General features: G+C 45.1%; 1 protein-coding gene and 1 long non-coding RNA gene across 2 annotated transcripts in view; both read left to right on the forward strand.

The window, feature by feature from the left end:
- LOC128834622 (uncharacterized) overlaps positions 1-9,822 on the forward strand; it is an 18,841-nt gene extending 9,019 nt beyond the window's left edge. Inside the window, exons 5-8 of the mRNA XM_054023597.1 lie at positions 262-393; positions 2,234-2,338; positions 5,789-5,947; positions 9,341-9,822. Coding sequence (XP_053879572.1) covers positions 262-393; positions 2,234-2,338; positions 5,789-5,947; positions 9,341-9,822 — 878 coding nt within the window. The remainder of the gene's footprint in view (positions 1-261; positions 394-2,233; positions 2,339-5,788; positions 5,948-9,340) is intronic.
- Positions 9,823-28,634: 18,812 nt separating this feature from the next.
- LOC128830571 (uncharacterized) lies at positions 28,635-49,695 on the forward strand. The gene is made up of 3 exons (XR_008443606.1): positions 28,635-28,773; positions 29,808-30,086; positions 49,446-49,695. It is a non-coding gene; the product is annotated as an uncharacterized LOC128830571 (long non-coding RNA).
- Positions 49,696-72,089: the final 22,394 nt, after the last annotated feature.

The raw sequence follows: 72,089 nt of genomic DNA on the forward strand, positions 1-72,089 counted from the left end.
TGCAGACCCTGAGAAAAAAATAGGGAATCCCACAGTTTTGTTTCATAAGGTCACTTTTCTGACTTGACTGCACTTGAAGGGAAGTCAGAAAAACAGAAAAGATAAATAAAGCCTTGTTGTACCGTTGGTTAGTATATGATCTTTTTATACTGTCTGTATATGAGAGGAAATTACAAAAAGAACCATGTGTAATGCTAACAGAATGGGGCAGAAGGAATTTTAAGTCAATTATTTTTTTTCACCATTGTATTTTCATTTTAGAACAAGAGACGGTGGCCTCACCAGTTATCTCGCATTTACTGTTATTCATCATAGTGGGAGTGCTTGTTGCTGTATTCATTATTGTGTTGGGTTCACTTATATGGCATTTTGGAAAGTGCAAACACAGACCAGGTAAGGATTCCCTCTTCAACTCTGTAACAGAATGGGGTAAAAACATTGTCACTAAAAATCAGTATGTAGGGACAGTCCATCTTACATTGTAGTTCCTAATTTATTTTTTGGCTTGCTCTTTTTACCTGACTAAGGGCCAGATTTTTAAAGGTGTTCAGTTGCTTAACTTCCATTGATTTTCTGTGGGAGTTAGGTGCCTAAATAACTAAAAATCTGGCCCTAACACCTTAACTGTACCAGGAAGTTGCTGCCATCTAATAGACTGTGGAATTTGGATTGCTTCAAAATGCAATCTCAGTCGTGAGACTAGGATTTGGAAGAATGGAATATAATGACCTGAGATAGAATTTATCCACGATACCATGATGAGAACACTCTGACTTTTGTTAAACGGGCCCGGGATTTATAAAGGTCTGAAGTGTCCAGGACTTCAGTTTTGTCTCTCATTTAAGAGTTGTATCTCAAGCAGAAAAGTATCTCTGGCTCTGGCCTGAAGTGGTTCAGTCGTGACTCTAGGTGCCACCTGGGTCCTGTCTACATTACAGAACATTACCATGTTTGAACCCTGTTATGAAAAGCTGAGTTTGCTGATCTGATGCTGACCAGTGATTGTAGACTAAGACAAATTACATTCAGTGATGAGTGGAAGGAGGACCAGTCCTTAATCCCCGCTAGTTGACACAGGACTGAACACGATTTGTCCCAGTCTACACTGGCCTCTAAGTCATCGTCAGCATTGTGTCAGCTAACTCTGTCCCTCAGACCCTTATTCAGCCATTGTAACACTTTGTAATGGGGTCGTAGCCCTACTGAATCTCCAATCCTCTCTGCTGCATCTGAGTTTAGGCTGGAGAACTCCTGTCCAAGTACCGACAGACCATCTTTTAGTTCGTGAGTTTTGATAAGCGCACAGCCCTAAATGGCATAGTCATGGGCATGACTCTAGAGGATGGGAGTGAGGAGCAAATGCCTCCAAGTCTAGTTGAGGGGAGATAACTTTGTCTTTGTTTCCACACCCTCCTGCCGTAAATGGGAAGAGGAGTTCAGTACATCCCAGAAAAACCTCAGTTAGGCACGTCTCCCCATCCTCCAGAAGCCATTAGTCAGCTATTGACTGGATGTGCTTTGCAGCACAGAGACAGAGGTGGTCCTGCACACAGGCAGCATGAGGAGCAACAAGTAGGCCATGCCACATCTTTCCTGCCAGCTGTGTGAGGCAGGGAAGAGAGAGGAGACCAATCAGCCCTTTGCTCCCACACCCCACAGGCAAATGGAGAGAGAGAGGGAGCAGCTCACCTCAGCATAGCATACAGGAAGGGCAGAGAGGAGGAATACAAGTAGGAATAGAAGGGGAGAGCAGTATTATTACCATCTGTAATGTCAACACACACACATTTTCCAAATAATGCACCTCTGGGAGGGGCAATGAAGAACAGATGTGGTCCTCCTGCTCTATGAGGGAGGTGAGAAATTCAATGGGATGAATGGACAGGTAATTTGGGAGTCTTTGAAATGTCTCGGAGGAGGAAGTGAGAGTGAGGGGAAATGAAAGAGCAGAATAAAAGCAGAATGATCATCCTGAAGGGACAAGTAAACAGGCAGCAACAGAGATTCAAAAGGGAGGCAAAATGGGGGAAGCAAAATGTTCTGAATGGCAGAGCGGTAAGAAATAATAGGCATAAACCATGCAGTTCAAGAGGCATTAAACTTAGCCACGTAACGCATTCGTTGTTAAAGGAGGGGTGATGGGAAGCAGGCCCCAGTAGTGTATGCTAGTTTTGTCTTTCATTGAGAGTCTTTTCCAAACATCTAGTGCTTTTCTTATTTTATTTGGGTTAAGGTCGCATGACAAACCTAAGCTTCCGGCATGTGACTTTGGGCCGAAGCGGCTATAATGAGGACCACGTGGAATGTGGAGAGGGAGACACGAGCAGCCCTGACCAAGGCGAGTATTCCGGCGGCTGGAGAATGGTTCTGGGACCAGAAGGGTAAAGACTCTGCTGACAACGTGATGTATTTGATACCACTGGCTGTGTTTGAAGCAGAGCGCAGAGAGGGGAGGAATTCTTAACCATGAAAGCAACTAGTATCACAGCAGTTACTTAACACAAGCCCTTAGGGATGGTAGCAGGGTAGTCACACAAACACCGATGGGCCTTACGTGATACCAGCACTGAGCCCTAGTACCATGGAGGTTGGCTGGCTCCATGTGCCTCCTCCTGTACACAGTTCCCCTCAGTGGTCCCAGTGTTAGGGCTGTTATAACAGGCCCTTTCTGCCCTTCACATCAAGCTTCCCATGGGGTAGGATTGCTAATAACAACAGAGTGCTATAGATTAGTACTGTGACACTTGATGCAGGCTTTTGGCCCTCCCAGCCCTGTTTTTTCAATATCTTTCCCAGGGTAGGTTGACTCCTATGCCTGATAAGTTTGCAGTGGGTGAGTTTCTTCTGGGCTATCAAGAGAATTGCTGGCAGTGGTACTGCAGCCATACGCACGTTACATACAGTACATACCATTGGCAGTGGCCAGGAGGAGCAGTGCTGGCTGCCCCACTGCCAATGCAGGCTTGGAGCGAGTGACATTGTGACCTGGTGCACAGGGGTCACAGTGCCAAACCGGAGCCGCACCGCAACCGCCATGCACCTGGTCAGAACGCCACTCGCTCAATTTTGGCCCCACAGCTCCCCGTCACGATGGAAGGTGGGTGGGGCCAAACCTGAGTAAGTGGTGGGGCATCCAGCACCGCTCCTTCTCACTGCTGCTGTGGGTCTGGCTTCTGTACTAGGGATCCCTCACGGGCCTGCCCAGCTCACCCCACTTCCGGCAGCCTATGTCCCCCCCAGGCTGGAAAGGTGGGGCTGAGAATGGCACAGATTCAGCGGGCAAGGTGCTGGGGACAGTGGCTTCAGTGGGGATGGCTCCACAGATACTGATGGTGTATACCATGGGAAAAGTTTCTCTTCTCTTTAGCTCTATTCGGTCACCCTTCTCTCCTTCCTTTATCCTCCCCTCCATTAAAAAGACCTATCTTGAAAAGGCTCATTGCACTGAGAGGGACCATTCCTCCTTCTGCTTCAGAGCCAAGTCTGCTCCTGACCTATTATGCTGTGTTTCTCACAAATAGCACCTCCATCAGCATTGCAAGAGCACAGACAGCTCCCCCCAAAACCATCAGCTGGAATCAGAGGGACCACAGAGATTTTTCAAAAACAGTTAAAAATGTTATTTCTAATATGTGTCCCTTAGGAGCTATAGGGCCTTCGCTATGGGTGCAACTCAGTTTCAGCAGGTGCAAACTGAACAGTGCAAAACCAAGAGAAACAACACATTCACCCAGGTTACTCAAGTGAAGTAACTGCATTCCACCAGCCCCTCTGCTCACATACTCTGTAACAGCAGGGACTGCAGAGCACAGTGAATAGAGCTCTGTGGAGCTCAGCTGTTCCACTTTGTAGGAAGTGGCTGAACTGTTGGTTTCGGTTCACATGGGTTCACATGCCCATGAATTTTGAGATCTACTGAACCCAAATCTGAAAGCAAAACTCAATCAGAGCTCCAGAAACCTCCTGAATTGTGCTTGGCTTCAGGTTGTAACAATGGGACTCTACTGAGTTTTGCTTGGTTTCCACTCCAAACAATAAAGCTCTCCTTGGTGCCTGGAACTCAGTCCAAATTCACTGAAATGCCTAGGATTCTCTGCAAGCCAGGCCTGTGTTTTGAGTCTGTAACAAAACCTTGCTACCAGCTCTAATGGTGGCATCAGGGGAAGTAACCTCCTGAATGGAGTTCTTCAGTAGGAGCTATCAGGGATATGCATGGGTCTGAGGTTCCGATACTAGGCTCTGATGTACTGTATGGATTTATTTATATTCAGAAATCATATATTTTAAACATAGATTGAGCTCCTGAAAAATGGATAAGGGACCCCATGTGAGACTTTGGTGAAGTCTAGTCTGACCCTAGTCTATAAGAAATATCAATTTCCATTGACTTTATCAAGGGTGAGCCATGTTTTTAGGCCACAGGTGTGTGCAGTAATGTAGAACGTGAACCATGGCTTGGAAAAAAATGGAAGGAAATCAAATGGGCCTCTCACACCTACTCATGTGAAACCCAAGAGAATTAGATGCAGCTGCTATTGAATTGGGCTGCCACTAGTATTACTCAGTCTCTGGCCTCGTATGAGTCACTGCCTATCAAGCCAGTGCCTCAGCATTGCTGGATTCATCCACCAGCCCCAGGAAATGATATTCTAAAAATACAAGCTTTCCAATGGGAAATAATTTCTACAACAATTTCTAATCACTGTAGTGTGAAAATGCTGCAACTGTGTACGATAAAGAGTCTTTCCTGGCCAAATGCCCTGTCTCTCCTCCTCATGATGCTGTGGCTCAAACCTCAGTTTTATTTTTTTACCTCTGAAAACGTCTTTACCCAGCTTGCAGTTGCCACTGAGGCAGGCAGGCATCTCAGATCACCAAGGCATTGTCCAGGGAGGAAAGCAAACTCCGAGCATCAAGGCAATATCCAGACAGGAAGGCATTCTGTGAGCCACTAGCCCGGCACCCAGGCCGTAGGGCCCTCTCTGAGCTGCTAGCCCAATGCCCAGGTCTTAGGATGCTGTGAGTCACCAGCCCAGGGATGTCAAACTCACTCTGAAGAGGTCAGATTCCATTTTTAATTATGCCTAGTGGGGTGGGACATAAATATAGGACTACACACTCTTCTCAGTCCTGAGCTGATTTCCCACTGATGTCGATGGGAAATTTGCCCCAAGAACAAGCGGGACAATATGGCCTTTATGGGGTAACTAACGTTTTAGTTAATATTTTTATTTATTATTTATCCAGTGCCTTAGTGTTTCATTTGGCATCAATGAGCAAAAAGGGAGCATATGTTTGTCCTTTCTTTCTCTACCTTCCACATCCTCCTTTATCTGTTTCTCTCCCTCCCCTGTCTTTGTGTGTCTCCTATGTTCTTCTCTTTGCATTTCCTTCCCTGCAGCCACTCCCAGGCAGTTCCCACCTTTGCATGGGCTTTGCTCCCATCACCTTTCACTATGGTGTAGCAGCGTCCACACACACGGTGAGTTACAACATGGCAAGCTGTTGCACTGTAGATTCACACCCTGGCTTGCCACGCAGTAACTCGCCGTGTAGACAAGCCCTTGGTTCATGTTTGGGAGGGTTTTTTTTGCAGTCATGAAAGCTAGAAACTTACCTTTTTTTCTAAATTAAAGATTCTGCCCAAGCTTAATATATCATGTGGGCACCCTAAATACATGAGAAGGATGGAATCAGGCCCACTCACCATATGTTTGACAACCCTACCCTAGGGCAATGCCTACATTCTGGATCTGTTTATTTAGATAGATTTTGCTTTCTTGGTTAGAAGAGAATGGAAATCCAGCTTCACAGGAACCAGAGGCTGCAAACTCCACTAAGCAAGAGAATGAAGCTTTCATTAAGAATGCTAAAGGGACTAAAGCGGCAACAGCTGCAAGCTTTTACACTGAGCAACCTCTGTCTTTAAATATCTCCACTTTTCAAGGTAAGCAGAGACAAAACAAAACACAAACCCCAAACCACATTTCAAACAGGAAAGCAGATTATTTAACCTAACTGAAGAGTTTCCTGTGACAGTAAAGTCCAGGGCTCTCTTACATGCGATTGCAGCGTAACTGTAATGAGCTCTATTTCGAGTCTTGCGGGAGGCTGAAGCTGCAGATCATGCGGTGCTGCAGGACTCAGTGCATAGTCTGTGCTCCGGGTGACTATATTTGGATAACACACACATATGCTGTGTACAGTTGCTCCAAAATTAATGATACCACAAGCCCAGGGTCTTCTCAGCCAATCAGAGCAACAGCCAGGTTTGGGCTCTCTGAAATTCTTTGCTGACATCACTAACTGGTGCTGAAGCAGGAAGCAGTAAAACGGTTACCAGCACCCTACTCCCACTAAATAACTGTATAGGAAAGAAGCAGCTTGTGAAGGAAAGCTCTGTGTTTGTTTAATAATAGTTATAATTATTATTAATACGCATTTCCAGAATGCCCTTCACAGTGGTATCTGAGTGCATTTAAATAGCTTAAATAGAAGCACTGATATTCCTAAACAGGAGAAAAGCCCACCAAACTCCTCTGCTGCCTGCAGCTTTGAGAAAGAGGGTGGACAGGGATTTGGCCACGCTGCCCAGACTTTCATAGCACAGTGAGTTGGAACCCTGGGAAGGATGCATCTTGTAACTCTTTCTGAATGTGGCTGGCTAGGTTTGTACTTAAGTGTATCGCTCAGCTTGCAATCCTCTAGCCTGGCCTTCCACTGGAAGAGCTTAAGGCATTTTGCAAACTTTAATAAATTAAGCTCTGTGAGGCACAGCAGATGAATATTATCTCTGATTTACAGATAGGGAAATTGAGTGACTTGCTTGAGGTCACTTTGTTCTGTAGTGGAGCCAAGAATAGAACCCTAAATTGCTGGCCAGCACCTCTAGCCCACACTCCCTCTTGTTATAGTTATGAAGACAGAGACTAGAACAGTGAAGTTATAAATAGACACAGTGTCATACGTCTTTACTTCCTGTTATTTCTTTTCACCAGGTTTGCTCTTCTTCATCTGTTTTCTCCTTCTCTGCACTACCTTTTTAACCAAAAGTGGCCATTGGGGCCCACAAATCCCATGGCCACAGGCCCCTCTCTGATTTCGGGACCTTATCAATGTCAATGCTAAGATCAGGTTTAATCAATCAATCAATGCTAAGACCAGGTTTAATATAAAGCAGAAAGCAAGTCTCTAGCCCTTCTTCTTGTGGGGAGACCCTGGAAAATGTAACTAATGCAATCTGCTTGCTTGAGTTTGGAAGCTTGTCCCTTGCTTCAGAGCTTCAGCCAGTTACCTCCAGGAATCAGGAGGAATATTTTTCCCAATGCACAATTGGTCAGATGTATTTTGGGTGATATCTGTGCATCAGTGATTGACTACAGTTGGAGACAGGACATTGGATGGGGCGGATCAGGGCTCTGAGATGGTACAGAGAATCCTCTGTCTTAGATGTCAGGCTGGTGTGCCTTGTTCATCTGCTCAGGGTCAAACTAATTGCCAGATTTGGGGTTGGTAAGGAATTTTCACTCAGGTCAGATTGGCAGAGATCTTGGGTTTTTTTTTCTTTCTTTCCTCTGCAGCATGGGGGCATGGATCCCCTGCTGGACCATCTGGGCCTCTCTCACTTAATCAATTCCCTGCCATTGCAAAGGCTTCGGGTATTGGTGGCACCTTGATCCTTCCAGTTCTCTGCCTGTGGCACACAACATTTTAGTCTCCTGAAGACTGAAACGCTTTAGTTTACCTAAAGCAGTTGGGTGAAGTTTAAGGACCTGTGATATACAGGAGGTCAGACTAGATAACCTAATTGTCCCTTCCGGCTTTAATGTCTGTGAAAACTATACTTTTTCCTGAAACTGTCACCTACAGCTATCCAAGGCTGGACTATGTGGTGAATGAATCCCACAGCAATTTGAAGCTGTGGGGGATGCTGCTGACAGCTCCGGGGGATGCTGTCAGCTCCCTCTGGGCTGTCAGTCAGCTGCTTGTGGCTGAGCCATTTTGTTGGTGGACAGTCCTGGCCACAGAAGATGCTGCCTTATAGCGTGAAAGGCAGTGTGGGATAGTGGAGTAAACATGGGCCAGGGAGGAAGGGACTCCTGTATTCTAACCCTGACTCTGCTCCCTCTGTCACCTTGGGCAAGTCTCTCGAACTTTCTGCCTCAATTTTCCCATCTGTAAAACTGGACTAGCAATACTAACTTCCCTCACAGTGAGATGGTAGCTAACATTTGTAGTGTTCTATGTAAGTGGCAAGTATTAAGAGTGAAGAGAGCTATGGGAGAACCTTGGGGCATTAGGGAAAGAGACAATGGAACAGGGGAAGGAGTAGGGGGTGGATAACAGGATGAATATGAAAGAAAAAGGAGAGAAAAGAAGATGCTGCTTTCTAAAGAAAGGAAAGAGAGGTGAGTAACGAAGAAGAGAGAAAAACATTACCCAGAAAGAAGAGAATTGCACAGAGAAGAAAAGTCTGAGGTAGAGATGAAAGGAACAGGATGAAGGAATAGAAGAAATGGGCAAGAAATCTGATGTATGACTTCTAGTTTAGTGACATTTATGCTTCTCTGGTATAAAGCACTTCCATGGAAACATGTAACTTCTCTGTACATTTGGGGCAGTGATATTTTAAACCCTTGTTGTTATACTAATATTGCTGGCTCCTCTGGCTTCTATATTTAAATAAAAGGAGCAGGAGACAGAGAAAATAACCTAAATGCACAAAGAAAGCACAGACCCCTGCAATTCACTGGGCCAGCTTCTGCAGTGATGTAAAAATGTGGTTTAAATGGGCCAGGAAAACAGGACAAATAAGTGTAAGGGGTAAAGCATTGTGTGACCCACTCCTCCAGTGTAAATTACATTAACATATACTTCGGTGAAGGTGCCAATGAGTATCTGGGTCTCAGTTTTCAAAACAGCTCAGCTCCCATTTAGGCATCTAAATAGGGGCTAAATTTTGAAAGAGTTCAGCACCCAGTGTGCTGTGACCTTCTGAAAATCTGGCCCTAACAGGGGGAGTAGGATGGTGTATAGAAAGAACAGCAATTAACAGGGGTGTCTAAAATATCAAGAGAGAATGACTTTTTATTATACTCTCCTGTTAGAGATTTTTCTTGATACTCTCCCCCATCTTTTCTTCAATGTGTAAATTCCAGTGTACTCATTTTGCACACCCAGAGTGCCAAATTGGAATAAATGACATTCCTTTGCCACTTACACCCACGTCCACGCTTTAGATTACCCCAAACTTCGGCCCACCCTATACAATCCATGCTTAAATGGTAGGATAATAATATATAATATGGGGTATATTATTAATTTACTTTTTTCCTTCAAGGGAAGGAAGGACCTAAATCACAGCCCAGGCCTGTGCACCCTGGAAACAATGTTGCCTCAGTTACTAAAGACTGTGTTCCTCTGAAAGATGGGAACTATATTCCTCAGGATGACAGGGACTGTGTTCCCCCAGACTTTGACAACTATGTTCCTCCAGACTTTGACAACTGCATCCCTCCAGTCTTTGACAACTGTGTTCCTCCAGTCTTTGACAACTGTGTTCCTCCAGACTTTGACAACGGTATCCCCCCACACTTCGATGACTGTGATCCCTCAGAATATGATGACTGTGTTCCTCCAGTCTTTGACAACTGTGTTCCTCCAGACTTTAACAACGGTATCCCCCCAGACTTCGATGACTGTGATCCCTCAGAATATGATGACTGTGATCCCCCAGCCTTCAATGACTCTGGTCCTATAGATGGCAGGGACTATACTCCTGGGTTCAATGGGGACCATATTCCTGCGGATTTTGGGGATTAAGTCCCTCTGGACATTGAAGATTAAGTTGAAGATGGAGCTGAATGAAGGGAGCAAGCCAGGGTTCTACTGCCAGCAGAGACTGAAACAAAATTTCCGGAGGACATATCTGAAGATCTTCACATTAGATTTTGCCAGGTCATATGTAGCTTGTGCCTGTTGATGGTATAACTATAAAATCTGACTGTTGGAGCCACATGCTGTCTCTCATCTGGTGATGGGCCAACCTCCAAATTCTGGATTATCCAAACTCTGTAATGCTTATCCATTCCTTATCCAAGTTATCCAAACCTCTTGAGTCTGAAGAATTGTGCTGATAAGCTTAAGAGAACCCATCATCTTTAGCACTTTAGTTTGCAGTCATGGATGTAAACACACAGAAAGGAGGTTTGCTTGTATTTCAGCACTTCCAGTTCTGAGCCCAGTTGCATACCAAACACAGAAAATAACCAACACATTTTTTGGAACCTCAAAAAAAGGTTTGGTTTTGCTTTTGTTTCTAAAAACAAGGGATGGTTTAGAAATGAGAAGGATTTCCTAGTTTTCTGGACCTATGTGCTCAGCCCTAATCTCAACTCCAGTCTTCTTCTCTGCTTAATCTACAGGTGAATGTGGGAAGAGGGGAATATCAAAATTGAGATGCCCCATCTCAGTGGATCTGATTGCTCCTAGCATGGCATTTTGGGTCAAATAGGCTGTAGTTTAATTTAGTGAAGCTAGACAGAGGTTTATCTCATGTGTTGGTTTTTTTATGAACAACATATCTGGTAATTTATTCTACTAAAGTCACATTAAAAAAGGAAGCTACATTGAACTTGAGCATGGCTGGAGGCTGAACATAGGGTTATTTTGACAAAAAGCCATTGAATCGCTAGCAAGTTGTCTGAACTTCAAGCATATTGCGATAATTTACATCCTTAAGAATTAGATACTGTATTTCTTGAGCTTCTTAGAGTGTAATAACACCTCTGTTAAAGGTGTGTAATTTTTATTATAATAAAGCTTTTCACTTCTATTTTGTAGTGTGGTGTATGTGCCAGCTATTAAAGTGTTAATTTGTTTTTTACATGGCAACAGAAACAATGTCATGCCCTTTTGGGTAGGCCCAGCCAGTGAACATTTGTTCTGATGGCATAATATGTCTAACTTGTGTTTTATTGGTTCATTGTGCTGTCACTAGACTTCCTTCTAGAGAACTTAGGGGTTGGATTCTGTGGAAGCTCAGAGAAGATTCTCTCTAACACATGCAGTTCTAATAAACTCTTACTAAACTCAATTGTTATTTTTCTAACTCACCTCCAAACTCTGAAATTCTGTTGCTTCAACCAGGATATACTATGTTTTATTGCTAAGGAGGCCAAACTACTTTGGCATGGGTTAAACGCACAATTTAATGAGGCACTCATTCTCAGCACCCCAGTAATTTTATCTGTATTTGCAGTTGATTCATGTATGACTAACTTAATATCTGAGCTCCCTTTCCTCAGATTCATGTCCTGTAAAAAATACCCTTGACATAATTCATCACCCACATGTTCACAATTCTCCAAAACAGATTAAGAACCAGGATCTGGTATGGGGCGAATGGGAAATTATCTTTATTAAAGAACTAACACCTCAGAACAAAGCAGTAATCTTCAAATGTGTTGAATCAATAATTCCTAAATATTGTACAGCTGTGCACATTTATTTTTAGTTTATGGTTTAGCTTATGGTTTAATCAAATTCTGATAAACAGTCTGTGTAACACATGATAATTGTTGAAGCGTTGACTCATTAACACTTTCCACACAACATATATCCTGGAATTGCCCCCATTTGGAGAATCTGAAAGGCCATTGAGAAAGCTCTCTGAAATTTGAGGAAAGGAGATGACTCTGGAATCATAACTGGTTTTGTTGTATTTAATGATCCAACACTGCCTGGAATTAGATTGGCACTCAGTCTGAATATAATCTCAGTAGGAAATGCAAAGACATGTTTCCCTGAACAGTGGAAGGAAGAAAGCCATGATGTTTGAAGACTGGCTATGAGGTGGCACAGCATCACCTATTTGAGGGAAAAGTGTATAGAAGCAGGTTGATTATTTTTGCTCCCTGGCATCCATTCTCCCAGGCTCAGGGCAGAGGCATGACCAACAATCTTCTCAGTATAATTACAATATTATAGATAATTTGAAGGAGAAACTGCCAACATTTAATATGTGTCACACTTATGTTTATCCAAAATGGCTGCCATGATTGCTTCTGGAGTGCTGCTATTGTCTGTAGGTCACATGACCCTGTGTGCTAAAACACGCCAACCTTAGGCGAGGGTAACTATATGCAGACTTGCCTAGTATCAGGCATCACATGTGAGAATATGCAGTGGTCCCTCACACATTTCCTTAGCCAGAGTGAATCTCACCTATTCACCTGAGCTGCAGAAGTGGCTTGCAATTTGCCAGAGGCTGCTGTGTCACCAGCTGAGCAGCCACGTGACCTCTGCCTCCGCATCTATCATGCTGGATCTCAGAGGAAGAGTCTCGCTGGGAGCTGCAGGCAAGCAGAAGGGTGGTGGGGAGAGAAGGTGAAGGAACCTGGTATTGGTCCCAGTCTTTCCCAGATAGCCCCATCCACTGACAGATCTCAGTTGCCACCCAGCTCCCCCATCCAACTAGCCCCATCTCCCACCAGATACCCGAACCCAGCTCCCACAAAGTCACCCTGGCCACACTCATTTTCATACCTCCCAACAGTTCTGGGTTTCATAGGACTTGTCCCCGCTTTGCCGCCCCGAATCCCGGTTGAAGTACGACATTTCCCACATTCAGTGTCACCCACAGCTGACCACATGAAATGCACAGTGCGTGCCATTGGCAGCGGTGGCTGCAGGGGAGCTCAGGGATGGGGACTGACAGTGAACTTGGGGGCACCAGGCTGAAAGACGGGGGCTGAGTGTGGGGTGGGTAAGGTGCTGGGGCTGTCATGACTGGGATGTGGGTGGACTGTCCTAGAGGGTAGGACAGGAGTCAGGAGCCAGGATCAAGGCAGGAGTTATAGCACAAGTCACAAACTAAGAGTCAAGAATCAGAAGTCTAGTCAGAGATTGTAGACAGAGTCAAGGATCAGGGATCAAGCCAATGGTCAGAGCCTGAGAGCAGAGCCGGAATCCGAAGCAGGGTGTGCTCTAGCAGCTGGTGGGGTACAGCTGGGTTGCACAGACAGCTTCCTGGAACATCCTCTATACTGCGCCTGCCCCTATCAGAGGTCCTGGGTTGTGTGTGTTGCCAATTGGGTCTTCTGTGGTTGTCACTTCCTGTGATGCTCCATCTCTCAGGGTATATAGTGCATGGATCACAGCTCTGCCACAGCCACAGTGTGGTGGTGGTGAGGAAGCGTTGGTCACCTGTAACCCTGCAGACTTGGGTTCTAGTTCTCCACGTCCTTACAGCGGGGATGGCTCAACAGGATTGGCAGTGACCAGCTGCCTCTCGCTTTAGAGACCTGAAATGTTGGGAGGTATGCAAGTTAAGAGGATGCTGGAGCTGGGAGTCATTGAAGAGTCCCATAGTCAGTGGTCAAGTCCATTTGTTCTGGTACCTAAGCTCAATGGTACCACAAGATTCTACAATGACTTCTGAAAATTAAATGAGGTGTCCCAGTTCAATGCCTGCCTCAGATAAATAAGCTAAATTCCAATTGGGAAAAACATAATTCTTGTCTACCCTCGACCTGACCAAAGGTTATTGGCAAATCCCTCTGGCAAAAAAAGCCAAAGACAAGTCTGCCTTTCCTACCCCAGGAGTCTACCAGCACACCGTCCTCTCTTCTGGATAATATGGGGCTCCAGCAACTTTCCAGCGACTCATGGAAAGCTATTACCTCCACATACCAAGTATGCTGCAGCTTACCTGGATGATGTGGTCATACACAGCCAAGACTGGGGGGTGCACCTAGAAAAGACGGATGTAGTACTGGGTACCCTGATGAAAGCAGGTCTCACTGCTAATCTATCCAAATGTACAATAGGGCTAGCGGAAGCCAAATACCTTGGGTACATTGTGGGGAGAGGTGCAGCGAAACCCCAACTGAACAATTTGGAGGCAATACAAAGTTGGCCTCGACCAATCCAGACGAAACAGGGCAGCGCATTTCTGAAGATAGTGGGGTATTATAGGTGATTAATTCCCCATTTCACATACCCTTTGACGGACCTGATAAAGACCCCGGGGCCCAAACATAGTGAAGTGGATGAGTGTGGCTGCAGAAGCTTTTGCAGATCTGAGGCCAGCTTTTTGCAGTAATCGGTGCTAGTAACTGCAGACTTTGAGAAAGAATTCATATTCCAAATGGATGCCTCCAAGTTAGGGTTGGAAGCTGTAGTTTCTCAAATGGTAGGAGAGGAAGAACTCCCAGTCTTGTGCCCAGGAGCGTTACCAGGGTTTTTGCCGCCCTAGGCGGCAGCGCTCCTCCTCTGAGCATTGGGCAGTGGGGGGTCCTTCCACTCCGCGTCTTCGGGGCACTTCGGCGGTGGGTCCCGGAGCGAGTGAAGGGCCTGCTGCCGAATTTCCGCCGAAGACCCGGAGCAGAAGGACCCCCCGCCACCGAATTTCCGCCGAGGGCGGCAAAATCCTGCCCTGCGACTGCCTAGGGTCGCCTAGTGGAAGCGCCAGCCCTGCTTGTGCCTTAGTAGGAAATTCCTTCCCAGAGAATAAAAGTACACTGTGGTGGAGAAGGAATGCCGTACAGTAAAATGGGCCACGGTAACCCTCCGGCACTACTTGCTCAGATGGTGGTTTACCCTCATTACAGACCATAGACCTCCTGAAGTGGATACAACAGAACAAAGGAAAAAATGCAAGGGTAACAAGATGGTTCCTGTCATTACAATGCTTCCACTTCAGAGTGCAACATAGGGTAGGAATCAGTTATGTCAATGCTGATGGTCTGTCAAGGGTACACCGTTTCTCTGCCCAAGTAGCCCAAACCCATAGTGTTGGGGGAAAGGAGGACGGGGTATGTGACAAAGTCAGACTGGACAGCTGTAAGAGTGGAGGAAGGCAGATATAGAAGCCCTAGAATGGCAAAGGCCCTTTTCCCCATGGGCTGAAAAGAGTTTACCTCAGGTTAACTAGGGACATCTGAGTCCTGGTTAAGGGCTGCCTGTGACCTTTAAAAACCCCTCCTCTGATGAGAGAGAAGGAGGCGAGACAAGCTGCAGCAGGGCTAGTGGCAACAGACAGAAAAGGCTTCTCCAGGGTGGAAGGCTGCTCTCCTCCTGATAGGGGAAGCAACTAAGCTAACTGTCTGTTTGGGGAAGGACTGGCATCCTGGGCTCTGCATAAAAAGGAAACATGCCAGAGAGTGGACAGGAAAAGGTAGTCCTTTTTGTATGACCTGTTATGAATTTGTTTCTTTGGTTTGGCTGAAGGGTACTCCTTGGGCCTTGTAAATACTGAAAAATAAAACCTGAATGAGGAATAAAAACTCTCCCAAGTGGGACTGATTTACTCCAGGCCCCTGCACTACCAGACGGGGGAAATGCTGAGCCCAGTAAGGCAAAGGAGGTGCCTTGCCCCATCCTCTGTAACTCCCAGATCCTTTCGTACAGTACTTCTTCCTAGGTGGTCATTTCCCATTTTGTATTTGTGCAATTGATTGTTTCTTCCTAAGGAATGTATGTTTGTATAGGAAAAGAATGCCTGATATGCTGCACAATTTGGAGGGGGAGTAATGTGAACACCACACGATTGCTAGTTACCTTTTTCTCCAAAACCACACAACCAGCCCTTTTCCAGCTTTGACTATTGACTATTGCTCTAGCACATTTGCATATTAGGGATATGAAAAGCCTGATTTTGCAGTGAGGTGGCTCATACAGCGCTCACTTCCCACTGATGCAGCAGTGATGTGGAAATAAAAAAGTTTATTAGCATTCTCTTGCCTGATAGATTTGGATGCTGTTTGATATAGTGGAAAAGGCATAACATATCTATTTCATTAGATCCATTGTCTCTTTGTGAGTTTGAGTCAGTAAGGCTAGTAAGAAAATGATTAAACAGCCTTGTCACTGACTCCTGAGATGGGCCTTTGGAGGGTCTCTGCTACTTTCTCCAAGACCCCCTTAGCTTGCCTGCTGGGGCTGGGGGAGAGGTGTCTATCCTGCAGCCCCAGAGCTCCCACCGTGGGGACAAGCACCTCTCCCCCCCAGCCCAGTGCTGCTGCGGGGAGAGAGTGCTAGGGGGAGTCCTCTCTCCCCACAGTAGCCCCGGAGCAACCTCCTGCACCCCAAACCCCTCATTCCCGGCCCCACCCCAGAGCCCACACACCCAGCTGGAGCCTTCATACCCCTGCACCCCAACCCTCTGCCCCAGCCCTGAGCCCCTTCCCACAAGAACCCATCAGCCCCACCCCCACCACATGAATTTTGTTATGTGCACCAATATGAAGGTGATGTGTCACACACCATCTCCATATTAATGCACATAAAATTAATTCCACACATGGGTGGGAAAAATTAGAGGGAACACTGTCCAGCACCCCTGTTACCAGTGCACAATGATGTGATAAATATAACTGGAGCCCTGGGTGGTTCTGGTATTCTTCACCTGTAGGGTCCAGACCTGAGACACCTCTTTAATATCACCTGGAAAAAGGGAAACATCTTGTTAGGTAACCGGCCAGTTCAAACTATTGAACACTGCAAGAATGGATATACCAACAAGTTTCAAATCTTTTCTATTAGAATCTTATGTCTGTATAATATGGAGAAAAAGGATGAGGAACACTACGAAGTGAATATGTATAACAGTTCTGGAAATCTCTAAGAAGGAAATTTTGAACCACACTTACAATGTAGGTGTTAATGGATAATCTTAATTTCTTGCTCTGTAAGGTTTGGTGGGACAGAGCCACATATGTTTGTTATAGAATGTTGTGGTGAGTTTTCCATTTATTATCATGGTCTCCTTGCTTAATTTTTGATAGTTTTGAGTTTCCTTTGTTATTTGTAGGGTTCTGAGATGCACCATTATTACTGTTATACAGAATAACCACAAATAGTCTTTTTAACACTCTTTTGAAAGTTCCCCCATTCTATGAAAAGTATGAAAATACATTAATTTTGTTTTGTTCTTTAGTTGAGTTTTGAATAGGTAACGTTAAGAATGTAACATATTTTCAAACAGAGTCAAGTAAAGCTTCTGCAAATTTATGCTGAAAATTCAATGACCTGACTGTTACTTTCCCAAACCCACCTTGTATGTTTCAGTTAAGATGAGAATGTCCCACTTCTGTTTAAAGGAGGAGAAGTCAGGTGAAAAATATAAGATTGTTCTCAATTATACAATGTATAGATGGACAGACAGATGGTTAGGTAAATTTAGCATTAAAGCGACTGACCATTATAAGCCAAATTTTTTCACACACAATCCTGTTTCTCACAGCTAATTAATATGCTTGAAATGTCATATGGGTGATTTTATTACCAGGTAGGAACAAATAAAGTCGGCCATACTTACAGGATTGGAACTCTACCCTGGGAAGCAGTGACTCAAAAAGATTTGGGGGTCATGGTAGATAATCAGCTCAACATGAGCTCCCACTGTGATGCTGTGGCTAAAAGGGCCAATGCAATCACTGGAGGCATAAATAGGGGACGTGTGACTAGCAGTAGAGTGGTTATTTTGCCTCCACATTTGGCACTGGTGTGACCAGGGCTGGCTCCAGGCACCAGCGAAGGAAGCAGGTGCCTGGGGTGGCCAATAGAAAGGGGCGGCACTCCATCCGTTATTGGGGCGGCACGTCTGGGTCTGTGGCGGCAATTCGGCAGTGGGTCCTTCAGTCCCTCTCTCCCTCTTCGGCGGCACTTCGGCGGCAGCTCAATCGGGGTATTTCTGATTTATTTTTTCTTCGCCGCTTGGGGCGGCAAAAAAGCTGGAGCCGGCCCTCAGTGCGACCACTGCTGGTATACAGGTTTGAAGTTCAAGAGTTACAACGAGGGCCTTGTGGAATGTGTAGAGGGAGATGTGAGCAGCCCTGACCAAGGCGAGTATCCCGGCTGCCTGAGAATGGTTCTGGGATCAGGAGAATAAAGACACCGCTGACACCGTGATGTATTTTGGTCAGGTTTGATACGGTTGGACCTGGTTTGGGTTTTTAAACTAAACACTATATTTGAAGCAGAGCCCAGATAGAAGGGGAATTCTTAAACATGAAAGCAACTAGTATCACAGTAGTTACATAACACCAGCATTAGGTATGGTAGCAGGGTAACCACACAAACACTGATGGATTGGATATGATACCAACATTAAGCCCTGATACCATGGAGATTGACTGGCTCCTTGTGCCTCCCCCTGTATACATAGGTCCTCTCAGGGATCCCTGTGTCAGTGCGTGTAATCACAGGCCCGTCGTACTCTTCACATCATTAGAAGCAGAGGCAGGAGCAAATGACCAAAGCAAACACAAAACCTGTACAGCATTTCCCAAAGGAAAGAAGGTTATTTAACCTCACTGAAGTGTTTCTCATGACACTAAAGTCTGGTGTGCTCTCCGGTGTGAGTGCAGCCTCATTCAGCCTTGTGGAGGCTGCTGCTGCAAGACCATGCAGCGTTGCAGCGCTTGGTGCACAGTCCATGCTCCAGGTGACCTTATTTGAACAACGCTCAAGCTCGCTGTCTACAGTGACTCCAAAATCAACGATACCACAAACCAAGGCTCTTCTTAGCCAATCAGAGCACAGAGCAGCAGCCGGGTTCCTTCTCGCTGAAATGCTCTGCTGCCTCTGACTGCTGTCGCTAGCAGGTGCTGAAGCTGGAGGAAGTAAAACTATGACCAGTGACCTGTTTCTGCTATGTAACTGTGCAGGGGAGAAGTAGCTTGTAAAGGAAAGGCTCCTGAGTTTATTAATAATACACATGAATATTCATTCATCTATTTATTATACATATTTCCAAGGTTCCTTGCACAATGGTATCTGGGGGGTATTTAAATGGCTTAAAATTAGTCATTGACAGTCAAAAAAACGGAGAAGGACACGGATGTGGCCAGTCAGCTACATAGATCAGTCAATTGACTGCCTTTGCAAACAGATGTGTTTCATACATGTGGCAAGGTTAATGCTCAAGTGTACCCCTAACTTTGCATTTCCCTAGTACCTCCTGCCATCACGTGTTTTAAAGCATTTTGTAGCATTAGTGTATTAAGCCTCGTGAGATAGAGTAGGTGTTAGCTCCATCTTGTGCATGAGAACATGGAGCGGGGAAGGCCAACATTTTCAAAGTGACTAGGAATATTGGCGGCCAACTTGTGATGCCATAAAAAGGCCTGATTTTTCAGCAAGTGCTCTGACACTGACTGTGACAGTCTGTGGCTTTGACCAAGGCATATAAAGTTTCCACCTCAGTTTCCTCATCTGTAAAATGGGGATAATTCTAATGTGTCTGACATAGCAGTGAGGTAGTTAATGTTTTTAGAGTCCTCTATATGTCTTAGTAATGGAAAGACATAGGAAGGACCTTGAAGAGACAGTGATTCCACGGCTAGCAAGTATTATCAAAGAGCTGAGACTGCACGTTTCTTAAGGGTTAATCTTCTCACCACTCTGTTCACTTCACTGTATGGAGGGACTTTTCCTCTACACCTCTGCTGGTCTATTTCCCTCTTTTAGTTTCTCTTCCTGCCTGAGACTGTCTGGTTTGTCTCCTCAACCTCATCCTTTTACTGTCTCCTTTTTCCAGGTGTTTTTCATACAGTTCTCAAGTCCAGGGGCTTCTCCTTCAGAGTCTCAGTGTCCCCTTTATGACCCCAAGTGGCTTTCAAGTGCCATGGAACGTTGTAGGACCAACATTTTTCAAAAGGATAGATGTCCTAAATTAAGGTTTAGTGTTTGAAAGATATGTTTACTATCAAACATAACGGGCCACTCTGGCGGGGGGCGGGGAGGGATACGCCTCACTGCGCCTTCCCCAGGATTTCCTTCACTCCTCTCCTCCTCTTGTACATCAGCGCTCCTTTTATTTTAAAAAATAAATATCAAATTTCCAACCCTTTCCCAGCTACATTCTGGGGTATATTTCTTGACTCCATGTTTAGGCACGAGCTGTGCTTGTGCACTGAGTTGAGAGAAACTTTTCCAAGTACTGTATATATATTCCCTCTAGATACCATGGTAATTAGGTCCTCTGTAAATTCATTGATAGATGGATAGTGCTAGTAAGAGAGCGAGTCAGTGTGTAAAAATTTTTTTTATTTTTTTTTTTGCTATAACTTATTCCCAGAGAAAAGCTATAATCTGCACCCTGATAGATGCAATAAGAAGACGCTCCCATGTTAACTCCTCCTCTTTTGTGGCCTATGCATGTGGTTCTGGAATGTGTTTCCTACAGCCTGCCCATTGGAATGTGTGGAACTCCAGGATGTTAGCTGGTGCACTGAGTGTTGCTGGATCTGCGAGTTTCCTGGATGTATAGGGCACGATTTAGACTTGCTGTAAGTGAATGTATAACTACACTGGGCCAAATTCTTAGTGACATGAATGAAGATGTAAGTTATATCTCAGGTGCAAGTTGTCTAAAGAAAAGTGGGCAAGTGCACGTAAGTGGTGTAGATTCCATCAGTGTGGTATTCAGTGAGTGTGCAAAGGAATAGAATTTACACTCCAGGTAGTGTGATGGATGTTTATCCAAAATGGCTGCCACAGTTGCCTCTGGAGCTAGGACTGTCATTTGCTATGAGGCAAAGGAAGCAGTTGCCAACCCCTCAGACTTTTTGTAAATCTTTGCTTCACTCTTTGCCCTCCTGGCCCCAAGACTTTTCCAGATACAATATAATCACATATAATGTTCTTTATGCTGACACAACTCTGCCCCCGTCTTTGCCCTCCCCAAATTTTTCTGAAATGCTGCTGCTGACTGGAGTGCAGTTATTGTCTGCGAGTCACTAGAGCCTGTGCACAAATACAGACAGGACTCAGGAGAGGGTAAGTAAAACTATGACTACTTTAAAAGGTCATTGTTAAACATATTGACCAAAGTGTTTGGTTTATCAGGGAAATACTTCTCCCTAGGTCATGACAATTGGCAAAATGACCATTTGTGGGGAATCTTTCTTATTGATAGTCAACATCGAAAGGGCCCGAGTTTTTAACTTTAAATATCAGTCCCCCATCAATATAGTTTATTCACGATGACAGAAGCTCTGGAAGAAAAGTTTGCATATCGTGCTTCCAGTTATGGCTAGGTTAGTCTACTTCAGCAAGTAAACTCAAGGTGCAGTACGCAATTACCCAGATTTAGGTGATCAAATGGATGGGTTCTATAATCAGTTGAACTTGAACCTCAAAAGGTGGGGAGGATGGTGTACATCATCTGCTTGGAAGAAGAGTTGGTCCAGATTCCAATATCTGTATCTGAGATTGTGGGTGGGTGGGTTTCCTGACCATTTTATACTTTCTCCAAAAGGGCTTGTGTCTGGGTCTGTACTTTTCCTGAAATGTTCTGGCTCCTTCTCTGTCTGTACTTTATCCAGAGAAGCAAGGCCAGATTTCTGCCTTTCTATAGGCAGAAAGATCCTGATCATACCTCTCAACTTTGTGAACCCTAAATGTATATGGTATTTGATGGGTATGGCCATTCATCTGTAAGTATGGGTGTCAAAATGGTGAGTCTTATGAATATTGGTCCTTTCTACTACACAATTTGGAGGGTGGGTAGTATGAGCACTGTCAAGGTTGCTTCCCCACTTTGAACTTTAGGGTACAAATGTGGGGGCCTGCATGAAAACTTCTAAGCTTAACTACCAGCTTAGATCTGGTCCGCTGCCACCATCCCAAAGCTAATTCCCTTCACTGGGTAGCCTTGAGAGACCTTCACCAATTCCCTGGTGAATACAGATCCAAACCCCTTGGATCTTAAAACAAGGAGAAATTAACCATCCTCCCTCCTTCCTCCCACCAACTCCTGGTGGCTCAAGATCCAACCCCCTTGGATCTAAAAACAAGGAAAAATCAATCAGGTTCTTAAAAAGAAGGCTTTTAATTAAAGAAAAAGGTAAAAATCATCTCTGTAAAATCAGGATGGAAAAATAACAGGGTAATCAAACTTAAAGAGCTCAGAGGACCCCCCTCTAGCCTTAGGTTCAAAGTACAGCAAACAGAGATAAACACTCTAGCAAAAGGTACATTTACAAGTTGAGAAAACAAAGATAAACTAATACACCTTGCCTGGCTGTTTACTTACAAGTTTGAAATATGAGAGACTTGTTCAGAAAGATTTGGAGAGCCTGGATTGATGTCTGGTCCCTCTTAGTCCCAAGAGCGAACAACCACCAAAACAAAGAGCACAAACAAAAGCCTTCCCCCCACCAAGATTTGAAAGTATCTTGTCCCCTTATTGGTCCTTTGGGTCAGGTGTCAGCCAGGATACCTGAGCTTCTTAACCCTTTACAGGTAAAAGGATTTTGGAGTCTCTGGCCAGGAGGGATTTTATAGTATTGTACACAGAAGGGCTGTTACCCTTCCCTTTATAGTTATGATACGCCCCCCAAATCACAGATAGTGTTGGACAGCCAGTTCCACACTGGCTGTGATTTCTTCCTGGAGCTCTAGGAGAAAACAGAGTTAATAAGACACATGCACCTTTAGACATACTACTGATTATATAAAAACTAACAATATGTCCCACATTCCAAGAACAATTTTTAACCAGTTGATTCTGGGAAACTTTCCCGGGAGAGTGCATCAGCTACTTTGTTAGAAGCCCCTGAAATGTGTTGTATTTCAAAATCAAAATCTTGGAGAGCTAAACTCCACCGAAGAAGTTTTTTGTTATTCCTCTTGGCGGTATGAAGCCACGTTAGCACAGCATGGTTGGTTTGTAGTTGGAAACGCCGTCCCCAAACGTATGGGCGTAGCTTTTCCAGCGCGTACACAATGGCGTAGCATTCCTTTTTGCTGATTGACCAGTGGCTTTCCCTCTCAGACAGTTTCTTGCTGAGAAACACGACAGGATGGAATTCTTGATCCGGTCCTTCCTGCATTAAAACTGCTCCCACGCCCCTCTCGGACGCATCTGTGGTTACTAGGATCGGTTTGTCAAAGTCTGGGGCCCTTAGCACAGGGTCAGACATGAGTGTCGCCTTAAGCTGGTGAAAGGCCTTTTGACACTCATCAGTCCACTGAACTGCATTTGGCTGTTTCTTTCTGGTTAGGTTTGTCAGTGGGCCGACGATTTGGCTGTAGTGTGGTACAAATCACCTATAATATCCGGCCAAGCCTAAGAAGGATTGGACCTGTTTTTTTTACTTTGGAACCGGCCACTTTTGGATAGCATCCACTTTGGCCTGTAGGGGATTTATAGTTCCTTGACCCACCTGGTGCCCCAGGTAAGTCACTCTGTTTTGGCCTATTTGACACTTTTTAGCCTTAACAGTTAGTCCTGCCTGCCTGATGCGCTCGAAGACTTTTTCCAGGTGCTCCAGGTGTTCTGCCCATGAATCAGAAAAAATGGCCACATCATCGAGGTAGGCAACTGCAGATTCTCCCAATCCCGCTAGGAGACCATCTACAAGTCTTTGGAAGGTGGCGGGTGTATTTCGCAGCCCGAAAGGGAGTACATTGAATTCATACACCCCTGCCTGGGTGACGAAGGCTGACCTTTCCTTGGCGGGTTCATCTAGTGGTACTTGCCAGTACCCCTTGGTTAAGTCTAAGGTAGAGATGAATTGGGCATGTCCCAATTTCTCCAGTAGTTCATCTGTGTGTGGCATTGGATAGTTGTCAGGACGAGTTACAGCATTTAGCTTACGGTAGTCCACGCAAAAGCGTATTTCCCCATCTGGTTTGGGAACTAGAACCACTGGAGATGCCCATGCACTGTTAGAGGGTCTAATTATTCCCATCTGTAGCATGTCCTGGATCTCCCTTTTTATAGCAGTTTGGGCATGAGGTGACTCCCGGTAGGGTGGGGTTCTAATAGGGTGAGCATTACCTGTGTCAATGGAGTGGTATGCCCGTTCGGTCCGTCCTGGGGTGGCTGAGAACATTGGTGCAAAACTAGTGCACAGCTCCTTGATCTGCTGCCGCTGCAGACGTCCAAGGGTCACGGAGAGGTTCACCTCTTCCACGCCACCGTCACTTTTTCCTTCGTAGGAGACACCTTCAGGCCACTCCGCGTCATCTGTTTCCTGGGCTGTAAACTGGAAAACCTTTAATTCTCTGGAATAAAAGGGCTTAAGAGAATTAACATGGTATATCTTAGGCTTTACGTTGGAGGTGGGGGATGCTATGAGATAGTTAACAGCTCCTAGGCGCTCCTGAACCGTGAATGGTCCTTCCCACGATGCTTCCATTTTATGGGCCTGGAGCGCCTTTAAGACCATGACTTGGTCTCCTACTTTGAAGGACCGTTCTCTGGAATGTTTATCATACCAGGCCTTTTGCTCTTCCTGAGCATCCTTTAGGTTTTCTTTAGCAAGGGCTAAAGAGTGTTGGAGGGTGCTTTGTAGGTTGCTTACAAAGTCTAGAATGTTAGTTCATGGAGAAGGCATAAACCCCTCCCATTGCTGCTTTACCAACTGTAATGGCCCCTTAACCTCGCGGCCATACACAAGTTCAAATGGTGAAAACCCTAAACTGGGATGTGGTACAGCCCTGTAGGGAAAAAGCAACTGCTGCAACACTAGGTCCCAATCACTTGAGTGTTCATTTACGAATTTATGTATCATGGCCCCCAAAGTTCCATTAAACCTCTCCGCCAGGCCATTGGTTTGATGGTGGTAAGGGGTGGCAACCAAGTGATTCACCCCATGAGCTTCCCACAGGTTTTTCATGGTCCCTGCCAGGAAATTAGTTCCCGAATCTGTAAGGATGTCAGAGGGCCAACCTACCCTGGCAAAAATGTCTGCTAATGCCTGGCACACACTTTTAGCCCTGGTGTCGCTTAGAGATACTGCTTCCTGCCATCAGGTAGCAAAATCCATGAAAGTCAGTATGTACTGCTTTCCTCTGGGTGTCTTCTTTGAGAAAGGACCCAGAATATCCACAGCTACTCGCTGAAATGGGACCTCAATTATGGGTAGTGGCTGGAGAGAGGCTTTGACCTGGTCTTGGGGCTTTCCCACTCGTTGGCACACCTCACAAGACCGGACATAATTAGCAACGTCCTTGCCCATCCCCTCCCAGTGGAAGGACTTCCCCAACCGGTCTTTGGTTCTGTTCACCCCAGAATGGCCACTGGGATGATCATGGGCTAAGCTCAAGAGCTTTACCCGATACTCAGTGGGAACTACCAACTGTCTTTGAGAATGCCAGTCTTCCTGGTGCCCACCAGAAAGAGTCTCCTTGTATAAAAGTCCTTGTTCTACAACAAACTGGGATCGGTTAGAAGAGCTGAGAGGCAGTGGGGTGCTCCGTGCCGCCGCCCAAGCTTTCTGGAGACTGTCATCTGCTTCCTGCTCAGCCTGGAACTGTTCCCTTGATGCTGGAGACATCAGTTCCTCCTTGGACTGTGGACTTGGGCTTGGTCCCTCTGGAAGCGATGCAGGTGCTGGGGTTGTTTCCGTTGACTGTGAACCACTCTCCGCTGGTGCACTACGTAGTATTTCAGGCTCTGGCTGAACCTCTTGGGTAGGGTTATCTGCTGCTTCGGGCAGTTCAGGCTCGCTGGTGCCCTCTGGCGTTGGAGTTGTAGACGGGTTTGCAAGCGCTGGACTCAGTACTGGCAATGGTTCTGGTGCTGGTTGCGTTGCCAGTTCCGGTTCTGGGACTGGCTTTGGCTGGGTCTCTGTGATTGGATCCACTACGGCTGTTGCAGTCGTTGGCAGGGGATCCGGTTCCACCACCTTTGTCTGGGTCTCTGGTAACACAGACGGGGCCCTGGTCGACGGCTCAGGAACAGGGATGGGTGTGAAAGCTTGCTTAGCCTGGCTGTGGGTGACCATTCCCATCCTCTTGGCTAGCTTCACATGGTTGGCCAAGTCTTCCCCCAGCAGCATGGGGATGAAGGATAATTGTCATAAACTGCAAAAGTCCACATTCCTGACCAGCCCTTGTACTGGACATGCAACTTGGCTGTAGGCAAGGTTACAGAGTGTGACATAAAGGGTTGAATTGTCACCAGAGCCTCCGGGTTGATGAGTTTGGGGTCCACTAGGGATTGGTGGATAGTCGACACTTGTGCCCCAGTGTCCCTCCACGCGATAACCTTCTTTCCACCCGCTCTCAAGGTTTCCCTTCACTCCGAGGGTATGAGAGAGGCATCTCGGCCCGGGGATCTTTGGTGTGATTGTGGTGTAATGAACTGTAATCAGTTGGGGTTCTTGGGGCAGTGGGCCTTTATATGTCCCAGTTCATTACATTTAAAACATTGCCCTGCTAAGGTATCACCGGAGCGATGTTGGTTGGTGGAGACTGGTGTGGTGGGGTGAGAAGGCGTCTGGGGTTTCCCTTGGGATGTAGATGGGGCCTTGGGTTGTCCCCGGTGGTAGGGTTTTGTTTCAGGTTGCCCCTTCTGATATTCACTCCAACTGCTACTAGTTTTTTTCTTTTCTGCCACCTCCACCCATTTGGCTCCAATCTCCCCCGCCTTGGTTACAGTTTTGAGCTTCCCATCTAGGATGTACCTTTCTATTTTCTCAGGAACACCCTCTAAAAACTGGTCCATTTTCATTAGGAAGGGCAACTCTTCTGTAGATTTAACATTTGCTCCCGATATCCAGGCCTCCCAATTTTTCCCAATGTGGTAGGCATGTTGGGTAAATGACACGTCTGGTTTCCACCTTAGGGCTCTGAACCGCTGATGGGCATGCTCAGGTGTTAGCCCCCTTCTGATTCTGCCCTTGTTTTTAAAACGTTCATAACTGTTCATGTGTTCCTTAGGCATTTCAGCCGCCACCTCTGCTAAGGGTCCACTGGGCTGCGGCCTCAGCTCTACCATGTACTGGTCTGTAGTGATGCTGTACCCAAGGCAGGCCCTTTCAAAATTTTCTAAGAAGGCCTCAGTATCATCGCCTGCCTTGTAGGTGGGGAATTTTCTGGGATGGGAAGCGGTACCTGGAGAGGGGTTGCAAGGGTTGGCTGGATTAGTCTGCCTAGCCCTTGCTAATTCCAGTTCATGCTTCCTCCCTTTTTCTCTCTGCTCCATCTCTTTTTCTCTCTGCTTCATAGCTCTCTTGTGGGCCTCCTCTTTGGCTTTCTCTTCTCTCTCAGTAGCTGCTTTTTTGAGCTCTTTTATTTCGAGCAGTCTCTTATGATTTCTTTCACTTTCTTCTGCTGCCAGTCTGGCCAGCTCTAGTTTAGTAGCGGTATCACTGGTACTCATTTTCCTGCTTTGTTGGTCTGGGTCACACCCCCTCTGCAGTTCACTGAAACTGGAATGCACTCAGCTCATGGCTGCTGGTAACAGAGACTTTCTAACTAGCTATCCCCGAGAGGTAGAAAGAAAAAAAACAATTTAGCTTGTAAATTCCTTTTGCCAGCTGTTTGCTCACTGCTTGAACCCTTCTCTTAACAAAGACCCTTGTTAAAAAAACTTAACACCTCTGCCTTCAGGCAAGGAGAGATAAGATATGCATCTACCTTCAGCTCTGCTTTCCAAGCAGCTAGAAAGGAGAAAAAAAAATCTTACTGGCTTTTGGTTTAAAATGATCCCACTGTTGCCACCATGTCAAGGTTCCTTCCCCACTCTGAACTTTAGGGTACAGATGTGGGGGCCTGCATGAAAACTTCTAAGCTTAACTACCAGCTTAGATCTGGTCTGCTGCCACCACTCCCAATGTGCTAATTCCCTTCCCTGGGTAGCCTTGAGAGACTCTTCACCAATTCCCTGGTGAATACAGATCCAAACCCCTTGGATCTTAAAACAAGGAGAAATTAACCATCCCCCCTCCTTTCTCCCACCAACTTCTGGTGGATCAAAAAACAAGGAAAATCAATCAGGTTCTTAAAAAGAAAGCTTTTAATTAAAGAAAAAGGTAAAAATCATCTCTGTAAAATCAGGATGGAAAATAACTTTACAGGGTAATCAAACTTAAAGAGCCCAGAGGACCCCCCTCTAGCCTTAGGTTCAAAGTTACAGCAAACAGAGGTAAACACCCTAGTAAAAGGTACATTTACAAGTTGAGAAAACAAAAATAAAACTAACATGCCTTGCCTAGCTGTTTACTTACAAGTTTGAAATATGAGAGACTTGTTCAGAAAGATTTGGAGAGCCTGGATTGATGTCTGGTCCCTCTTAGTCCCAAGAGCGAACAACCACCAAAACAAAGAGCACAAACAAAAGCCTTCCCCCCACCAAGATTTGAAAGTATCTTGTCCTTTTTTTGGTCCTTTGGGTCAGGTGTCAACCAGGTTACCTGAGCTTCTTAACCCTTTACAGGTAAAAGGATTTTGGAGTCTCTGGCCAGGAGGGATTTTATAGTATTGTACACAGGAGGGCTGTTACCCTTCCCTTTATAGTTATGACAGGCTCCAAAACCAAACAAATTAGCACTTTTTCATTTTTGACCATTGTCTCCAAATTTTCACTCGAGTGAGTTCTCGTACATTAGGGATATGAAAAATGTTATTATCTACTGTGAAATGGCTTGTGTCATGCACATGTATAAGCAGCTGCAATGCTGTGGACAATATGCAAGTTTATTAGCGTGCATGTATGTAACAGGCTTGGAATCTGTCTGATAGAATGATGAAAGCCACAAGGTATCTATTTCAGTAGATCCACCGTCCCTATGTGACAGCTTTATTGTGAGTCATTGAGGAAATGATTAGAGAGACTCTAAGCATTGTTTCTGAATGTTCAGTATCTTCAAGAGACATCAGACAGGAGTCTGGAAAGCTATTGGGATGTAGAGGGTTACTGATCAAAAGTCCATAAACTTATGTGTATATATAATATCTGAGCAAAAATCAATCCTGACATGTCATCTAGTTTTGCCTTCCAGTTTACGCTGTGTGCACTTATTATTCTCCAAGGTAAGACTTATTTACTTGTAGACTTTTTTTTCATTTCTCAGTAAATCACTAGCACTGCAATGTGTTTCTATTAAACTCAGAGGAAATATCTGATCCTGCTCCAGCTGAAATTAGCAGGAGATTTGTCATTGAATTCAAAGTGTGCAGGATCAGCCCATACTGATACATAGTGAAGTAAAATGAAATTTCCTGTTTGTTTCATTACATTGTATTTCTGGCTATACTAACCTTTGGCTTATAGTGAAGTTGTTTTTGAAAAAGACAGACAACCTCATTACAAAATGGTTTTAATATGTTTTTAAGAGTGTCAAAGACAATGCTGACTTGAAATACAATAATAATAAAATGCATGATCCGTTTATTACAGTAAATAGATAGCATTGCTTTCATGCTGAAAAAAGGGCTGGACTGAATTGTGTTCAGATGATGGTAAGAAACTGTAGCTACTTCAAGAATCAATAGAGGATTTGGGTTTTTTTGCATGTTTGCAAAAAGTAACCTGATTAGAATTAGCTGCTGGAACTTCCCCACCTTCCGTCTGAGGATATATTGGTTAGTGATATCCTACACCAGTGGTTTTTAACCTTTTTTTCATTTGTGGACCCCTAAAATTTCAAATGAAAGTGCAGACCCCTTTGGAAATCTTACATATAGTCTGCAGGTCCCCAGGGGTCCACAAAACACAGGTTGAAAACCACTGTCGTCCTTCATCTGGGGATTTCAAACAATTTAGAAAAATTACTTCTTTGAGCCTCATAAATATGAAGAGGTAGATATTGACAATATTAGCCCATTTACAAATGGGGAAACTGACGAAGAGAGAAATTAAATGATTTGCCCAGAACCATATAACAAGTTAGTAGCAGAGCTGGAATAGGACTCAGGAATCCCACCTTCTAGTCTCCTGATCTAGCCATTAGGATACTTAGTGCACATTTCTTAATTTTAATACATCTATCTGTTTGATTAGCATGCCCAGGAACATACTGTGCTGCTCTGTAACTAAAATTATTTCACATGTGTTATATTTCCAGGGCACAGTGATGTGACAACTATAAATGGGACCCTGGGTAGTGTTGTTACATTTCACCTCGGTTATCCTGACTTCGAACACCCTGCTGAGATCATCTGGAAGAAGGGAAATACTTTGTTATATAACAGGACATATCCTATGAATAGGTTTACTGTCTTTTCTAATGGAACCTCAGCACTTAAGAATACAGGGAAAGATGATGGAGGACAATACACAGTGAGTGTGTATAATATAACTGGAAACCTTGTCTACCAAAGAAATTTTCAACTATACATACATGGTAGGTGTAAAAGTATAATCTCAGTGTTTCACTCTGTAGGTGTGGATGGAACAGACTCCCCAAAGTTTGCAATAGCAAGTTATAGTTTTTCTACTTATTATCATATGCTTCTCATTTTATTTTCTGATAGTTTAGAGTTTATTGAGTGATCTAAAGTTCTAAGATGCACTTTATTATTGTATTATTCGTCAATCATAGCACCTACCCTTGGGCCAAGATTTCCAAATATAAGAACCTAAAATTAGGCTCCTAAAACCTTATTTAGGCTCTGAAATAAGCAATCTCGGGAGGACACGTGGGGTCCCAGAAGACTGGAAGGGGCAAACATAGTACCTATATTTAAAATAGGAAACAAAAAGGATATAGGGAATTACAGACCCGTCAGCTTAACTTTGATACCTGGAAAGATACTGGAACAATTTATTAAACAAAACATTTGTAAGCATCTAGAAGATAATAGGGTAATAAGTAATAGCCGACAAATCATGCCAAACCAACCAAATTTCCTTCTTAGACAGGGTTACTGGCCTGGTGGATAGGGGGAAGTTGTAGATGCGATATATCTTGATGTTAGTAACCTTTGAGACAACCAGAAGAACTGCATGGTAAATTGCCTGCCAGGTGTGAAGGTAGCAGATGTCATGAGACATCTAGATGGCCTAATAGGTAGTGCTGAGGAGGAGCTGGTGATCATGGCAATGTAGGTACCAGTGACATAGGGAAAGGTAGGAGAGAGGTCCTGAAGGCCAAATTTAGGCTGCTAGATAAGAGATTAAAGTCCCGGAGCTCCATGGTAGCGTTCTATTAAATGCTTCCAGTTCCACACGTAGGGTCAGCAAGACAGGCAGAACAGCAGGGTGTCAATGCTTGGATCAATGATAATGTAGGGAGGAGGGATTTAGGTTTATTAGGGACTCGGGAACCTTTAGTGGAAGGAGTGGTCTGTACAGGAGGGCTAGGCTCCATCTAAAACAAAATGAAACTGGACTGCTAGTACGTAAAATCAAAAAGGTTATAGAGGATTTTTTAAATTGGGGCAGAGGATTGCACAGTTCAGGCAGATACCTCCCTTAGCAATGAATTTATTAAAGGGGGAACTCTGTAACCTAGTAAAGAGGATAAGGAAGTAGCTGGCAAAGGACAGGAAGGAGCCAGTGAGAGACACTCACAAGTAAAAGAATCCCACTTAAAAATAACACATAAAGGGAAGCAACTGAATATTCACAAAAGATACCACTGTTTATATACAAATGCTAGAAGTCTAAATAGTAAGATGGGTGGACTAGAGTGCCTGGCATTAAATGAGAACATAGGTATAATATGCATCACAGGAACTTGGTGGAATGAGGATAGTCAATGGGACATGGTAATACTAGGGTACAAAATGTATAGGAATGACAGAGCAGGTCATCCTGGTGGGGGAAAGGCATATGTGAAAGAAAGCATAAAGTCAAATAAAGTAAAAATCTTAAATGAACCAAACTGTACCATAGAATCTCTATGGATAGACATTCCATGCTTGAATAATAAGAATACAGCAGTAGGAATATATTACTGACCACCCGACCAGGCTGGTGACAGTGATTGTGAAATGCTAAGGGAGGTTAGAGAAACTACAAAAGCAGAAAGCGCAGTAATAATGGATGATTTCAAATGTCACTTCAGGGCCTGATGCAGAGATAAAATTTCTAGACACCATAAAAGACCGCTTTTTGGAGCAGCTAGTCCTGGAACCCACAAGGAGAGAAGCAATTCTCAATTTAGTCCTAAGTGAGCACAGGATCTGGTCTGAGAAGTAACTTTAGCTGAACCACTCAGTAATAGTGAGCATAATGTAATTAAATTTAACATCCTTGTAGGGGGGTTAAGACCAGAAAAACCTATTGCGGTAACATTTAAAAAGGAGAACTACACAAAAATGGGAACACTTGTTAGACAGACGTTAAAAGGAGCTGTCACAAGTGTTAAATGCCTGCAAGCGGCATGGGGACTGTTTAAAAACACCATAATAGAGGCTCAGACTAATTGTATACAGCAAATCAGAAGACGCAATAAGAGGACCAAGAGAATGCCACCATGGCTAAACAGCAGAGTAAAGGAGGCAGTCAGAGGCAAAAAATTCCCTGTAAAATTTGGAAGTTAAATCCTAGTGAGGATAATAGGAAGGAGCACAAACTCTGGCAGGTTAAGTGTAAAAGTACAGTAAGGCATGCCAGGAAAGAATCTGAGAAGCAACTTGCTTAAGATGCAAAACTAACAGTAAGAATGTTTGTAAGTACAGCAGAAGCAGGATGCCTGCCAAAGAGGCAATGGGGCCACTAGATGACACAGGTGTTAAAGGAGCACTCAGGGAAGACAAGCCATTGCAGAGAAGCTAAATTAATTTTCTGCATCGGTCTTTACTGCAGAGGATGTGGGGAGATACCTATACGAGAGCTATTCTTTTGGGTGACAGATTTGAAGTACTGTGCCACACTGATGTGTCAATAGAAGAGGCTTTAGAACAATTTAATAAATTAAACAGTAATAAGTCACCAGGACTAGATGGTATTCACCCAAGAGTTCTGAAGGAACTCAAATATTAAATTGAAGAACTACTAACTGTAGTATGTAACCTATTGCTGAAACAAACCTCAGTACCAGATGACTGGAAGATAGCGATTGTAATGCTGATTTTTAAAAAGGGTTCCAGAGGTGATCCTGGCAATTACAGTACTGGGCAGATTAGTAGAAACTATAGTAAAAAACAGAATTATCAGACACATAGATGAACACAATTTGTTGGGAAAGAGTCAACAAGGCTTTTGTAAAGGGAAGTCATGGCTCACCAATGTATTAGAATTTTTTGAGAGTACCAGCAAGCATGTGGACAAGGGTGATCCAGTGGATATAGTGTAATGGGATTTCCAGAAGGCCTTTGACAAGGTCCCTCACCAAAGGCTCTTAAGGAAACTAAGTAATCATGGGATAAAAGGGAAGGTCCTTTCCTGAATCAGTATCTGGTTAAAAAATAGGAAACAAAGAGTAGGAATAAATGGTCAGTTTTCACAATGGAGAGAGGTAAACAGTGGGGTCCCCCAGGTTTCTATACTGGCAGCTGTGCTGTTCAACATATTCATTAATGACCTGGAAAAGGGGGTGAACAGTTAAACAGCAGAATTTCCAGATTATACAAAGTTATTCAAGATAGTTAAGTCCAAAGCTGACTGCAAAGAATTACAGGGGGATCTCACAAAACTGGGTGACTGGGCAAGAAAATGGCAGATGAAATTCAACATTGATAAGTGCAAAGTAACGCACACCGGAGAAAATAATCCCAACTTCACATACATAATGATGGGTTCTAGATTAGCTGTTAACTCCAAGAGCTCTTTCTAGAGTGTTAGCATGGAAAGTTCTCTGAAAACTTCATCTCAATGCATAGCCTTGGTCAAAAAGGCTAACAGAATGTTAGGAACTATTAAGAAAGGAATAGAAAATAAGACAAAATATCATAATGTCACTGTATAAATCCATGGTTCGCCCACACCTTGAATACTCTGTCCAGTTTTGGTTGCCCCCATCTAAAAAAGGATATAGTGGAATTGTAAAACGTTCAGAGAAAAGTAACAAAGATGATCAAGGGTATGGATCACCTTCCATACAAGGAGAGACTAAAAAGATTAGGGCTTTTCAGCTTAGAAAAGAGATGATTAAGGGCGGATATGATAGAGGTCTATAAAATCATGAACGGTGTGGGAAAAGTGAATAGAGAAGTGTCATTTACCCTTTCCTACAGTATAAATCCCTGGGACCACCTGCTGAAATTAATAGGCAGCAGGTTTAATACAAACAGGAGGAAATACTTTTTCACACAAAGCACAATTAACCTGTGCAACTCCTTGCTATGGGATGTTGTGATGGTCTAAAATATAACCGGGTTCAAAAAAGAATTAGATAAGTTCATGGAGCATACTCCACCAAAGGCTATTAGCCAAGATGGACAGGGATATAACCCCATGCTCAGGGTGACCCAAAACTCTGACTGCGAGAAGCTGGGATGGGAGTACAGGGGTGGATCGCTCCAGAATTTCCCTGTTCTATACACTCCCCCTGAAGCTCAGGCCATTGCCAGAGATAGGATACCAGGATAGATGGACCATTGGTCTAACCTTAACCCAGTGTGGCAGTTCTTACATTCTTATGACATGATATTCTCATAAGTAAACTAGGAATATATACCTTTATCCCGATATAACGGTGTCCTTGGGAGCCAAAAAATCTTACCGTGTTATAGGTGAAACTGCGTTATATCAAACTTGCTTTGATCTGCCAGAGTGCGCAGCCCCGCCCCCCTGGAGCGCTGCTTTACCGCGTTATATCCAAATTCATGTTATATCGGGGTAGAGGTGTATGTGGTCTAGCTGAAATTACTATAAGGTGGGTGCATAACTGCTTGAAAAACCATGCCCAAAGAGTAGTTATCAATGGTTCATTGTCAAACTGGGAGGACATATCTAGTGGGGTTCCGCAGGGATTTGCCTTGGGTGGATATGAAGTGAAGAATATACTTATAAAATTGTGGGTGACACCAAGCTGGGTTGCAAGCACTTTGGAGAGTAGGAATTCAAAGTGACCTTAACAAATTGGAGAATTGGTCTGAATTCAATAAGATAAAATGCGATGAAGATAAGTGCAAAGTACTATACATAGGAAGGAAAAATCAAATGCACAACTACAAAATAGGAAATAAGTGGCTAGGCGGTAATGTTGCTGAAAAGGATTACAGTGGGTCACAAATTGAATCTGAGACAACAATGTGATGCTGTTGCAAAAAAGCAAATATCATTCTGAGGTGTATTAACAGATCTGTCATTTATAAGACACTGGAGGTAATTGACCTGCACTACTTGACACTGTTGAGGCCTGAGCTGGAGTATTGTGTCCATTTGGGGCACTATACTTTAATAAAGATGTGGACTAATAGCAAAGAGTCCAGAGGAGAGCAACAAAAATGATAATAGGCTTAGAAAATTTAACTTATGAGGAAAGGTGACAGAAATGGGCATATTTAGTCTTAAGAAACGAAGACTGAGGGGGGACCTTCAGAGTGAGGACTGTCTTCAGATATGATAAGGGCTGTTGTAAAGTGGATGGTGATCAATTGTTCTTCATGTCCACTGAAGGGAGGACAAGAATTAATGGGCTTAATCTGCAGCAAAGGAAATTTAGGTTAAATATTAGGAAAAACTTTCTAACTATAAGGATAGTTAAGCACTGCAATAGGCTTCCAAAAGGGGTTGTGGAATCCCCATCATGGAGGTTTTTAAGAACAGGTTAAACCAAGGATCGGCAACCTTCGGCACATGGCCCGCCAGGGAAAGCCCCCTGGTATGCCGGGCCGGTTTGCTTAACTGCCGCGTCCGCCGGTTCGGCCAATCGTGGCTCCCACTGGCCGCAGTTTGCCACTCCAGTCCAATGGAGGCTGTGGGAAGCCGCGGCCAGCACATCCCTCGGCCCACGCTGCTTCCTACAGCCCCCATTGGCCTGGAATGGTGATCCGTGGCCAGGACCTGCCAGGGGGCTTACCCTGGCGGGCTGCGTGCCAAAGGTTGCCGATCCCTGGGTTAAACAAACACCTGGTCTAGGTATACTTGGTCCTGCCTCAGCCAGGGGGCTGGAATAGATGACTTCTTGAGATCCCTTCCAACCCTACATATCTTTGATTCTATGATTTGCAAACCAAGTCATGTAAGAGTTCTAGAAATATATATTGGAATTGAAAAGGCCTTGATTCCTCACTCAGATGACATGGAAGGAGAGGAATTGTAAAGTGCCAGTTCATGGAGTTGCCATCTTTCATCATGATCCCATCCCAAGTTCTGTGGCATTTGATGTTTTCTCTTAAAGTCCCCGTTGTCAGAGCCAGGTGGATATAAGAGAATCTCACTTTTTGTATAAAAGAAAAAGAAATTTCTGGTGCTTCTGATTGTGGAGAAAATCTTTAAAACATGAACCATAAAGGCGCAAAACCCAACCAAAAACAAACAATCCATCCGACACCCCCCCTCCAAAAATTATTATTTTGCAAATATCATGATTTGGGGGCTGATGCATGATTTTTAATTGGTTGGGTTTGGCAATACACTGGTAATGGCTCCCTGATACACTGTGACATGGCAACTCCAAAAGTTAGATGTGCTCAGGAACCTTATTGCCAGTGGAGGATTGGGCGTTGGTTTGCTTTGTCTGGCCCCTCATTCCGCCCACACCATGCCCCTGAGGTGCCCCCTTCCAAACCTGGAGTGGTGGGGCTGCTGGTTCAGGAGGCAGCTTTACCTCTTCCTCAGACCATCCCTGCGCTGGGGAAATGCTCCACTGTCCATCCGGCCCAACCACAGAACTGTTGTTATGCCTCCTCCATGTCTGTGTTTCTCTCTACCCCGTCTCAGTCCACCCCAAGTAAACCCTCTATCACATGTCTCATCAGCAATGGTGGTGTAACACGTGTAGCTGGGCATAGCAGGCAGGCAGGTGTTCATGGAGCCAGCCATGCAGATCTTTCATCTTTTGGGGTCAGCATGGGGAAATCACTCACAGATGTTTTACAAAATGAGAGAGAGAGAGAAAAAAAAGAACAAATCATCCCCTGGGCATAAAGGCAGTTTCCTACTGGGCACTGATCAGTCTTATCAGCATCTGAGTTAGAGGTGCATTGGGAAACTCCCCATATATGGCTTTATAAAATGGAAGGGCTCTGTAACTATTCAGTGGGCTTCAATCTGAAACAGTGAGGGGTCTTGAGCACCACCTGTTTGTGATCCCGTGCATTTCTAGGTTCCTGTCTATCTGTATCTCAGAGTGTGTGCACGTGACTATAGTTTCTGTTCTATCCGTAAGCTGTTTGGGGCTGGGACTGTCTTTTCGTTTTGTGTTTGTACAGCGCCTAGCACAATGGGAGTGCTTGTCCATGACTGGGGCTCCTACATGCTACAGTAATATAAATAATAACAACCCTCTATATTGTATCTGAAGGGCGTTGTGTCTGGATTTCTATATGTCTGCATTTTATCTGCATTTTATCCAAGGGAGCATGTTCAGGTTCCTGCCTCTGGCAAGGCCCCGATCACACCTCTCAACTTTCTAGACACCACAAAGTGTAGCCAAGATCTCCAAATTGCACAGCAAAAGGGCCAAAATGCATAGCGGGCATTTTATTGCCTTCTCCGCATGCAGCTCTGTGGTTATAACCCAGAAAAGTGTATATGGTTCATGATTCCCTACCTCCAGGAAGTGTTCAGAACCTGAGTAGGTGCCTTTACCTCATTATTTTAAGAATAAAATAAAAAACAAGAATTCATTCGCTTCCCCCACCCCCACTTCACCCTACAGTTGGTTGCTCTCTGTTGGAATCCTGAATATGCCTTCTCCCCCCTTCAGTCTCTCACTATATTCTTTCTTTCACCGCCTGCACCTGGAGAGAAGGAGTCTGACACTACCCTGGAACTGGCTGCATTGACCACAGCAGGAACAAATGTAGAGCAGAAGCTTGGGGGAAGGAGAAGGAACACTTACAGTTTCCCTGCCAGGATGCAAAGAACTCCATAAAATAGAATCATAGTGACGTAGGGCTGGAAGGGACCTCAAGAGGTCATCTAGCCCAGCCCAGTCATCTTGTCTAGTCCTGAGGCAGGACTAAGTATACCTAGGGCATGTCTATATTGCCCCGCAGTTCAGGCAACAGGGGTGTGAATAACAGTGTGCACCGAAGTGCCACGCTGTAACTTCATAGATTCTAGGATTGGAAGGGACCTCGAGAGGTCATCGAGTCCAGTCCCCTGCCCGCATGGCAGGACCAAATACTGCCTAGACCATCCCTAATAGACATTTATCTAACCTACTCTTAAATATCTCCAGAGACGGAGATTCCACAACCTCCCTAGGCAATTTGTTCCAGTGTTTAACCACCCTGACAGTTAGGAACTTTTTCCTAATGTCCAATCTAGACCTCCCTTGCTGCAGTTTAAACCCATTGTTTCTGGTTCTATCCTTAGAGGCTAAGGTGAACAAGTTCTCTCCCTCCTCCTTATGACACCCTTTTATATACCTGAAAACTGCTATCATGTCCCCTCTCAGTCTTCTCTTTTCCAAACTAAACAAACCCAATTCTTTCAGCCTTCCTTCATAGGTCATGTTCTCAAGACCTTTAATCATTTTTGTTGCTCTTCTTTGGACCCTTTCCAGTTTCTCCACATCTTTTTTAAAATGCGGCACCCAGAACTGGACACAATACTCCAGCTGAGGCCTAACCAGAGCAGAGTAGAGCGGAAGAATGACTTCTCGTGTCTTGCTCACAACACACCTGTTAATGCATCCCAGAATCATGTTTGCTTTTTTTGCAACAGCATCACACTGTTGACTCATATTTAGCTTGTGGTCCACTATAACCCCTAGATCCCTTTCTGCCGTACTCCTTCCTAGACAGTCTTTTCCCATTCTGTATGTGTGAAATTGATTTTTCCTTCCTAAGTGGAGCACTTTGCATTTGTCTTTGTTAAACTTCATCCTGTTTAACTCAGCCCATTTCTCCAATTTGTCCAGATCATTTTGAATTATGACCCTGTCCTCCAAAGTAGTTGCAATCCCTCCCAGTTTGGTATCATCCGCAAACTTAATAAGCGTACTTTCTATGCCAATATCTAAGTCGTTGATGAAGATATTGAACAGAGCCGGTCCCAAAACAGACCCCTGCGGTACCCCACTCGTTACGCCTTTCCAGCAGGATTGGGGACCATTAATAACAACTCTCTGAGTACGATTATCCAGCCAGTTATGCACCCACCTTATAGTAGCCCCATCTAATTTGTATTTGCCTAGTTTATCGATAAGAATATCATGCGAGACCGTATCAAATGCCTTACTAAAGTCTAGGTATACCACATCCACCGCTTCACCCTTATCCACAAGGCTCGTTATCCTATCAAAGAAAGCTATCAGATTGGTTTGACATGATTTGTTCTTCACAAATCCATGCTGGCTATTCCCTATCACCTTACCACCTTCCAAGTGTTGGCAGATGATTTCCTTAATTACTTGCTCCATTATCTTCCCTGGCACAGAAGTTAAACTAACTGGTCTGTAGTTACCTGGGTTGTTTTTATTTCCCTTTTTATAGATGGGCACTATATTTGCCCTTTTCCAGTCTTCTGGAATCTCTCCCGTCTCCCATGACTTTCCAAAGATAATAGCTAGAGGCTCAGATACCTCCTCTATTAGCTCCTTGAGTATTCTAGGATGCATTTCATCAGGCCCGGGTGACTTGCAGGCATCTAACTTTTCTAAGTGATGTTTAACTTGTTCTTTTTTTATTTTATCCGCTAAACCTACCCCCTTCCCATTAGCATTCACTATGTTAGGCATTGCTTCAGACTTCTCGGTGAAGACCGAAACAAAGAAGTCATTAAGCATCTCTGCCATTTCCAAGTTTCCTGTTACTGTTTCTCCCTCTTCACTAAGCAGTGGGCCTACCCTGTCTTTGGTCTTCCTCTTGCTTCTAATGTATTGATAAAAAGTCTTCTTGTTTCCTTTTATTCCCGTAGCTAGTTTGAGCTCATTTTGTGCCTTTGCCTTTCTAATCTTGCCCCTGCATTCCTGTGTTGTTTGCCTATATTCATCCTTTGTAATCTGTCCTAGTTTCCATTTTTTATATGACTCCTTTTTATTTTTTAGATCGTGCAAGATCTCGTGGTTAAGCCAAGGTGGTCTTTTGCCACATTTTCTATCTTTCCTAACCAGCGGAATAGCTTGCTTTTGGGCCCTTAATAGTGTCCCTTTGAAAAACTGCCAACTCTCCTCAGTTGTTTTTCCCCTCAGTCTTCCCTGTGTTGACGATGTGAGTGCAAACTTAAAGGTCCCTTGTTCGCACTGAAGTAGTCCTACCTTTAAGTTTGCACTGACAGCATCCACACAGAGGGGTTACAGCACAGCACTTTGCTATTCACACCCCCATTGTCTGAACTGTGGAGCAGTTTAGATAAGCCCTTAGACCATCCTGATAGGTGTTTGTCTAACCTATTCTTTAAAATGTCCAGTAACAGAGATTCCACACCCTCCGCAGCTAACCTGGTCCAGTGCTTAACTATCCTCATAGTTAGTTGTTCCTAATATCTAACCTAAATCTCCCTTACTGCAAACTAAGCCAATTACCTCTTGTCCTATCCTTGGTAGATATGGAAAACAATTGCTCACTATCCTCTTTATAACAACCTTTTACATATTTGAAGACTTATCTTGTTTCCACTCAGGCGTCTCTTCTCAAGACTAAACATGCACAGTTTTTTAACCTCTTTGTGTTGTTGTTGTTGTTGCTCACCTCTGGACTCTCTCCAGGGGTCAGTAATGTGTCTGTGCATGGACACAAGTGTCCGTGGTAAATATTTTGAGGTCTGTGGTAATTTTTCAAAAAGTTGAATGACTGAATGACATAACCACACACACCTCTCCCCCACACCAATGTCTGTCAAGTGTCCTTTGTGCAACATGGTGGTGCTAACCCCTCACTCTCTCCAATTTATATACATCTTTCTTCAAGTGTGGAGCCCAAAATTGGCACTGTACTCCAGCACCAGTGCCAAGCGGAGTGGAACAATTGCATACTATGTCTTATTTACAACGCTCCTGTTAACACACCCCAGAATGACATTTGTCTTTTTCAAAGCAGCTTCATATATTCAGTTTGCGATCCACTATAATCCCACATCCTTTTCTGCAATACTACCGCCTAGCCCGCTATTCTCCATTTTGTATTTGTGCACTTCATTTTTTCCCCCTAAGTGTGGTACTTTGCACATCCTGATAGAATTTCATCTTGTTGATTTCAGACCAATTCTCCAATTTATCATTTTCAGTTCTAATCTTGTCCTCCAAAGTGCATGCAACCCCTCCCAGCCTGGTGTCATCTGCAAGTTTTATAAGTATATTCTCCTGTCATCCAAGTTGTTAACAAAATTATTGAATGGTGTCAGACCCAAGACCGACCCTGCAGCACTCCATTCAGTATGTCTTCCCAGTTTGACAGTGAACCATTGATAACTACTTTCTTAATACAGCCAGTTGCTAATGAAGAGCTCTTGAGATGACTGCTCCTGATTCCCATCGCTCGAAGGGTATAATATCCCCATCTAGCAGGGAGGTGGTAGAGGCCTGCAGTCCCATGTCTGTCTGTACTATCTCCAAAGGCAGCCTCTCCTTTTGATTCACTATCCCCACACTCAGCTTCCCTTGATGCAATCTCTTCTGTTCCAGCTAGGAATTGGTTGTGCTGTCCCCATGCAGAGAGATCTGCTTCTCTGGCAGACCCACCCACTTTTCCTGCCCTCTGGTTTCATGATTAACTTTAATAGGAGTGAGTTCCAGAGGACTGGTGCTCTAAAAATATATCCCCAATTAATGGTGATCTGAAATACATTAATAATAATAATCAAAATCAGATCCCGACTCATTAAAGAGAATAGATGTGCAGAGTTAGCATTCTCAAATAAGTACATTTATATATCAAAATATCTGAGCCTTATTTCCTCCTTTTCGAACCTGCTTAGATCAGAATTTAGGCCTCTATCTTTCCCTTTCCCCACCCACTCCTAATGTAATGAAAGGAACCAAGCTCCTTTCTCTGCTATAGTGGTTAGTGATGCTCCCAGCTCTGGAAGGAGAAAATGGAACGTTGAACTTAGGTCTTGGCAGGTAACTGTTTCAGTTCACCTTCAAAATGTATATATTTTTCATTTTTACATCTAGGTGTGGTTTCTGTTAATGATGTGAAACCTCAATAGGGTTTTTTTTTAATACCTATATAAAGCCTTCAGTGCCTGTACACAAAAAGGGGAAGTGCCTTCTCTGAGAGGTTCTAACTTCAGAGGATTTGTTAGTTAATGTCTGAAGATGCAAAGGCTGAGATAATTGCTCATTATGATCATTGTATTGAGAAGAATCTTTTGGTAGTGTGTTCACCACCTTCTGAAATATTTAAAGTATGATAATGTGTAGGTCTTTGGAAACAAAATCAAGCCATTTAATTCAAAAGGAAGTTGTTTGGGGGGGGGACGGGGACGACTGGGAGTTGAGGGGGTTGGAGATGGTTTATACAACACATCAAGCTGCAGCCTGTCCTGCCCTGTGTACAGTCAACAGGATCATTATCTCCGTTCTAGCTGCAGCAAGAGGCAGAAAGAGCCCCATGCTGGGTGATGAATGGGGCAGTTAGAAATATCACCATTTGGATTCAGAAATGGAACTCATGTGATCTGGAATCATCAAGACAGACTGAAGACAGGATACTGCAATGTCACAGTCACAGAGTCACTTTTCTAACAGTTTAGCTGCAATCAGAAGGCCATCTTTTTCTCTGTAAATCTCTACATGATCTCAGTAGGGTTGCCCTGATGTGACTGAGAGGATAATGACGCCCTAAATCTGCATGATCCTTTTCCTGACTCCCCAGCATTAGAAGATTTTTGCCTGGGAGTTTTTTTCTAGCATTCTGATCTTTTCAGTATTCCATTCTTAATCCCCCTCCACCCTCCCTCTCTCTTGCCTCTAGAATAGCAAAAAAGACAGCAACCAGGCAGGCAGCCCCAAAACGTAAGGGCAAAAATATACCCTGGGGACGGAAAGTGAGCATCTGAGGATGATATGTAACCCTAAGTCTGCAAATGACATTTTCGTCAATTAATTTTAGCAGCACAGCAGGAAATGAAAGGGTAGTGCTTACTGTAAATGCCTTTCTCCCCTCTCCCCATCACTGCGGGTGTCTGAAGACGCACATCACTGCTCTTCTCAGAGAGGGCTATTTCTGTCATGTCATAGATCAGTTCGGGTCTGTTCTATGCGCCTATGATAGTGACAGGATGAAGCTGCTGTGGCCTTGAGCCATTTTGCAGATTTTGGATACAGATAACTGAGAACTGACTTTAACTGACATTGCTAAGAGGGAAACAAAACAAGAGGCCAGGATGCTGAGCAGTCAAGCTGGGATAGTCGAATATGGTAAGAGTTTAAACAATAATGGGTGTGATTTTAAATGTCTCACCGAAACACACACAAAATATCCACAAATCCACCCCTCACAACTGCCTTCAGATTACCCTGACCAAGCCAGATGAGACGTGTGTGCTTTGTATGAAGTTAAGCAACGTTGAGGAGTGCTGCATTCCAGTTGTACTCTGAAGTCATGTCCTAATCTCACTGTGACCCAAGTGTACCTTAAAAATTTGAGTTTCGATACTTTGCCAAGAGATCCTCCCTCCCCCCAAGTGGGTGAGATTAGGCTGATCTTAAATGTTACTAGTGGGCTGTATTTTCAAATGGGGTAAATAAGTGTAGCTCTATTTCTAGCAATGACATCAGCTGAGGATCTGGCCCACTGACACCTGGATGAGGGCTGGGACCAGGGGAGCAGGTCTAAACCCTTTGCTGTGGCATGTAGACAGCTGGTTTATATTACCACTGTTTAGGTAATGCAGCATGTTCCTAAAATTCCAGCCTGCATACTACAGAATCCGGACAGACTCTTACGTGAGACAACATTGGACTCCAGACGTTATTACACACTGATTCTCTCTCGGTCTCCTCTCTGCCAGTCATGTCAAATCAAACACTGCATGACCAAGCACCAGCCTGGTCGGTTTCCTTATCAACCCACCTCAGTTTCCTGTAGCCATCAGTCTCCACTGGGGGTTGTGCATGGCCCATTCAGGCATGCTATATTTCTCCCGTGGCGCTGACAAAAGAGTCTGTCCCTGAGAGAACACCATGAAGTTCAAGCTCACAGTGCTGGCCTGATCTTCAAAGATGGCCTCTCCCGCATCTCCCACTGATTGCAGTGGCAGTTGTTGGTGCTCAATACCTCTGAAAAACAGGGTGTGGTTGTACAGATTGCTTTCTTTGACCATAGGCATTCTTTTCTGAGCTGCACTTTAAGCCAATCAACCAAAGACTGAAAAAGAACAAGGGAGTGAGGGAAACAGGTGTTTCCTCCTTTGCTCATGAGAGGCTTTACACTGGCTTCTTCCTAAATCTGATCAGATGGCTGGGAGAGTCCTTTCTCCTCCCTTTCTGAATCCCATTCTGACACACACCCAGCTCCTGGATGCGGGGCCTGGCAAGCAGATCATGGCTCATGTCACTGCAGCATGAGTTCAGCCACCTGGAACCTTGAAGATCTATTCTGATACATTATTCAGTATGGGTGTGTTGATTTTTTTTTTGTTCCTGCTTCTGACATCATTTCCTGAGCAGCAGATTCGTTTAGCCGTGTAGCCAGATCCTGTTCTTAACAGACGATGCAAAAAGCTCCTTAAAATGGATTTCAAATCTCCTTTTACCCTGCAGTGCGTGCTGGTGATAATAATCATGATTAATGGTAAGTGTGGGGTTTTCTTTATGAAACTAGCACAGATTCGCCCAGGTGAGCGGAAACCTTCATTTTGCTCGGATACCTTTGTAAGGTCACCACCGGGCGTTGGGAAGTATCAAGTGTTGTAACCGCTAAAGCACGAAAAGGGGCCATCAGACCAAAGTAAGACAGATTTTTTTATAAACTAGTAATAACTAACAATGCATTATTGCCTTGATGTACTGCAGCCTTGAACGCAGCTGAATATGATTGCCTCGGAGGCTTTGTATGTGGCATGCTGGTTAAAGCAGGAGGTGGGAATGTGGGACTCTGAGGTTCTAGACCCAACTCTCCGTATGACCTTGGGCAAGTCATTTAGCAATAGCCACTATGTCCTCCATTGACAGTGGTAGTGACCTATGCAAAGGGACAATGTGAGTCTTAATTGATTCATGTTTGCAAAAGCCTTTGAAATCCTCAGATGAATGGTGCTATATTGGTGTAAGTTATTTTTACTGCCATATGTACTATGGCTCATTTAATTCATGAGCTGGTCCCAGTTAGCCTTCTGAGTGTTGGACTCTATATACTGTCTCAGCCTCTAAGCTCTGAGAGGGGGAGCTGTTGGAGGTAGGAACTTAAGAGGAAAAGAAGAGGGTATGCTCATGTCTTTGTCTTTGTAGTTCTGGCTTTATGGTGTGCCCCTTGCCTTGATCTTTGCAGGATAGCAGAGTTAGCCTTCACTTCAGGTTTAACCCCCTCTCTTCCCCTCTCCCACCTTCCCACTGTGATCCAATTTACCATTTTTATGTCTTATCTGGAGTTTTGCCTTTTGTGAGTCAGCCAGATCAGAACCAATGGATGGACACGCAATAAAATCAGTGACTGTGTTTTATTATTGTTGCTGCGGGCCACATTAATGAGGAAGCAAACACTGTCAATGGAATCATTGGTGGCTCAGTCAACTTTCCTTTGGGAATTCAAAGCCTAAAAAATCTCGCTAGGGTAACCTGGGGAGATGACCCATGTGTGAAGCCCACGCCTTATGATACTTTGTCTACAGAATGTGACACTTATTGTAACAAGATTATGTGTTTGCAGAGCAGATCTCTGCAACTGAAGAATGTGTCAAGGAAGAATGAAGGAAAGTATGAATTTGCTCTTACAAACACAAGCAAAAAATCTTTCTTACTGAAAGTGTCTGGTAAATGACCCTTGTTTGGAATCAATCATTCTTGAATCTGAGAGCTTAAATGAAGGATCAGTTCTTTCCAAGATGTCAGTTTGGCTCTCAGTAGCTGTAGGAGTCTCTGGATTAGCAGACACAGTTTGTAGGTCTTCAGCTCTGCAGAATGCCATAGTGTTGCATGCAAACAAAAGGATATTTTTTGCATCCACTTTGCCAACTTCCCATATCCTTTGAGCCCACTGAGAGCATAAAGGTGCTGGGAGAAGATGCCTTCATCCCCTGACTTCAGAGACAGTAGTGTGGGTTGTGTGTTTCTGGAGAGCAGATTTTAGGCACGGAGTTGTGGATTTTAGTCCATTTCCATAGTGGAACAGGTGGCAGCTGTCACAAAACCATCGCCACTGTTGGCACTAATTGACCCCTTGCTGGCAATCTCGCCTGGTAGGCTAAGGACTGGCTGGATGACGATGACTGAACTCTCTTCTCACCCCCAAGAGCTGGTCTCTCTGGGTCAGGTTTGAGATACACCTGGGCTTGTTTCTCAGCTGCTCAGTGCAATGGAGAAAGGGTCTGACAAGGATGCTGTTGCCACTCCCTGATTCTCAACTGTTGACCCCCAGTGTGCAGGTTTAACTTATGCTGATGACATCAGGTCCCTCAGGGGTATTATACCATTATATATAGAAGTTGGTCATAGTGGCCCTTTGCTCCACCATGCCCTCTGTCCCAACCTTCCCGCTCCCTTTGTTCACTGGTTGGCACAGCTCTGACATAGGAGATAGCAGAGCTGGTGTGGGAAGCGGCAAAGCCACTTCTGACAGCTTTACATCAGTGGTGCTTCTCCTCACACAGGGAATCTCCCAGCTGGTGCAAGCTCACTTAGCCTATAGGTGACTCCAGCCCATCAGTGGGGTAGTGTGGGGAGGCTTGCACTGCCATTGCCCACTTTATACCAGTGCCATAGATAAACTGAGGACTTCAGTCTCCAGGACTGTCATTCTGGCACCTTGCACTGTCCCCTCCAGGATTCAGATAGGCTGGTACCTTGCATCACATTCTCTCAGGTCCTGTTCTACGCTGCATTTACTTTACAACGTCCCAGGTTTTTTAAGAGGAAATGGAGTTTATGGGATTATAATGAAAATGTCAAAGTGGCCTGATCTCAGTGAAGACAAATGAAACTTAATGCCAGCCAAGTGCAGACAAGCAGAACTCCAGCTGAGAGCTGGCCAAAGACAGGGCTCCTTGGCCCAAAGGGCTTAGATGAGAATTGGGCAAATTGTTCAGAAAATGTTCTGGCCTACTTTTTCCTATATTTAAATCCATTTGCTTTCGTGTGTTTACAACCCTTATGTGTTCACTTGCCACACATCTAGTGAAAGAATTTACTAGCAGGAATGCTCATAGGTGCAATGTCTTTTAGGTGAATATTGGATAGTATTCAAGGAAAGTGAATTTTGAGCTTGTGAACATGAATATTCACACCAGACACCTATGTGTGAGTTATTTACATAGTCAGGGAACAGAAATATACCATGTGACTTGTATGTCTAGTCCATACTTCACTACCTGCCATGGCTCAACTATAGAAAATAATCTATTGTCATGGGCCAAACTGATGGAGACACAAATGTATTCTCTCGGGAAACTTAAAATGATCTGGAATTCATTTATTTAGTGTAAAGAACTCTTTTGATAACCTCGGTTTCATGATTCTTTATTTCCAAAATAAAAAAATTTCAACAAGAAAACCAAAGAGACTCCAAATTTGGGTGAAATGTAGGTAAATTAAGATGAATGACATCTATCAGAATGAGGGAGATTTGAGAAAGGTCCGATTAACATAACCAACACAGCTCAAATTTCAATTACTCTCAACAAACTGCAAGCTACAGGCCAGAAATTATTCAGAGTTTATGCTACAAATAATTTTGAGTGCAGAATCTGGAACATTCAAGAGAATGATCATCAGTTTGCAGGCAATATGTGAACAGAAGAAGAGGTGAGGAATAAATTACTGCCTATTGTTTGCCCAGCTCTAGCTTGAGTCAATTCTCCTTCAAGAGTACTATATATATTTACGATGCTGTGAAATTAAAGTTTTGAGATGTCCAAATAAGTAATTTCATAAGAGGTCTCCAAGATCAAGGGCTGTTGGTATGATGGAATTACAATTCTTTTGGAAGGAGTTCCAATCAATATCTCATGACCATTCAGGTAAATAGTTAATTGAATTAATCAGCAATGGAAAAAATGTGGGCACATCTGGAAATTAACCAAACCAAACCAGGAGTTTCAATTACATTCATGTGACAGATTTTCTTCTCAGAGGGCAATCAGACTCTGGAATGAGTTGCTCCGGTGCCACTGGAGAAACTCAAATTAATGGCATTCAAGCGAATAATAGCCAATAACTTGGGCATCAGAAGTATTTCAGGGTGTAAATGACATTAGATACTCATCTACTGTACAGTATCAGAGGGGTAGCCATGTTAGTCTGAATCTGTAAAAAGCAACAGAGGGTCCTGTGGCACCTTTGAGACTAACAGAAGTATTGGGAGCATAAGCTTTCGTGGGTAAGAACCTCACTTCTTCAGATGCAAGTAATGGAAATCTCCAAAGGCAGGTAACACGCAGGTAACACTTCAACCTCCCTGGCCACACAATAGCACATGTAAAGGTAGCCATCTTACAGCAAAAAAACTTCAGGACCAGACTCCAAAGAGAAACTGCTGAGCTCCAGTTCATTTGCAAATTTGACACCATCAGATCAGGATTAAACAAAGACTGTGAATGGCTATCCAACTACAGAAGCAGTTTCTCCTCCCTTGGTGTTCACACCTCCACTGCTAGCAGAGCACCTCACCCTCCCTGATTGAACTAACCTCGTTATCTCCATACTGATTTATACCTGCCTCTGGAGATTTCCATTACTTGCATCTGAAGAAGTGAGGTTCTTACCCACGAAAGCTTATGTTCCCAATACTTCTGTTAGTCTCAAAGGTGCCACAGGACCCTCTGTTGCTATCTACTATACAGTGATGTTTGATTGCATGCACAGGGTTGAATTGATCACCGGATATGGGGTGCGGAAAGGATATTCTCCTGTTGCATATTGACCAGGACCGTGGAAGTTTCTGTCCTCTCTTGGAGCATTGTGCAGGATTTGACCATTAGGATCAGGTGGGAGTATCCCACAAATGATCTCTTGCAGTTGCTGGGGAGCTGATGGGCACTGCTGAGACTGAAGGAGGAGGAACTGGCATTGGTGAGGCTGCAAGAGGAGGAAAAGGAGTGGTTCTCAACCTATTTACCACTGTGGGCTGCATATGCAGCTCTCTATGTGTTATGTGGCCACATTCGCACAATATATATACTCCCTATATGGTCCTGAGGATGTCACCTAGGCTGCATGTGTGCTGATTGGGCTGCGGGTTGAGAACCACTGCACTATTGGATGGATTGCCTTGGGGTGGGCAGACTCTGGTAGGATTGAAGGACTGGGAGAGATAACTGTGGGATTGCAGAAGAAGAAAATGGAAATTGGTGGGACTGCAGGGTTGCGACAGGCTATTGTGGGATTTCAGAGGGATGGCCAGGTATTGGAGGGATTACAGGCATTGATGAACCTCGTTTTTTCCCATCTTTTATTTCTGTGCAAACTAACACATGGCAAATGCAGTTGTGGTCTGTGTCCAAATGGCGGAAATACCCACTTTTGTTCACGTTCATTGCCATGTCTGGTTAACTTGTCTCTGTTTTCTCTCCTGTTTTCCTAACTCCCATCTTGTGTGACAAGAGCCAACCCAAATCCCAGCTCATGTCTCCGGCCAAATTAATGAGGGAGGAGAATTACCTTGCGAGAGGGCTAACCATTCCAGTCTCCGCTTTCGTTGGACGCTGAATGGACAATCTGTGGAACTGACTGAGACTGAGGATGATGGCAAGGGGATTATTTTGGCGAAAGAGGTGACTGGAAAGCTTGACTGTCAGATTCACCATAAAAACAGCATCAATGAGTGTTCCGTCATAGAACTGGACTGTAAGAAAGGTAAGTGATGTTAGCCACAGTTTATCTTCATTTTGCCCCTCTCAGGATGAGGGTCAGAGGAGTTGTCATTGTCAGTATCTGCATGCAGAGACAAGTGCGTCTTGACTTCCTCGCCTCCCTCTCTTCCCCCCCCCAGCTCTGTATCCATGTTCTATAACAGCAGTTCTCAATGGGGGGGGGTCCGCAAGCCCATTCAGGGGGGCCGCAGAGCCCCACGCCTGAAACCCGGTTCCCCCGAGCCCCAATGCTGAAGCTGGGAGCAGCGGAGGGCTGAAGCTGGGAACCCCAGTGCCCCCCCGCACGAAGTTGGGAGCCTCACTGGGAGCCTCCTGCCTGCACACAGCCCCTAGTTACCCCCTCCCTGCACCCTGAGCTACCCCGTCCTTGCACCCTGAGCTACCCCCCCTGCACACAGCTCCTAGTTACCCCCTCCCTGCTCCTTGAGCTCCCCCTGCCTGCACACAGCCCGTAGCTACCCCCTCCCTGCACCCTGAGCTACCCCCTGCCCACACACAGCACCTAGCTACCTCTCACTGTACCCTGAGCTACTGTCCTGCTCGCACACAGCCCCTAGCTACCCCCTCCCTGTACCCTGAGCTACCCCCTCCCTGCACCCTGAGCTACCCCTTGCCCGCACACAGCCCCTAGCTACCCCGTCCAGACACCCTGAGCTACCCCCTGCCCGCACACAGCCCCTAGCTACCTCTCCCTGTACCCTGAGCTACGCCTCTGCCTGCACACAGCCCATATCTACCCCCTCCCTGCACCCTGAGCTACCCCCGTGCCTGCACCCTGAGCTACCCCCTGCCTGCATACAGCCCCTAGCTACCTCTCCCTGCACCTTGAGCTACCCCCCTGCCTGTACACAGCCCCTAGTTACCCCCTCCCTGTACCCTGAGCTACCCCCTGCCCGCACACAATCCCTAGCTACCCCCTCCATGCACCCTGAGCTACCCCCCTGCCTGCACCTTGAGCTACCCCCCTGCCTGCACACAGCCCCTAGCTACCCCCTTCCTGCACCCTGATCTACCCCCCTGCCTACACACAGTCCATAGCTACCCCACTCCCTGCACCCTGAGCTACCCCCTACCTGCACACAGCCCCTAGCTACCCCTCCCTGTACCCTGAGCTACCCCCTGGCCACACACAACCCCTAGCTACCCCATCCCTGCACCTTGAGCTACCCCGTGCCCACACACTGGCCATAGCTACCCCCTCTCTTCATCTTTAGCGGTTTTCAAACTTTTTGAACTGAGTCCCCTCTTTGAGTTATATTTTTGGGTGCGTCCCCCCACAGCCCGGACAGGCTGGGTGGCCTCCTGAGTGAGTCAGGGGATGGAGGTGGCACGCCCTCCCTGGACCCTGCTGTGCAGAGTTGGCTCGAGCCCCACCAGCCCCCAAATAGAAGCAAAACTATGCCTATGGCCAAGGGTGTTTCCCCCCAGGCCTGGAGCCCCCTGCTCCCCTCCTTCCCCTGCCGGGCCCTGGTGTTTTTATCGCACGTTGAGGGGGGGCCTCAGCAAGAAAAAGGTTGAGAACCCCTGTCCTACAATGTATTTCCCAAATTGATATGCACCTCCCCCACTGACAAATCAGAGATATCCTACCCCACAATCAAAAGAACATGGGTTTTCTTCCTATCCTGACATACCTTCCTCACTCAGCCTTCCAGCACTTCCACAAATAAACCAGCACCCACTACCCTAGTTCTTCGGCTCCTGGGCTCAGCTGCTGTATTGTGCTGTGTTTTATTACCCTCCACGTAGGTCAGCTGTACAAAATCGTCAAGAAGATTAACCAGCTCATAAGTATCGCCTCAGCCTTCCGCACTGTTAGTGTTGGGCAAACAATTTGCCACAGATTATTTATTTATTTATCTAAGCTTTTTCCCTGTTTGCAAATTGTCTGCGGACTCTGATTTCATTCATTTATTTACAATTGACGTCCCTTTCGTGTGAACAAATTTCACCCAATGGACGGATCACAAACTGTTCGGTGCGGGCTCGATCGAGAGCCTGTTGATATCGTTGGAAACACCCTCATTGACATTAATGGGCTGTGGATCAGGCCCTGCGATCATTCATGCAGGGATCTGATCATCACCCTGCAGTATATGCACTGTGGGGCTGCCTCAGTGACAAAGTGTAATATTTGTTCCCTATTTCCAGTTCACAAACCCATCAAGGAATGTCAGGAGAGCTGGGCAAGCACTGCTGAGGTGAAAAGTTGTATGAACACATATTGGCAGGAGTATTAGCCCAGTTTTGGGAACTGGTGACACTTTTGCTTTCTGTGAACAAATATTTACTTCGTTCGAACGTTCACGGACAGTGAGTAAAAAGGGTTTTGAATAACAATGTAGAGAATTCATGGGTTTTCATTTTTTTGTAATGATCGATTATTTTTGCTGTATTCTTTCCCCTTCTAATTACCATTATGATGATTATAGTTAGAAAAAGACTGATGATATTCTACTCACTAGTCAGAAAAATATTACTTGCTCCAGGCAAATGGACAAATGCAGGTTTTGTAAGGTTGATAATGAATCTAAATACACTGGGCATTAGACAACTTGATGGCAGATGAAATTTATCCTGGATAATTGTTATCATAAAACATATTAACCAAAATAATTTAAACTTTTCAGGAACACTGAAGGGTTATGAACATGTGGGATCTAAAGAAAATGACTTGGGAATTATAAGTAGCTTGATAAAGATGTCTGTCCAGCATGCAGAAGTAGTTTAAATAAGCAGGAAGATACATAGGACATTTAAAAGGGTATTAATTATTATTAGAGCTGTCAAGCAATGAAAAAAATTAATTGCGATTAATCATGCGATTAATTGCACGATTAAACAATAATAGACTACCATTTATTTAAATATTTTGGATGTTTTCTACATTTCCAAATATATTAATTTCAATTACATCACAGAACACAAAGTGTACAGTGCTCACTCAATATTTATTTTATTACAAATATTTGCACTGTAAAAAACAAAATAAATAGTATATTTCAATTCACCTAATACAAGTACTGTAATGCAATCTCTTTATCATGACAGTTGAAATTACAAATGTGGAATTATTTACAAAAAATAATTGCATTCAAAAATAAACAATGTAAAACTTTAGAGCCTACAAGTCCTCTCTGTCCTACTTCAGCCAATCACTCAGACAAACAAGTCTGGTTACAATTTGCAGGAGATAATGCTGCCCACATCTTGTTTACAATGTCACCTGAAAGTGAGAACAGGTGTTCGCATGGCACTGTTGTAGCTGGCATCACAAGATATGTACGTGCCAGATGCACTAAAGATTCATATGTACCTTAATGCTTCAACCACCATTCCAGAAGATATGCGCCAATGTTGATGACCGGTTCTGCTCGATAACGATCCAAAGCAGAGCGGACCAATGCATGTTCATTTTCATCATCTGAGTCAGATGCCAACAGCAGAAAGTTGATTTTCTTTTTTGGTGGTTTGGGTTCTGTAGTTTCCTCATCGAAATGTTGCTCTTTTAAGACATCTGAAAGCATGCTCCATACCTCATCCCTCTCAGATTTTGAAAGGCACTTCAGATTCTTAAAGCTTGGGTCGAGTGCTGTACCTATCCTTAGAAATCACACATTGGCACCTTCTTTGTGTTTTGTCAAATCTGTTGTGAGTGTTCCTAAAATGAACATATGCTTGGTCATCATCTGAGACTGCTATAACATGAAATATATGGCAGAATATGGGTAAAACAGAACAGGAGACATACAATTCTCCCCCAAGGAGTTCAGTCACAAATTTAATTAATGCATTATTTTTTTAACTAGCATCATCAGCATGGAAGCATGTCCTCTGGAATGGTGGCCGAAGCATGAAGGGACATATGAATGTTTAGCACATCTGGCACGTAAATACCTGGCAACGCTGCCTACAAAAGTGTCATGCGAATGCTTGTTCTCACTTTCAGGTGACATTGTAAATAAGAAGCAGTCAGCAGTATCTCCCATAAATGTAAACAAACTTGTTTGTCTTAGCGATTGACTGAACAAGCAGTAGGACTAAGTGGACTTGTAGGCTCTAAAGTTTTACATTGTTTTGTTTTTGAGTGCAGTTATGTAACAAAAAAATCTACATTTGTAAGTTACACTTTCATGATAAAGAGATTGCACTACAGTACTTGTATGAGGTGAATTGAAAAATACTATTAATTTTGTTTATCATTTTTACAGTGCAAATATTTGTAATAAAAATAATAATATAAAGTGAGCACTGCACACTTTGTATTCTGTGTTGTAATAGAAATCAATATATTTGAAATTATAGAAAAACATCCAAAAATATTTAATAAATTTCAATTGGTATTCTATTGTTTAACAGTGCAATTAATTGTGATTAATTTTTTTAATTGCAGTTAATTTTTTGAGTTAATCACGTGAGTTAACTTCAATTAATTGACAGCTCTAATTATTATTATTTTAAGTATTTTGAATAGTGTATTCAATTTGGTCCCTGTGGAGAGAGACACTGTAGATAGATAAATTGACTAGCTAGCTAAACAACCTACTGTAGCTAGCTAGACAAGGTGACTAACTAAACAGATTGATAGGTATACTTAGTTCAAGGTGTGGGAATAGTAGATCAAAAAGGAACCAAGTGATAATAAAATCAATGGTTCAAATCTAACCCTGGTGCAATTCTCTTGACTTCAGTGAATTTATACGGGGTTAAATTTGGCTCCATACATTTATCATATTTGAAAAAAGAGTGTTTTTCTTCTGAATGTCCTACTTCTGAACAAACCATCCTTACACAGGAGTGCTTTGGAGGATCTCAATCTGTTTGTAAGTCTGTTGCGCCATCTGCCTGTCTTTCTGTCCATTTCTCTTTACCTCTCTGAAGTAAATTCAGTTCTTATATAAGGCCTGATCTACACTGGGGGGGGGGGGGGGGATTGATCTAAGTTACGCAACTTCAGCTACGTGAATAACGTAGCTGAAGTCGACGTACTTAGATCGACTTACCATGGTGTCTTCACCGTGATGAGTCAACTGCTGCCATTCCCCCATCGACTCCACCTGCGCCTCTCGCGAAGGTGGAATACAGGAGTCGACGGGAGAGTGCTCAGGGGTCGATTTATCGCATCTAGACTAGATGCGATAAATCGACCCCCGCTGGATCGATCGCTGCCCACCGATCCGGCGGGTAGTATAGACTTACCCTAAATCGGTGTAGTTGACAAATCCCCAGTCAATGAGCAAGGTGCTGGATAATATTTACCAACCTGTGTGTGACCTTCTGACAGGCCATCTACAGTCCGTGCCTCATGCTGGTAGCTTCACATTAGCTCTGGATGGGAAGAGGAATAAAGAGAAAATCTGTAACACAGTTAGGAACCACATAGTCCATCCTTTCTTCCTAATTCCCCCAGCCCACCCACCTCTTCAGTATTCTTCACTGACTTGAATTCAGCTGCAGGGCTTCTTCAGCTCAGGAGGACAAGCTTCAGTTCCTCTGACTAACATGCTGTGTCCTTCGTGCAGGAAACCTGCTGCAGGAACCTTTGTTCATTTACACCCTGGCAGCATGTGGAGGGGGAGCAATTGTCCTGGCTGTAATAGCGTCACTGATAACATGCTGCTGCCTGAAAAGCAAACAGCAGTTCATTCCGGTGCCTTCAGGTGAGCGGGGATTTCTCTGCTTCTTACTGGGTTGAGAAGAGTCTGTCCTAGGACAGTCTAAACACAGCTCCATTTCCCAATTTGCTGGGTTCTCCGTAGGTACTGACTAGACCTTGTGGCTAGTCTTGTCTTCCTTCCATTCCTGCCCTTGTCCCAGTAAAGTTGAGCTTTGTAAAAACCTGCTCGTTGCTGGGGGAAAGTCTCCTGCTGGTGAGTTCCTGAAGGAACATTTTTGTTTTCACCTCAGATTTGCTGGCAGGAGCTATTTGTGCTGAAAACATCAGTGGGGGCACATTAAAGAAGTCCTACTGCTCTGTCTAGGCTTGATCCTGAAGGGAGCTGAGCACCTGTTCCTCCCACTGAATCTCCTGTCGGGATCAGGCCCTCTGTGCTCTGAGTTCAGACATAGCCAGGCCACCTCAGGTGGCAATCCTGTCAGCGCTCCAAATTTGGAAAGTTTATAGTGTCAATACCCTGTATTAGTCTGCTCTGGGAATGGCACCAGGGCCATGTAAGATGGAGACCAAGATGAGTGTGAAAAGTCAGGCTTCACACTGAATATTTCCAGAGTTTATGGAGGGTGGGGCCTGGTTCCTGCTTCCTTGCAGTCTTTCATCTGCTTTTCTACAGAGGAGGAAAAGGAAGAGGGAATGACGATGTCAGTCATCTCCAATGAAGAAACAAAGAGCCCTCCAAATGGAGACCACCATGAGGCACCATCTGCCCCAGATGACAGCCCTCCAAACCCTGGTTGGTACAGGGACTTGATTTGTAGCTTTCTGAGAAATAAAACTCGTTTAGGAAATTGGAGGAGGATAAAATTGATGTATGTTATTGAGGGTGGAAAGAGTTGGCTGGACAGTCTGGAGGCCAAATATGACTACTGGCAGTGCAAGCTTCCCAGCACTGTCCTGTCAATACCTCATTAAGTCACATCAGTATGTGCATTTGTCAGCTCTTGGTGCATTGTGGTCTCGTGCCTTTAATACCCAATAAGTGCACCAATACTCCATTAATGCACCTCCTGCCGTGGGGCCGAGGATGGGCTCATCCATTTTACCTTCTGGTTATTAAAAATATCTTTTTAAAAACAGCTTTGCAATTTTACTGTAATGTTAGCTCCCCACCCTGCATATCAAGTATATTTATAAGCTAGATTCATTAACATTGCCCCCAATTCTAGAAATCATTCTTATTCAGCACAGTGCTTAAGAATGTGATAAGCCAGCAGCACACGCTTAAATCCCATTGAAGTCAGAGATACTTGAGCACATGCTGTGTTGCTTTCTTGAATCAGGGCCACAATTAGTAATACATTCATATTTAAATCTACCAAAGAAATCGGGAATGGAAAACATGGTATATGTGTAATGCAGGCAGGTTAATGTGGGGATAGAAACTGTTTTTTTAATCTTCTATGTGAGTGCTTGATGCGTTAAACTCATTTTTTTGCATTTACTTTTCCTGATTTTTTTAAATGAACATTAACAGCAGCATATCCGTTACTAACCCATATTAACCGAAGCTGCCCTAACTGGGAGACTTTTAAGTGAGGTTTCCTTATCTCTGGCATCTTTAACTGTGGCCTCAACTTAACTGTCCTTTACTGAGACGTCCTTAACTGAGTTATCCATAATCTACCATTGGTTCAATCATCCTTAGGCAAAACTGCATGCCCTCGGTTTTCAGCGGTTATTGACAAGGGTGCCACAAAAATAAATTGCGTGTGCTTGATGAACAGAGCACTGGATTGGGACTCGGGAAATAGGGGTTCTGTTCCTAGCTCTGCCCTTGATGTGCTGGGTGACCTTGAAACTGACTTCCTTGGTCAGGTGCTTTGCACTCTGCTGATGCAAAGCATTATGTCAGAGGGCCGTATCATTGTTAATGCACACGTGCAATCATTCCAGCCTTAATGAGCCAACCTTTTAAAACATTGAACTGATTTTCTTCCCATTGAAAATCCCTTCTCTTCATTAGGAAAGTCTATAAAACAAGGTATGTTTAAATTTTCTGGCAGCGTACTAAGAGAAATGGAGGTATGCATGTGCTGCATTTCAATAGGAGCCTGTGAAAGAAGGATGTTTTTAACTTGCTTCTCTGATTCAAAAATGGCTGAAACTCGTTTTGCTCTAACTTTATAAATAAATTGCATGTGGGGTTTTTAAGCATGGAAAATCCCAGCACCAAAGAATCTGGTTGAGAAAGTCATGATGAGCAAGTGAAAAATGAGGGGTTGGAAAGGAAACTGAAACTCAGCCCTAACTCTAGCTGCTTCTACCACAGGAGCCATAATAAAATACAGTTTTATCTTGTATTGCATCTTACAAATATATTGTATCCCTTAAAATGTGTTGCAGAGTTAAAAAATATAGTTACAGAGCAAGATAGTACAATAATAATGGAGGAGTTAAATGTAGAGATATAGGCAAGGGAGAATTGATATGGTTTAGATCAGAGATTTGAAAATATACGGAAAGTTAATAAGGCAGAGAGAGATGGCAAGAGCTTGTCTCAAAGCAATAGTTGCCAGATTGTACTGAAGGACAGAGAGGAAACCAGTTCTGGGTGAGAAGAAATTAAACAGAGAGGGGACTAGAGAAAGATGAGCTTGGTGCTGTTGTCTGTGGCAAATCCCTAGAGGGATTTAAAAACAAGGGAGGTGATCTTGAACCAGATCCTGAATTGAATGTGGAGTCAGTGGAGCAGTTTGCAGCATGGGCTGAAGCAGTTGTGCTTCATTGTGCCTGTCAGAAGGAAACAACAGCATCTGAGTGTCCTGGAGAGCAGAGAGCTGGGACTAGGCAGGCCATAGAGAAAGGAGTTGTGATTGTCAAGGCAAAAAGGAGATGAAAGTCTGGGTGAGGATTTCAGCAGAGATGGAGTTAAGACAGTAGCAAATGTTTATAACCATTTCTCACTTGTTTTCCAGAAAGCACAGAGACCTGTCAAGGTCTTGAGGCAGAGCCCAAGATGGAGGCAGAGTCTGAGGTCACACCGGATCCAGAGGTGGTTGTTGACATCAACAACGAAGAATTTTTGTGCGACTCTTTCCCTGATCCTATTGATCCCTGACCAGACACGCTCACTGTACCATCCTGGGGCTGGGGGGAGGGGGAGGGCATCCCCTCTGTATACCATAGTCTCATTCCATGTAAGAACTTGTCTGCAAAATAACTGAATTAGAGGGGGAAAGTCCACATGCGCACAGATTACAGGCCTGCAAACCTTATTAAAAACCATGCTTGGGCGCTATCATTAGCAATAGGCAAAAGGGTTCAAATATTAATAAGACTCCCCCAACTCCATGACCATTTGCCTATTTATAAGACTGTTCCTGAGCTATGAAGCGGTTTGGCATGCTCTGAAATGAGCTGGGTAACCCTCCCCCCGCCCATTATTTTTCATGGCTTTGCTCCTCTGAGATTCCTGGCTAGGTACCGGGGTGGACACAACATTTAATCTGAGACCAAAACCAGGATGTGTCAGAAATTTCCTGGGAAAGCCTATTCTCATGAGATTTCCAGCCACATTTTGCAGACTTGAGGTCAGGGGAAGGCTGAGATAAGCATTCATTGTGATGGGTGCTTATCTGAACCTAATCCTTTGCATTTCACCCATAACTAGTTATTATGTGATGCTGAGAGATGTGAACCAGCTGTGATGGCTGGACGTATTGGAAGAGGATGACTTTGGATCTCCCAGTATATTTGTTGCTCAGTAATGACCAACAGGTGGTTATATATTTTCCTTCCACGGATGCTGATTGCATAGTGAGATGAGTGATTTGCAGCTGGTGTGTCACTGGGCTGCTTGCCTTTATCATAAGGGTTTTCATGGCATCCACCTGTGATTCTGAAAAGGTGGCAAGTGTAAAGCTGAGATTGTTGAGTGGTGTAATCCTTAAGGCATTACTGCCTGAAATATAATGGTCTGGCTAGTGCAGGCTGATTAAGCTGGTCCAGTGTGTGTGCTTGGGCGTTTTCTCCTCTGTGTTATCTGCACAGACAGCTGTAGCTTAGAGAATTCCTTAAGTGGGCTCATCCTGGAGCCTGCTCAGTATTATACCCATTGACTTTGCTTAGAAGAGACTTGGGACTGGAGTAGTGGGGTTCTGATGGAGACTTGTTAGCAGAGATATAAAGGGGAATCAAGGTAGCAGGGGACCCTACAGGCCAGGAGAAAGGAACACTGGCAAAACTGCAGGTGAGTCTATCCTGGGGAACTGATGGTTTGGGCTGAGCTATGTTCCCAGGGTGTGGGGGTAGGGGATGAGGGCTGGGGTGGGTTCAAGAAATCAAGCTTCCCTTGCTTTGAGAGAGCTATGGAGGTGAGGGTCAGTTTAAAGTCAAAGTAGGTGATGCAGTTCAGGGCTGAGCTACATTGGCAAAGCTGTGGTGGCTGAGAACGTTGCATTGCATTTTCTCTAATGAATGCTGTTATGTCCTCCATTTGGTCACCATTCACTGACATTTCCCACCCCCCATGGAAAGAGAACTGAGGGGTGGTTTGTACACGCTCTCTGATGCGGGCTGCAAGCACCTCAGTAAGGAAAGATTTCCTGTCTCCTGGCCTGGGAGCTGGAGAGAATGGCACACAATATCTGAAAAATCACTTTGCACATTTTGATGGCAAAGCTCTGTATTGGTGATGCCACAGGGTAATTTGTTCCTGTTCTGTTTTCTCTGATTTTTAGGACTCCATTTATAAGATCTTGCAGGTCTAGTAGCAGGGAGGGGAAGGGTCTTAGATGTCATGTGCCACAGGTGCCTGTTCAACCTATCTCTACTGCTAGGAAACACCCCATCTGTTAGGCTCAGACTTTCTATGATGGGAAAGGGTTGGCCCTTTGGATTTTCTCAAGGTGTTAGACCATCCCCTCTCAGTTGGAATGTTGCTCAGAGCCCTTTACATGAATGTGGATGTGTGTGTGTGTGTGGGGGGGGTTATATCACATCCCTCATGGGCACATCCAGGTAGAAATGTGGGGATACCCATTGATGGTGCGCTGTGGGGGAGTTCAGTAGTGCCAAAGAAGTGTTGGGTGTAGTCAGCTCTGGGGTTTCCGACCTGTCTGCTGTGCATTGTAGCTGATACAGCTATAGGCAAACAGGGTGACATCAATGCTGGTCCTTAAACCCAGGGCTCAGTGATCCTCCTCTTCACAGGCACGATTCTGAGATGTTTCCGCTACTGTCAGTGTAGGTCTCAGTCAAACTCAAGCTAGATTGAGCTTCCCTGTACCCAGGAAATATAGGGGAATGAGTCTTCTGTTCCATGGGAACTGGTAACCTAGGGTGCAGGATCTCCATAGGCATCCCCTTCCCCCCCCCCCCACCTTCCCTGCAGGCAGACCTCTATCACCAGACTCTACCATGCAAGTCTGGTGAGACTGTGCATGAGTGGGGTTCTCCCCTTGAACTGGGTGCTGGTCATTATCCTGTCCTGGCTCATGTGTTGGGAGAAGGTCCAGCGAAAGCTAAGATGCTAGCCAGCTTTGGACGCTCTGCAGGCAGAACCCTCCATTTCTCTTTGCTGTACAGCTGCAGGGAGGGAGCAATTGTTAAAGATTTTTATTACTGCAATATAAGGCCAGGAGGGGAAATCTCTCAGCTTTTACTTTTTGTTTTTAATTGTACATGCTTGTGCTCAGTTGCAGGGTTTTTTGTGTGTGTGTGTGTGTGTGTGTGTGCTGATTCTGTTCTTAATAAAGAGATTAAACTTTCCACAAGAGGTTATAAAATAAAATTCTGTTCTTTGGCAAATGTCCATGTGTACTTGTCACTGAGGTTGCCAGCTGGCAGGTTTTTGACCAGCCTTGCTGATGTTTGTACTGCCTTGCTGGTTAAAAGATTGAATGTACAGTTTGTTTGTTTTTTCACTGGGGCGACCGTTCCCTGTAAGCTGTGTGCATGCATTGCAACATAGTGATCTGGTAACTACAGTGCATGCCATGAGTCTGGCAGCACGGTCAGCACCCAGCTCTGACACTGTCGGGCTGGGCTCTGCAACTGCCAAAACCACAATGGCTCCTCTTGGTGCCAGGAAACAGGACAGACCCAAGGCTTGCCCACTGGGTGGGGGCAAATGTCCCTGGGGGAGAGGGGGCAGTAAGAGGGCTCCCTCATGGGCTCAGGTGTGGGAAGTGTCCAGTGCAGGGATGGGCAAACATTTTGGCCCAAGGGCCACTTTGGGGAATAAAAATTGTATGGTGGGCCATGAATGCTCACAAAATTGGGGTTGGGGTGTGGGCTTTGGGGTGCAGGCTTTGGAGTAGGGATGAGAGGTTTGGGGTGCAGGAGGGTGCTCCAGGCTGGGATCAAGGGGTTTGGAGAGCGGGAGGGGGATTAGGGATGGGGTATGGGGAGAGGCTCCGGGGGTACAGGCTCTGAGTGGTGCTTACTTCAAGAGGCTCCCGGAAGCAGTGGCATGTCCCTTGTCCAGCTCCTACATGGAGGCACGGCCAGGCGGGTCTGCACGCTGCCCCACCTGCAGGCACCTACCCTGCAGCTCCCATTGGAGCGTGTAAGAGCCAAAGTGGGGCCATGCCATGGCTTCCAGGAGCTGTGTGGTGCGGTCCCTGACCCAGCACCCCTGCCGGAGTGGGGCCGAGCCATGGGGTGCAGCTCACAGGCCGGCTTAAACAGCTTGTGGGCTGGATGCAGCCTGCGGGCTGTGGTTTGCTCACCCCTGGTCCAGTGGCTGGTGGTTCTGCATCTCAAAGGTGGCAACTCCACTTGTCACTGGAGGAACTGTCATTTCAAGAGAGACCATCCATTGCTGGAGATGAGACAAGGAGATTCCAAGTTTATGCCGCTTTGGAACGGTCTGACCATTTCAGGAAAGGTGATGTTAGCGTCATTATTAAACAACCAACCAGCAAGCTCAAGGGAAGAGGGAAAAGATGTGAATTTATGGTGACTGACTGGAAGGGCAAGGAAGTCATGGGGCTTGAAGAACTACCAGTAATAATAATCCTAATATTGAATAATATCACCTGTAATGCCAATCTATGTAAGATTGTATAATACTGTACTCTCATCAACACACGGTGTGAGTGCTCATTTACAGACTTGCAGTTTTGCAAAATGACCACGAGGGAGCAGCAAATTAACACAAAACGCCAAAGTGCTTCATGGTTCTAGATAGAAATGTAGTTGAGAAAAAGTCTGTTCTTTGCTAACACCCCAAAAGGTGGGTTGAAAAGAATAATGCTCCAATATTAAATGGGTATAGTTAAGCTGGGGCCTGGCTGTGGGTGTTTCAGGGGGAGGAGCCTGGACAATTGTGTGGGCCCCTTTAGGATCAGACCTGGAGCTGGGGTGTGGGAAGGACAAGCAGTAAAGCAAGTCTCCTGCTGAGGTCAGCTACTGGTCTGTGATGAGAGGGGGCATATGCAGTGAGATCAGGCATGGGGTGGCAAACAGGAGGTGTGTGGTGCAAGACTTTTGAGGGGCTTTTCAGCTAAAATGGTGACTTGGTATTCTTTGCCATGACAAAGCCATCATTTTGGCCATGCCAGCCAGCCAGTACATAAGCCAGGTTTAAACGGCACCTTAGCTCCATCCATGCTAAAGCGTAGCTAAGCGATAAAACTCTGCTGACCCTTTGAGCTCTGGGCTGTAGAACAGCTGGGAAGCACTGCAGTCTGAGTACGGCAGCACGGCCCTGTCAGCACAGGCTTTGATGGGCAGCCTGTAATGAAGCCTCAGAGTGGATGCCCACAGCACTTTTTCTCTCAGTGTGCACTCCAGGCAGAGTGGAATCTGGTGTGTTAACAGCTGATGCATCAGTTTCTTGCCCACAGCTACCTACTAGCGGGGACAGGAGCCTGCTAGGCCAGGGTGATACAACACCCTGAAACGCTTCCTACATCCCCAGAAAATCCCTCAGCCCTGTGGGGTTTTTGAAAGCAAACTTTCTCAGAAATGCAACAGCACCGCACACCCATCAAGGCTTCTAATATCGCCAGCTCACAGAAGCCGTGAGGGTAAAATGTTCTGAAAGATGGGTGACTTTGCTCCTGTATGTTCCCCCTCCTATGAAAGGCCAGCCAATTTCTGCTGTGCTTGTAACCTGGCCTTGTGCCTATCTCTGCTAAGCAGGGTCAGGTTTGATGAGTATTTGGAGAGGAGACTTCTAAGAAACGTTTGTCGCAAGTTCAGGCTGTGGTGTGCAGGTGGCACTCTCCATTCTGTGTCAGAACTGATGCAGCGCTCCAACATGGGGCTGGAGGTATTGTGCGGCTGGAGGCTCTGACTTTCATAAAACATAAAAACAAGTTACTGACTATTCATGACTCTCTCCCTGTAGGACCCTTGGCCAGCTCCCTAGGGTGTTAGCCACAGAATCCTGGGCACGTTCCGACATAGATAATTCTATCCTGTTTCCCTAAATGCCCCTGTAGTACTGACTCCATAACCTGCTGTGTCCTGTTGCTTTGTGGTGCATTCCAGTTGCTGTTCACCACTCCAGAGGTGACTGTATTTCAGTGCTGGCCAAGGTGAATCCTATATGGATTTTGTCAGAGTTTGTCAGGTGCTGTGGGCCCCTTCCGTATAAAAGTTGCTAGTGAAGTGTAAATTAATATTATCTATTCTGAGACCCAGAATAACTTGGCATTTTCTCCAAAGTTTGCCTCCCTTTATAAGAGCCGCCTGCACCTCTCCGTCATGCCCAGCTGCTGACAGGAAAGCAGTGTGCTCCTCTGGTGATTGGATAAATGAGCCATGTTCTCCTCGCCTCCTTATTCAAGTGCCATGAGATGCAATGAGAAATAGGAAAGGCTAGACAGCTCAAGTATGGACCCAGAATGGTTTCACTGAGCCCGGCATCTTGCCTTCTAGCTCCCATCCATCTGCTGCTGTATCCCCGAGGATGGCTGACGTTGCAGGGGAGATGTGCCAATTAAAAGTGCTGCTCCATTGTCAACAGGGGGAAAAGATAATCCCCCTGCATGTGGCCATGCTAGTGGTGCAGTTCTCTGTCCTAGTGTCTCACGCTCTGGGCTTGCAAGGTCATGAAGGCTAGCTCTAGCAATTATTGCTCTATGCTGCCGGGTACAAGATTCCAGTTCCATTTTCTGCCCCAGTCTCTCACATCAGATGGAAGGAGTACTGGGGCTAACAGGCTGTATTTACAAGCTATGGGACAGCTCCAGTAGGCTTAGAGCTGGCAGATGGAAGCAGAAGAAGTCAGGGAGATCTGGACGTGGGCAGCCGAAACTGACTTGTAAAGCTAGGGCCAATTTATAGCAGCAAATAGGGCTCTTAAACCACCAGGCCATTGATCAGTTCCTATTATTACCCCTCTGCTCTAATAGTAGATGGAGGAGAGAGTCTCTACGTGAGCACTAGCGACAGCATGGTGCCGTAGCTGCTCCTTCCAGCTACTGTCAATCAATCAGCTACGAGAAATGGGACTTGTTCTAGTAATCACTGGGGGGAAATGCCATGATCTGTGTTAGACAGGAGGGCAGATGAGATGATCACAATGGTCCCTTCCGGCCTGGGAATCTGTGAGAAGGTGCTGGGTCTGCAATGAACCTCTGTGATGTGCCTGGCAGAAGTGGGGAGCATTCAGGCCCCTAAACAGTGCTTCCCCTTTCCAGGCCCCCTGATCAGTCCAGGTGTGGCACAACGTGCCTGGCTGTTCCTTGTCTGACAGCGGGGCTGCGAAGGCTGAGCCCCTGGTTAATGATCTGTACTGGTGTGTGGGATGCCTGCTTCCGTTCCCAATTCTGTCACGTGTGTGCATCTCCCTCCCACTCTGTCTCCATTGTCTCTGAATCACTTGAAAGATCAACAGCTCTGCATTCTGAGTGTGCTGGCCTGACTGCTCTCAAAACCACAGCTCTCACCTCCTACCCACCAACCCACCCTTGAACTCACCCTCCTCTGCTGCCGCTGCCCCCGGCCCCTACGTTCAGCTTATCCTTGTTATCTAGAGAAAGTCAGCTCCTCTCATCTGTCCAACTGCCTCGAGCCCTCCTCAGGCTGCTGAATGCTCTTCTTCACTCAGGGGCCATGGCTCCCCTCACCCTGCTTGTCAGCCTCGCTCTCGGTGCTGTTTGCCATGATTGTGCACCGCATCTTCCTGAATGCTCTGCTGGTGTCACTTGCTCCGTCCCCCTCTGGCTTCACACCTTTCCTTCTCAAGCCGCTTGTTCTTTCTCCAGAGTGGTGGCTGTGTGCTGCACGTTAGACCATTCGTCTAAGGGGTGCCCCATCACTCTGTTCTTGGCCCCCTGCCTTTCTAGATCTATTCCCCACTCTTCTATTTTGATCAGTTTCACAATATGACCTTGGTGCTCGCTTTTACAGTGATGACAGCCAGCTCTGTCTACTGTCATTGACCATTCCCTCTGCCTGCCTCACACACCTCAGCTGCTTACCTTTCTTTTAGTCAAATACTCTGTTTATTGCCTGAAGTAGAGGGTGAGGTTTTCAAAATAACCTGGGGCAGTGAAGTACCCAGCTCCCATTGAAAGTCAATGGCAATGAAACACCTAGCTCACATTGGTGTTATTGAAAGTCCGTCCTCCACCACCCACCCCCTAATCTCTTCTGGTCAGGGTCTCTCTCTCTCTCTCTCTCTCTCTGTGGGGCTTAGCACAATGGGACCCTCAGACATAACAGGGGCCTCTGGACACTATTGTACCACAATACCAAAATAATAATAATAATCCTATCTCATAGCAATTGTTGCATCTATCAGAGCAAGTGCACAGGCTGTTATCAGAAAATGTCGGGTGCCTGTAATGCAGTAACCCTGGTGCCAGCAATAGCACCGGCTGCAGGTTCGAGTTACTGATGTGCTACTAGGGCCAGCAGCGATGACGCAGCAGCACCGAATGCTGTCCTGAGAAGGGAGCTGCCAGTGGGAGACTAGCTCAAACTGGGGGATGGGGCTCAGATCCCGTGGGAAGGGGCGGCAGTTGGGGGGCGGGGGGAGAAGTTTGTCAGAGAAGGAGGGAGGAGAAGGATCTGGATGCTGAGGTAGAGGATGAACCAGAGCTGGGGTAGGAGGAGAGATGATTAACATAAAAGACCAGGAGAAGTAAAGTAGGGGACTGGGCAGTGAGAAGAAGGACAATAGGAAAGATTTTGGGTCAGGAAAAGCAGCGATAACTGGTGGGAAAAGGGAACTGATTGAAAAGCTGCATTACATGGTTACAGTGTCCCTGAGATCGTAAGAGCTGTGCAGAGAGGGGGTAACACAAATGGACCCAAGAGCCCAGCTCTTTGTGGCTTCTGGTAAGAGCTGCAGAGAGACAACGGCTTTGTCAGTTCTCTGAATGCTATATTATACACACCTCTGGCTGACTGTGTCTGAAGCCTGAGATTTCTAGCTGCGAAGTGGACTCATGAGAGATCAGAGAAACCATCTGTAGCCACCTTCCCCGGGAGTCTCAGTAAAGATGCCGGCGGCAGCAGCAGCAGCACACTGTGGCTGCCAGGAGACCGCGCTTTTTCTAGCCTTGTGCTGGTTTCCTGTCTGGGTTGCTGCTGGCCCAAGAGTTGTTTATTGTATTTGTGAGGTGGTTTCTCTGTAACAGCTAGGTGAGGGATAGAGGTGCTGACAGGAAGCAGGGGCCAGAACCAGTTTGGAAAGAATAAGAACTGCCCTGAACCATAGCCCAGAATCCTGATCTTCTTCCCAGGGTTGGTTAAGTAACCCTGCTACCCTCCCCATGCCTGCCCTTCCCCCTTTCTGGGCCAGATCCCCAGCTGGTGTAAATCAGTGTAGTGCCACTGACTTAAGTGGCACTAGTCTGATTTAAACCAGCTGAGTATTTGGCCCTTTGACTCCAGATCCCTCTTCCAGTCTCTCCTCCAGGTTAGAACAGTGCTGGTGGGGGCTGAGAGAGACTCTGCTCCCTGGAAACCTTTGAAGGGAACTGTGGGAAATGAAGCATTTTACATATAAATTTTAAAGAATCATAGGGCATCAGGAGGATAAACACAATTTGTGAGGGTGTATCACGGCCTCCAGATGCATTCTGCTTTAGTAACCAAATCCCTCCCATCTTCTAATGGAAACCCACTTTCCAATAACACCTAGCCCGCCCCTCAGATAACTCCCAGACTCTCCCTCCTGTAACACCCAGAACTTCTCCCAGCAAGAGACCGAACTCTCACTCCAATGCAGAGGTGGTGTGTGTGGGGGGGTGCACACAGGGTCATGCAACTCCTCCCCCTCCCCCGCCCCCGTTAGATTCCTGCCATTCCTTTAGCAACAGCAGACTCTGCCCACAGGGCAGTGGCGGGTGGGCAAGGCCTCAGGCTGCCTCTTGCCAGGATGCCCAGCAGCAAGGAGGCAAAGGTTCCCTTTGGCGATGGCACTCCCCATGTGTCTGTGGAACATCAGGGTGGGGGGGAGGAAGCAGCAGGGTGGCTGGCTGTGGGCTGAGCCCCTCTCCTCACCCCTGAATCCCACTCCATGGGGCTGTTTCTTCTTCCTTGCTGCTGGAGTCCCCGTGCTTCACAGTCTGCAAAGCAGGCAGTGGGAACACCCTCTCTCTGTTCCCAGGGCAGAGGCTGCTCTCCCCCTTCAATAGCAGAGGCTCTGCCCAAGGGAAACAGCCCCCCTTGCACTGCAGCGGGGCTGGCCCTGCCTTTCATTTAGCAAAAGCTTCTACATTCAGAGGTTTTCAAACTACAGTATGGGGTGTGCCCCCGCCCCGGTGGTGCGTGGAGGAACATTTTGGGGGGGGGGGGGTGGTGAGTGGCAATGTTGCAGGGCTCGGGAAGGGAGTGCCACCTCCATGCCCTGACTCACCCCAGTGGGCCACTCAGCCTGTCCAATGGGGTGGAAAACGGAAAAGGTGCCTTTTTGAATTAGTTTTTGGTTGTGCCTCCCGCCCAACCCAGACAGGCTGGGTGGCCCCTAAGGTGAGTCAGAGGGTGGAGGTGGCGCTCCCTCCCCAAGCCCCACTGTATGGGGCTGGCCCGAGCCACCTGGCATCACTGGCCCAGGCTACCTGGCATCACCACTCAACCCTCCCAAGTGCTACTCCGTGCCCCCTCAAGGGGTACACCCCACAATTTGAAACCCTCTGTGAGGTGATGCATGGGGCAGTCATGTGTCCCCCCAGAACCTTTCAATTGTGCTCCCCCATCAACAGTTACACATCATCTCTGCTCCAATAACATCTGACCCTTCCAACCTGGTAACTTCTAGAGCCCTCCCCCTCAGTAACTCCCAATCCCTCTTCCTGTAACACCTGGCACTGAGCCCCATCTTTGCAAGCTGTCTCAGGGTTTCTAAATACTGATCACTGCCCTTATATTAAACATACTGCAGTAATAAGCCCAAACACAGCAGCCTCGCTGTAGTAAGGTGCTGTATTTGAGACCATCCCTACAGCATATGACAGTATTGTTTTCTAAGGGAGGTACTGCAAGGCCCTTCCCCCACTTACCCTCTGCCAGGAAGCTGAGTTAAAAGCCCACATGGCTTTCTTTCCATTGTGTCAGGGAAGGCTTGTTTTTGCAGGTGCCTGTTCCAATGACATATGCAGTTTCCAGTTCCTGTCAATAACAGAGCTTCTAGTTAACCAGTACCGCAATCCTGTCCTATCTCATGGTGCACATGGGTGGTGTTAGCAGGACCCCACGCAATACAGCCTGGGCTCCCATAGGGAAGAGATTCAGTAAGTACTCCTCTTCCCCCAGGGGTAGGTGTCAATTTGCTTGTTCAACGCCAATGACAGCTGCATTTTTGTTAACCGAAGAAAGCTAAAACTAATTAGTTTTAACCCAGGGAGCTATTGTTTACAAAAGAACCCCTTTCTATAGGTCCCTTCCCCCAACCGTGTCTATCGCCCGTGGTGATTTGTCCGACTCAAAAATACAAGGAAAGGCAGGTATACTAGAAATAAAAAAGTATTTATTAAACCAATATTAATAAAACCACTCAGTTGTTAACACCCAATGTTTGGCATAAAGCCATGGACCCCAAAACAAGATAGGCAGGTAACAAGTAAATCAATAACTGTAAAACACCATGTCTTGTAGAGACATCAACAGAATGGATCATGGACAGGAACCACAAGGAATACCGGGAGACAGCACTCAGGATCTCTTCGGGACAGCACATGGGACAGGCTCAATGACATGACGAGGACAGGATCAGGAACACGGGTAACAGGCAGATAAATTGGAATCCTTTTCTTCTTTAGTTGTCGCATAGGCACAGATGATACTCACGGGCAAATGGCACTGGGCTGCCACTGTGGCAGACAGCCCTTGATGCTGGGCTCACAGTCCTTTTATTACCTCCCGTTGCTGGGCAGACTATTCCACGTCATGTGACTATTTCCTGCCACAAGCTCCTGCCAAGTGTCAAAAAGAGTGCTAACAGAGTGAGAAAGAAGGGGACAAAGATGGAAGGCAAACAACAACTTAAGCAAAACAAAATTGACTTGATGATTTTTAACTATCATGTTGCCACATTTCTTATTAGTAAGCTTACATGGTGGCATAACCTTGGTTCCTACTGATGGTAGCCAATTTCTTTCTCACTCAACAAATTGTAGCTATAATAGCAACCATGCTGCCCATTTGTACAATGAATATTATTGCAACCGGATGTTTAACACACACCACGCTTCCTTATAACTGGTAGGACTAAAGAATAAATGTTCCCACCAGTGTGCAAAAGATGATTCACACTGTACTCTCTTTGAGATCGTTTCTATTTTTTTTTGCAAGGAGTGGTGAACAGTTTGCATCGCTTCTTTGCTCTGGTGTTCTAACTCCTTTAAGTGCATCTTTAGGTCTGGGTGTCTCACCGACTGCTTTAACACAGATATATTAACTCCTAAATTTACTGGCTCTAAATGTTGGTACAGTTGAGTCGCATCATAGGCGCATTTAACTTACGCGATTTTAACTATATGCGCTCGGCAAAAAAAAAAAAAGAAATAATTTAAATACTGTACTTGTAGTGTGGATGATTCTGCCGGCCATTCCACTCAATGAGCGTTTGACTATACGCAATTTTCGCCTTACACGCTGACTTCAGAACCTAACCCCCGCGTAAGATGCGACTCCCCTGTATAATATATAATGTGCATGAATATTCTGCATGGTTGCATTATGTAGTAGAAGTCAATATCACATCCTTGGACAGTACATACAGAATATAAACATAAGTTGCTGTGGGGATTGTGATCTATTTTGTAAAAGGAATTTTTACAAAAAATTCAGTACACCAGTTATGGATTCATAAACAATTAGCATTAATTAAAACTATTGCCGAGTGATTGTTATCACTGGCCTGTAGGCAAGAATGGCATTTACCTTGGTTGGAGTCTAAACAAACATGGGACCCTTCAATAACTCCGGATGTACAGGAGTGACCAATGCCTTTTCCCATGTGCACGGATCTAAGTTGACATTGTTATATCCTTTGTCAGCTTTATGAACCCATTTAGGGATGTTGATGGGACTCATCATGGAACCATTGATGTTGAGGCCCAAAGGAATTAGAGGGTATATCCATTTCTCACTCGCATTATAATGTTAAGTATATAGGTGTTAACTATTTGATCTACAAAGTTCTATGAGAAATTAACTCCCTTACAATACGCTTGGTGGGAGCTCTCAAAATTATTTGTGGCATTTTCCAAAAGTATCTGTTCCTATGGAATTAAAAAATGTGACTAAAACCATCTCTAAGCATGTTACTGGCTATGTTTAACAGCCAAGTTTGTGCCTGAATACTTGCAAGAGCCCATGAAAGATTTGTCTGCAGAGTGTCTATGGCATCCGTGATTTTAAGATGGTCCTGCTCTTGAAAGGTTTCCCAAGTTGGTAGGATTCTAACAATGTTCTACTCTAGAGTGCTTATTTGAGTTAACAAGGAGGTTAATGGATGACTTAAGGAAGCTATATCATGTCCCATGGCATCAATTTTATTGGCCAAGATGTTCACATCAATGGTGTATATAACACCAATGCCAGTACCTACTCCTCCTAATAACAGTGGCCAATAAATTCTTTTTAACTCTAGATGGTTCCTTAGGTAACACACTTTGAATCCAGGCATTCCATCCTTTTATTAAGGGTTGAGTATAAAGTGCACATTTTCCTTCAATGTCAGTGAGAGTTACTTACAAAGGCATGGTAATTCTTTTTAAAGAGTAGACAGGATTGATTACGAGTAATCTTTTACTATTCTCCTTCACTACCACTGGTCCTACGTTACTAACATACGACCTTGGTACCACTGTTACTCGGACCTTTTCTTGGGCTCCATATACTCCATTTACTGTCCATACGCTGGCATAATTTACATTTACCTCCATGTTAATAATGCCGTAGCAGCTGGTTACAAACATTACATTTTTTTTCTCGTTTACAGAAACTATTTGCATTAACAAAGGAATTACAATGGGCTTTTGTACTGTTGTAACAACTCAGACTTGCATAATATGAGTTGGAAGGATTATGCGTTCTTATGCTCAAGGTACTTTCATGGAATTGCAAATTCATGTTAACTTCTACTTGAACTGTTGACACCTTTTACATGAGAGGGAATATTAGACTTTATACATGCACACCGTAATGAGCTTTTTATCCTTTGTACATTAGAATATTCTTCCAGATGTTCATCCTTAAATTTCCATTTGCAACTATGATCGTACTTTTTTTACAGAAGTAGACTGCTTTGCCTTTGTATCCAAGGCTGTTAATTGGGAACTATTAGTT

The sequence above is a fragment of the Malaclemys terrapin genome, chromosome 1 (assembly GCF_027887155.1).
Source record: "Malaclemys terrapin pileata isolate rMalTer1 chromosome 1, rMalTer1.hap1, whole genome shotgun sequence".
Lineage (NCBI taxonomy): Eukaryota > Metazoa > Chordata > Testudines > Emydidae > Malaclemys > Malaclemys terrapin.